This window comes from Sciurus carolinensis (assembly GCF_902686445.1).
Source record: "Sciurus carolinensis chromosome 14 unlocalized genomic scaffold, mSciCar1.2 SUPER_4_x, whole genome shotgun sequence".
Lineage (NCBI taxonomy): Eukaryota > Metazoa > Chordata > Mammalia > Rodentia > Sciuridae > Sciurus > Sciurus carolinensis.
The window spans coordinates 5,003,039-5,075,127 of NW_025920103.1; the positions used below are offsets into that span (position 1 = coordinate 5,003,039).

At 37.2% G+C, this 72,089-nt stretch overlaps 1 pseudogene; it reads left to right on the forward strand.

The window, feature by feature from the left end:
• The first annotated feature begins 9,632 nt into the window (after positions 1 to 9,632).
• On the forward strand, positions 9,633 to 46,015 carry LOC124973082 (induced myeloid leukemia cell differentiation protein Mcl-1 homolog; annotated as a pseudogene).
• Positions 46,016 to 72,089: the final 26,074 nt, after the last annotated feature.

Consider the following 72,089-nt stretch of genomic DNA (forward strand, 5'->3'; position numbering starts at 1 on the left):
CAGGAATCTCTGTGCCCTTCACACCCCCCATGCCCAAAACCTGCCCCTTCCACTGAGAATAAAATCACTCTCCCATCTTTTGCTCTCACGGCACGGGATCACTGGAAACTAAAAGTGAGGCTGTTTTTAGAGAGGACCGGAATGCAGGTGAAGGATTGAGAGATCCTGGATATGACATTCAGCCACTTATCTCACTCCCTTGAATCTTGAGAAAAAGAGCTGCAAATGTAACTAGCGGCAGGTGGACATTGGATGAGAATTTTTTTTTTTTTAACCAGCCAGTAAATATCGGTCCCTGGACTCCAGACCCCGTGAGTCCACTTCCATTTGCTTGTTTAGATTTACTGACAGGGTAAGGCTGTGTTCTTGAGGCATTCCCTCATTAAGGGAAAAAGGCTTTGCACAGGAGAAAGACCTTCCTCTACCTCTCACATAAATGAGATGGTATGCAAGTCCCAGCACTTCTACTGGGTTATGCATTTTGCCCAGATATCTCCTGGTTAGAAATTGTCCAAGGAAAATTCCAGGAGGAAAAAGAGGAATGAGGAAGGAATAAGCGGATTGTGATTGTAAGGGCTAGGGATCCAGGTGTGAATGATCCCAGAAGTCTCCCTTGAAACTAACAACTTGAGCATATTGTGATTCCCACATAGGCCTGCCTCTTCTCCTGCCCCACCAAACTCCATGCTCACTGATATATTTTTCTGCTCATTGATCAGCTACAACCCTTTTCCTCCTTAAATACACAGGGATATATTTTCCTCTCACAATGCACTGCTTGATTGTGGGTCTTGATGTGTACAAAAGTTTCCTTGCAGAATTGCTGTGAAAGGATAATGAAGAGTTCCTTAAGAATTTGTTGGCTTTTTTGGGGGCTTGGTTCTCTGCAGAGAAGTTCTCAGAGTCAGAATAGTAGAGGATATAGAGGGTACATAAACAAAAATCTTGTGAAGCTGAAGAAATAATGCCCCTTGGATAGTGCTCACCTAGCATGCCCAAGGACCATGGTTTGAATCCATGGTCCCTCAGATTGGGCAGTGACAAAAAAAAACAAAAAACAAAAAACAACAACCCAAAAACAACAACAACAAAAAACTTTTCAATATGCCAACCCTCCCTCCTCTCAGCTGTTTCTCCTCTTATCAGAATCTGAATCGGCACAGTTGAAAAACAACCAGTTGGATATGCAAGCCTTTTCCAATTGGACTTCCAGCATAGATCTGTGGTCAAAGTTAGCAGTGCTTTTCCGGTCACCTGCATTTCATAATAGGAGATGTTCCTTGATGTGAGTCAACTCACAAAAACTCATATCTTAGCTCCTTCTCAGAAGTATGCTCGTGGGGCTATATCATCAGCAACTTTGAAGAAATGATGCTCACCAGGTTGCAAATGGCAGGAACTTCAAAATGACAACTGCACTAGTCTTTGGTAATTACCAGGCTTCTTGTGCACACTCCAGATGCTGTGCAACTGAAGGGGACTTTCACAGCTCAGCCCTTTCCATGTGATCCTTCATGTCATCTGGAAAAGCAAGAGGTGAGAACCTAGGACAACTGCTCTTGACCCTGGTTTTTCTCACTCAGTTTTCCTTGGCATCGGGTTGCAAATGACTTGAAGTCAAATTGTATGATCTCTGTATGCATACGTGTTAACTCCTGCTGACAGCATTCAGGAGGAACTGGAGGAATTTGCAACCTAGTCTCCCAGTATCATTGGAGGTCCAGAGTTATGAGGAATGAAGCCCTTTTATAGACTGTTGTTAATTTGGATGAAGGTTCTTAAGAGATGCAGTGTAGAATTGATGAAGGATATGGTGTTCTCACGTGCACCATTGTTCTGAGCCGGCAGGCCACGCCCCCGCCTTGCCACATGTTGAGCTAAGATGGTGCCTGCCGAATACTGGCGGGGCGTGCCTTTCCTGCACACGTAACTGTCAGTCAATACTATGTGTGTATCAGGCTAGATAGCATGGTGCTTTATGATTGGCTAAATATGCTTCCTTACTTTCCTCTGATTGACTTTTGTACTTAATATAAACTGGACTCACTTCCTTAATAAATGAGACTTGATCAGACTTTTGTCCTGTCTCCATTTCTCGTGTCTCTTGTCTTTCCCAATCCCCGCTCCCCCTTCCAGGTTCCTGTTGTAGTCCTGCGGGTTGGGACACACAATGGTTCTGGAAATGAGTAAATTGTGCTTTGCAGGTCAAGAATGACACAAGAAACCCTATTTGAAAGAAGTCACAGTGAAAGAAAGAAAGCAGAGATACTAGACACATGGCGTGTTGGTGGTGGATATAGCCAGTCCAAAAATTAAAAAGGATGCTAAAATTTGAAAATTTGGGGGGATATACTCTTCCTGCCAACTAAGGTGTATCACAATTTTGGATGTTCTTTAATGTGTCCTCTTTTGATTTTCAGGTTTTGCCCATTTTGGGTATTCACTTTTGCTTGTGAGCAGGAAGGTTTTGACTAAATGTCTGATATTGAGTTGCATTCTTGATTTCGAGAGTCATGCTTCTGTGCTGCATATCCCAACGTGAAGTCGTTTACATTGAAGGTCATTGCAGTAGAGGATGTGGTGCAAGGAAAACCTTTCTTGAGAAGTCCTGTGCTGAAAAAACTAAAAATCACCATATATATTATCAGCTGTCCCTTGCAAGCAACAGGAAAGTTCCAGGAACTGGCAAGGGAATTGGTGTCCTTGCAAGGGGAATTAGGGTCAGTCATGATGGTTGCTCACAGAATGATCTGTCACTGAGTACCACCTGTATCTGTACAGTATGTTGAAGCTGAAGAAATGTCCTGAAATTTCGGACATTGACCTTAAACAATGCCCATTTTGTTAGTGTCCTTTCACTGAAGTTTGTTTTCACCATGAACGCCCTTCTGCTTTTCAGGCCCCCCAAAGGTTTTTACTCTTTCTTTTGGAGTATTTAACCCTAAGCTTTGTGCCATTTCTCTTTAAGGATGATGCATGTTCATATTTGGTATTCTTCCCTGTGAAAATGTGTTCACAATGACAAAAGTGGGCTCTTGTTTCCTCAACTGGCTGGTTCTCTGCATCTTACAGAGGCTAGTAATAGGATTCCTGGCCATTTCTCAGAGGGCCTTGTTCCACAGAGGCACTGTTGTGGTAAAGGGAATGAACCCTTGGGTGAACAGAGATTGGCTAGATATTTCTGCATCTGAAGGTGAGTTGAAGGACCTCTGGAAAAATCATGACACGACAAATTCTGAGTGCAGCCAGTTGTAAGGCAGCAGCCATGGTAGTTGTCCCTGGCAGGTGGAGTGAGCACAGAACAGCTCTCCTTGCCTGGCAGTTCCCTCTTGTTCTCCTTCCAACATGCTGAGTGGATGACTCCCTGGTCTCCTCATGAGCCATTACAGAAACCTCCCACCGCCTCTTGGAAGACCAACTCCCCAGGTTGCAGCTGTCTCCTTTTAGGGCTATCTCTGAAAGGAAGGACAATTGATCACACTGCGTGCAATGTTTCCCAATTCAAGGAGAACCTAATCCAGAGAGGTGCACTGTGTGCTCCCCTGCCCTGAGCTGTCAGCAGCCATCTTGCTGTGTTTCTGCTAGAACCCTAGGCAAGTTGCCTGACTTGGCCAAATCCCTGGTGTGCCCAGACCTGGAGGAGTGTTTTCATACAGCAAGGCCTATGGGCCTGGTGCTAAACTGGGTGACCCACGTGCCCTCATACAGCCCTCCATCCCTGCCAGGTTCCCCAGGCCTCGTGTGAGCTCACTACCCACAGCAGGAGTTAGGTGACTGGGCTTTCATAATGCCCAGTGGTGCCAAACTAGCACAACCACACCTAGCAGGGCTGGAGGGTAGTGTGAGTTGTCAGGCTTCAGTGGGGTCCCCTGTCCTGCCTGGACCCAGAGCGATCCACAGCCCGCTTGTCTGCACCCCGCACACCAAATAGCTCCACTTCAACTGGGCCAAGAAGTTTGTATCCCATTTCTTGATAGATCAGGCCCCTGGCCCTCACTCCCTTCCTCTTTCCTCTTACCATCACCATAGAGCTGGCGCTTCTTTTCAATCTCAGTCTGAAGCAGCCAGGACCAGAAACCTCTCTGGTGGCCATAGGAACCGTGACGCCATTGAGCTATCATGCCGCCCCTCTGTGCCCTCAGGCGCTGTCTGAAGTGCAGGCACGAGGTCAAAGAAGCCACTGCTCAACATCCAGGAAGCCCAAGGCCTGGAGAAATCCTCTGGGGAGAGAGAAAAATCACGTGCCCCTACTGGAGCCTGGAACCTCCGCACCCTTCACACTCACAATGCTCAAAGCCCACCCCATCCACTGAGAATAGAGTCACTCTCCCTTCTGCTCTCATGGCATGGGTGCACTGGAAACCAAAAGTGAGGCAATTTTCACAGTGGAAGGGATTGAAGTTGAAGGATTGAGAGATCCTGGATATGACTTTCAGTCCCTTATCTTACTCCATTGAATCTTGAGAGAAAGAGCTGCACACATAACTAGAGGCAGGTGAATATTGGATGAGGAATTTTTTTTTCCTGCCAGTAAATTTCAGTCCTGGGAACCCAGACCCATGAGCAATCACCACTTCCCTTTGCCTGTTTCGATTTACTGACAGGGTCCTGAGGCATTCTCTCATTAAGGGAAAAAGGCTTTGCCCAGGATAAACACCTTCTTCTACCTCGCCCATAAATGAGATGGTAGGCAAGATCCAGCACCTCCACTGGGTTGTGAATTTTGCCCAGATATTTCTTGGTTGGAAATTGTCCAAGGAAAATGCCCAGAGGAAAAGAGGATGAGAAAGGTGTCAGTGGATTGTGATTGTAAGGGCTAGGGTTCCAGGTGTGAATGATCTCAGAAATTTCCCTTGATACTAACAACCTGAGCATATTCTGATTCCCACATAGCCCTGACTCTCCTCCTGCCCCCCCAGCCTCCATGCTCACTGACACCATTTTCTGCTCAGTGATCTGCTACAACCCTTTTCCTCCTCCAATAGACAGAGGTAATGTTTTTCCCCCATGACACACCGCTAGATTGTGGGTCTTGAAGTGCACAAAATGTTCCTTGCAGGATTGCTGTGAAAAGGAAGATGAAGAGCTCCTTAGGAACTTGTTGGCTTTGTTTGGTATGGGTTTTTGCAGAGAATTTGACAGTCAGACCAGTAGAGGATGTAGTGGATATGTAAAATGGGCTCCTGCGAAGACAAAGAGATAGCATGGGTAATGACCATGGTAGGAATCCCCAGACCCTCAGAGATATAATTTTATAGGACCAATTTTTTTTCTTTGTACCAGGGATTGACCCCAAGAGTGCTTAACCACTGAGTTATATCCCAAGTTTTTTATTTTTATTTTTTTATTTTGAGACAGCATCTCTCTAAGTTGCTTGGGACCTTACTAAGTTGCAAAGGTTGGCTTTGAACTCATGATGTTCTTGCCTCAGCCCCCCAAGTTGCTGAAATTACAATTGAGCACCAGCATGCCTGGACCAATCTTTTAATAACAAAAGAATTCTAAAGCATCTTTAAGCTAATATAAGTACAAATTTTATATTTAAATATATACTTTTGAAAAGAATACTTATTATAAAAAGTAACTCAATGTAAAGAAAATTATTTCTTGTCAACAGAAAGTTAACAGAAAGTTCTATGAGAGAATTTTGCATAGACTTCAGGGAATCCCTATGCTATACAATCCTTTACAGAGAATTTTTAAGAGTCTGGGCTAGACGTGATTAATTTGCAATCAATTGATTTTAAGTAAACAATGAGGGTGGGCCTCTTTTAATCAGAGGAAGATCTTAAGAACAAAAAACTAAGGTCTCCAAAAGAAGCAATTCTGCCTTAAAATCACAACATGGAAACTTGCCCGAATTTCTACCCTCCTGCCCTGTGGAATTCAGACTTACTACTGCAATATCAAATCTTATTGGAATTTCCAGACTGCTGATTGCTATACAGATTTCAAATTTGCCAATCCCCATGATTATGTGAACCAGTTCTTTAAATAAATAAATCTTTCTCTAAAAAAAGGTATCTGGACTACAGAATGCATTGTACTAGATCTGGACTACATGTTTATTACAGAATGTTTTGTGGTTTGAGACAAATAATCCTGTTTAACAGCACACTGAAGTTTTGAAAATTTAACCTTCAAAGACAACCTGCAATCCTGCAGTTGAGAGTCTGAGAGTGAAAAATTCAAATGCTTCAGTACTCACTGATGTCCAGACAAGTGCAGATATGAAACAGCAGGCATGACAGGACATGACTGGGAGCCCAGAACCTAAAAATTCTTGGCTAGGTAAAGAAGGGACCAGTTAAAGAAGATGGAATTGAGGATGTTGTCCTCCTCACTATTGTTAAGAATGTCTCAAGGCAATGGCCAATAGATTCTGAGAGTTAGGGACTAGAACAGCACAAAGGCCAACCTAAGAGCCAAAAATTTCCTGCTCTCTGGAAGTCTTAGCCATGGTTATTTTCACAGAGAATTAACAGGAAATAGATAATCCAGAATTCTAGTAGATAAGAGAGAATGATATTGATGAAAAAACAAAACACAAAAAATTCAAACAAAAACCAAGACCTGATTACAGACTGTTATAATGAACTCCAAAGAAATTTCTATGCCCACAAAAATTGCCAGCAGGTGGAGAAATGCAATAGAGAATTGATAGGCAGTGATTCATGTCAGGGAGGAAACTAGGGGAGGGCTGCCAGACTGGTCAATGGAGGAATTTGTTTCACTCCCAGGTCATGGTCTCCTCATTGTTCTTCTCCAGTAGAATTTAGTAATCTGTCAGCAAATACTAATAATACTGGTAACTGCTGAAACTTCCCATTTTCTCTTGTCTGTAAGTAGGCATTTTTATTGCAGCTGTCTCCAACTTTCTCACCATTGATTTTGCATTTCCTGGGCAATAGCAATTTGTCTTTAAGCTTTTCATTGTAGGACTTTGAGAAGTCAAGTTTATATGTGATGAAGAGGATGGCACTCCAGTCATATTTCCTGGACATGGTTCTTGGATGTTTTTGGACATCTCCCTAAGGGAAGAAGAATGTACACAGAAAACTGTGAGGCAGTAACTAGAGGTGGTCTCAATTTCTTTTGATTCAGTTTCAATTGCAATTGATTCAGTCTCAATTGCTAACCCACTAATCTTTTGCCTGCTAGATTATACAGGCTGTAAAGTTATTATATGTATTAAAAATAAATGTTTAGGCAAAGCAAATTTAACATTTTGTGTGAGGAAAAAATAATTCATGAATAGGGCAGCACTCAAAAGTGAAAGAAGTTCAGAGTGAACAGTGAGCTCTGAGAGTCTGAATATTGAAGTGAAGCAAAGAAATTACTTAATTAACTATAGCCAGGCCTTTGCCTTATTTGGGTATGGTACAAGAGGAGGTCAAAATTTATATAATTGATCAGCTTGTCAGCTGTTTGTGATAGGCAGGGCCTCAGTCTTTGAGATTTTCTTTTTTTCTTTTTTTGGTTTTCTTTTTAAGTCAATTATAAGAAGTGCTTCTAAGTTTAATTTCTGTTTACTAAATTCTAAGGGCTCAGTCACAGAGACAACCTCAGGGTAATCACCTTCTTTTTACTTTCTTTAATATTACTCTTCCTTGATGACAAGGGTGGCATGTAAATTTTTTGAGTGTGGAATAAGTAGAAATATGCTGGGAACTTGAGAAAAGTTTTTACATATTTTTATTCTTAAAAGAAACTAGGTTTCTCGATGATCCACAGGCTAGTCCTGAAATCGTGGGCTCAAAGGTTCTGCCTGCTTCAACAGTGCAAGTAGTTGGGATTACAGGTGCATGCCACTGTGCCTAGCATAGACTTACTTTCTTGGTACATGATTTCTCTTTCTCTTTCTTCTGGCCTAGAATACAAACTTGAAGGTAGAGGTGGAGAAGCTATCTCCCACCTATATGGAACAAGAAGAAAATACACTAGAAATGTTGGGAAAAGAAGGAAGAAAAGGAGATGTAAGAGAGAAAAAAATTAAGAGTAAGCCAAGCCCAAGTTCTAAATGCCTTTGCTCTAAATGTCATTATTAAGTAGCTACATCAGCTCAGGACAATTTATCAACTTATTATATTAAAATGCAATAATAAAAAGCTAGGCATAGTTTCAGGATAGTAGTTAAATATACTATAGTTTCAGCTACTCAGAAAGTTGAGACCAGGAGGATTACAAGTTTGAGACCAGCCTGGGCAACATAATAAGGCCCTGTCTCAAAAAAAAAAAACACAACAAAATACCCCACAACAATAATGATGATGTCAAGTATTTAAGCCTAGTAAACCTTAATGTTCAACACTAACATTCAGGGTATAAATAAGAATAGTGAAGTGCCCTTTCATGTTCATCAGATGGATGGGAATTAGAAAGTCTAATTGTATTTGGTGTTGACAAGGAAGTGGAGAAACAAGGGTTTTCATACATTGCTGTGGAAGCGAAAACTGGTGCAACCACTTTGGGAAATAAAGTGAGAAAAGCTAGAATAGTTGAAGATGGGCATAAAAAATCCACTTCAAAAAAGATGTAAACCCTAGGCCCTTACTATTTAATAAGTGGTCTGTGGATTGACCACCTATTAAACAAGAACACAAGAAGACACAGGTAAGCATGTTCATTGGGGCATTGTTTCTAATAGAAGAAAAAGAGAAGGGGACACTTACTGCCCATGAAAGAATACATATATAAATGTTGTTAAACTCATTAAACAGTGTTGTTATTTCCCATTTATACTCATTTATATAAATGTCTAAAACTTTCAAAATCAATCTTTATCTTGCTTGTTGTTATTTATATACATTAAGCGTAAGCACAGAAAGTGTATTGGAAGGACTGGGGACGTAGCTCAGTAGTAGAGCATTTGCCTAGCATGTATGAAGCACTGGGTTCAATCCCCAGTACTACACATACACACACACACACACACACACACACACACACACAGACATAAAATTCAGGATAGTAGTTAAATATGGGGAAGGAGATAAGGTAATAGCGTAGGGGCTTTAACCATGTACTTTATTTTTTAAGTAACTTTGAAGCAAATAGATAAAATAGTAATGGTTGATAAAGGTTGGTTGCAGATACCATAATTTATTAATGTCCCTGTTTTCTCTGTGCTGGTAATATTTCACAATGTAAAAAGTGAAAGATTCAAGGCAAAGACTAGAACAGGAGCCACGTATCTCAGAATAAAAAATACACAGAGACTGTCAGATGAAGAAAACCACACTGATTAGGAAAATGACAATCATCAACATCAAATGCCAATACTTCAAATGCTCTAAATGCTGAAAACCATATACCTTCCAGTCAGTTATCTCAGTCTCTTTCTGTGATTTTCCTAGATCAGAGAAAAGAATAAAGGCCTTTTGATGTTAAACTCTATTTGAGCTGCAGAGTACTTGAGGCCTGAACACACTCTGGGGAAATTTTTAAATGCAACCATTTATTCAACAAACTTGATAATAACTAACATTTATTTTGCACTTACTAAATAGTAAGTACATAAGGCACTATGCTAAGAACTTTGTGTGGACTATCTCATTCCACTTAATAACATCCCCATGTAGTAAGTAGTGTTATTATTCCCATATGAAAATGAGGAAACCAAGGCTAGTTACATGGCTGGTAAGTGGTGGGGCTGCGATGTACACTGACCAGTTAACATTCAGAGGCCTCATTCTAAACCACCTTCCAATGTGCCAGGCACAGTCAGGTGCTGAGATTCGTATATCTCATTAAGTTTCAAATAAAAGTCAGCCATAAAGAATAAAATTATGGCATTTTCTGGTAAATGGATGGAAGTGGAGACTATTGTGCTAAATGAAATAAGCCAATCCCCAAAAAACCAAAGACCAAATATTCCCACATGTGGATGCTAGCATACAATAAGGTGGGGAGGGGTGGGGAGAATAGAAGTTCATCAGATTAGACAAAGTGAAAGGGTGGAGGTTTGGAATACAGAAGACAATAGAATGAATGAATCAGACATAACTTTCCTATGTTCATACACGAATACATGACCAGTGAAATACATTATACACTAACCGGAGAATGGCAATTAGAATAAGTTATACTTCATGTTTTAAAAAGGATGACTAAATAGCAAACTTTACTAGCATGCTCAATTCTATTTCAGAATCCTTCTTATTCAATGAAAGAGTTACATAAAGTTTTAAAAGATACAATACTAAAATATTTAACAACACATATGTAATAACAAAGCAAACAAATCATTAAAATGGAGGTGACTCTGTGAGTTTGTCTCTGTGTGTTCTGTCCTACTACATTGTTCTTGGTCTTCCTGTTTTTGTCACTATATCTCTGCAGAATATTTTGAAATCAGGTGTTGTAATGTTTTCAGGTATTGGGATGCCACCAGCATCACTCTTATTGCTCAGTATTGCTTTGACTATTCTGGGTCTTTATTTTTCCATATAAACTTTAGATCTGGTTTTGGTTTTTTAGTTTTTTGGTTTTTTTTAGTTCTATGAAGAATATCATTCTTATTTTGATAGGCTTTGTGAATTGAATCTGTATACTGCTTTTGATAGTAAGGTCATTTTGACAATATTAATTCTGCCTATCCAAGAATATGGGAGGTCTTTCCATTTTCTAAGGTCTTCTTTAATTTCTTTCTTCAGTGTTTTATAGTTTTCATTTTAGAGGTCCTTTAACCTCTATGGTTATATTTATTCCCAAGTGCTTTTTTTGGAGACCATTGTGAATAGAATAGTTTTACTCTTTTCTTTCTCAGTGAGTTAATTATTGGAATATAGGGAAACCTATTGATTTTTGTGTGTTGCTCTTGTATCTTGCTACTTTGTTGAATTTGTTTATCAGCTCTAAAAGTCTTCTGGTGGAGTTTAACGTGTCTTCTATGTATAGGATCAAGTCATCAGTGAACACTGTTTTTAACAAATGGTACTTGGAAAACCAGATATTCATATGTAGAAAAATAAAATTAGATCCCTATTTTTCACCATGAACAAATTTCAACTCAAAGTAAATCCTAGGAATTATAATGGAAGCTTTGCAACTGCTAGAGAAAAACAGGGTTCACACTCATTATAATTAGCATAGGCACCAATTTCCTTAATACGATCCCTAAGGCTCAAGAAATAAAACTAAGAATCAATAAGTTGGATGGCATTATATTCAAAAGCTCCTGCACAGCAAAGGAAGCAGTCAAGAATATGACAAAAAAGCCTATAGAATAGGAGAAAATGTTTGCTAGCTATTTGTTCAAAAAGGAGTTCATATCAAGAATATTTGAAGAACTCAAAAAACACCCCAAACACAAATAACTCAATCAATGATAGGACAAAAGAATTAAACAGACACTTCTCAAAAGAAGAAATACAGCTGGGCATGGTGGGTCATGCATATAATCTCAGTGACTTGGGAGGCAGAGGCAGAAGGATTATAAGTTTGAGACCAGCCTCAGCAAATTAGTGAGATCCCAAGAAACTTAGTGACATCCTTTCTCAAATAAAAAATAAAAAGATCTGGTGATTTAGCTCAGTGGTAAAGCATAACTAGGTTCAATTGAAGAAGGAAGAGGAGAAGGAGAAGCAGCAGAAGCAGTAGCAGGAGGAGGAGGAGAAAGAGGACACAAGAGGAGGAGGAGAATGGAAGGGGCAGTAATGAGGAAAATTATGGGGTGGGGGAGAGTAAGAAGGAGAGAAAGAAGAAGAGAAAGAGAAGGAGGAGAACTACAAGGGGCCAACAAATATATGAAAGAATGTTCAATATCTCTAATAATCAGGAAAATGCAAATCAAACCAAATTGAGAATTCATCTCAGTCCAGTTAGAATGGCAATCATCAAAATAAAAATAATATTAAATGCTGGCAAGAATGTGGTGATAAGGTACACTCGTACATGGTTGATGGATCTGATTTCTTTGATTCTTTGAATATATTTAAATTAACTGACTTAAAGTCTTTATCTAGTATATCCAACATCTAAGCCTCCTTGTGGAGTGTCTCTATTGAATGTTCTTTGCTTAAGGGCTCTGTTCAAGTGTAAAGATGTGACTTTAACACTCAGCTAGGCAGTTTTCAACTATTCCTATACCTTCAATTCATTCTTGGATGAGGCATCAGAGTTAGCCAAAGATAAGAGTTTAGGACAATCTCAAGTCTTTCCTGAGCATGTACACATACTGGGATATGTGCACAGACCTATGCATGAGTATGTTCTTCCAGAATACAAGGAATGTGTTAAAGCTTTTCAAAGGTTTTTAGTTAGCCTATCATGAGCTCCAACTATTATTCACTGCCATAGACAGCCTGGTGTTAAACAGTACTTCTTATTGTTTTGAACAAACACACAGGGAAAAGATTATATACATTGGGCAAATATTCAGTCAGGTTAAATAAAGAGTATTTTTTGAGTAGTGTTCCATAGGGAATCATGATATATATCAAACAAATATCATTATCTGGGAATGGGACTTTGAAGAAATCCCAACCTAGTTCTTCTCTCTCAAGCAGCTACTAGGCAGCTGGTTTCATGATTACAGGCTGTTTTCAGGGCTACTGTGGAACTGGGAAATGGGAATGAGAATAGAGACAGTTAAAATGTCACAAAACTCACTGTTATTATAAATTTCCCTGGTTACAGCAAACTCTTGGCTAATTTCCAGAATTCTGAAAAAGTTTATTTTGACAATTTTTACCAAAGTTCTAATTGCTTTTATGGAGGATAGGATTTTAGAGGAAATTACTGTACCATGTTGTTACTGATTTTACTTATAATCATAGATTAAAAACATTCTAAGATCCTGGTATTGTCCAGAAGAGTAATAGGTATGTTAGTCAGTTTTCTGTCACTGTGACAAAATATCTAAGATAAGCAACTTAAAGGGAGGAGATATTTATTTTGGCTCATTGTTTCAGATGCTTGGTATGGCTGCTTTTAGGCCTGTGGTGAGGCAGTACATGATGGCAAAAGGACACGGTAGAGGAAAGCTGCTCACCACATGGTGTTTATGAAGCAAAGAGATACAGGAGGGGCCAGGGTACCAATGTCCCCCAAGCACATGTCCCAGTAATCTCACTTCTTTCCACTAGGTCCTATCTCCTAAGGTTTCTACAACCTCTCAATAGTGCCATAAGCTGGGAATCAAACCTTTGACACACCAACTTTTGGGGGACGTTTAAAAGATCCAAACCATAACAGTAGAGATACTGATTAACTTTATACTTTACTAAATATATACATTAAACTTTATGCATGTGTGTGGTGCTGGGGATTGAATTCAGGACCTTGAGCATGCTAACCAAGTGTGCCACCACCAAACTATAACTCCATTCTCATATATTAAAAATTTATAGAAAACTACTAAGAATAATAACTAGAGTCTATACAAATTAAAGTATTAGGATAAAACTGGAAATAAAAGTTAATTATTTCAATAGAATATAAGAAAAAAATAAGATATCATTTAAAAGGAAGTAAAAATAAACCAAAATAATATCATATTCAATTAATTAGTATGACAATACTAATTGGATAAAAGCAGATAGTTTGCTTTTTTAAAAAGCTTTATGTCACTTTGTAGACATACCTAAATTATAGGTATACTAACTATTGAAAATAAAATGATGGAAAACAAATATTCTAGCTCACTATTAACCAAAAGGAACTTAAGTGTAACATCAAACAAAGTAGACTTTAAGGCAAAAAGATACAAAGACATCATTAGGAACAGAAAGTTCGGTATACTTTTTTCTCTTGGTATCCATGACATTATATTCTTAGCTTTTTACTGCTTTACTGTTTCTTCTTTCTCATTGCCTTTTATGGACACTATTTTTTTCTGTGACCTCTAAATATTAAAGTTGAGACTCGGATCTCAACTCTTTTCTCTTAACCACCTTTACCCTAAATTTCCTGTATCTGGATATGAGTATGTACAAACTGCCATACCCTTTTTCAAAAGGGTTATTCCCTTGTACACTGCATCCTTGCCAACCTTCCTTTGATCTTCTTGTTTAAGAACTAGCCATGTAGGTGGGAGTATAGTGGTATTTCATTGTAGCTTTAATTTACATTTCCTTCATAACTAGTGATATGGAGGATTTTTGTGTGCCTATTAATAGCATTCTTATATAGTATGCAACTCTCTTGCCATTTTAAAAATTGGACTGTTTATCTTTTTATCATAAAGTTATAAAAGTTATAATATTTGTGAGTTAATATATTTGTGACTATATTCTCCAAGTCTGTGGCCTGATTATTCATTTTCTTAAAGTTATCTCTTTTTTTTCTTTTTTTGTACCAATGATTGAACTCAGGGGCACTTCACCACTGAGCCACATCCCCAGCCCTATTTTGTATATTACTTAGAGACAGGGTCTCATTGAGTTGCTTAGCACCTCACTTTTGCTGAGGCTGGCTTTGAACTCGTGATCCTTCTGCCTCAGCCTCCCGAGCTGCTGGGATTACAGGTGTACTCCACCTTGCCCAGCTTAAAGGTATCTTTTGCAGAATAGAAGTTTTATATTTTTATTTTTAAATGTCCGCTTTATTCCATAACACTTAGTCGGACACCATTTATGTCTGAAAATGTGAAGGCCATGAGACTGATCTATGGTAAAACACTAAGAAGTTTTAGTTCAATTTTACACATTCCCAGGAATTCCCAGACAAGTGTACCACCATGCAGAAATATGTGTGCCATTACTACATTTTACATAAGAAAGTAGTGTCAATATACTTCAGAAAGTTGGAAATTCACCTGGCTGTATATGCAATTGTTACAAAGGCACAGGAAATTATTTTATAAAATGTAATTTTATTTTATGTTACTCTGCTGTTACATAGGGCATAACTTTTTCACATGGCTTTTTGGGGACTATGGTCAATGATTAGCAATGCACAATAGTTCATTGTAAATGCACTCTGTAAAGAACAATGACTAGACAAACTGGATACCCTCTCACATGTGTACAAATCTGCATGGAACATTACTAAACTTTTAAATTTGGACATGTACTTTTATTTCCCCTTTCTAATATATTAAGAAATGACATATGTGTGAAAAGTTTTCTTGGATGGAAGGATGACACCCTGTTTGTATTTAATTGTTGGTCCCTTCTCCTGTTCTGTCTGATATGCATAATGTTAAGTTGTCTTTAATTTGCCAAAAGCAATGCTTGTATTATGGCAGCAACATGCTACTTCTATTATGTAATAAAGTGAATACCAGAACTACAAAGGCAGGAGTCATAAGTGAATTTTTAATGGGAAGGGAAGTTGTCAGCTTAAACAAATGAAGAATGAAAAGGAAACTTCCTGTTGTCACAGACAAACACAACCTCCCATAATGTGATAATTTGTGACTCCCAGCTCAGAAATGTCAAGTACTTTCCCATTCAATCTAATATTTCTGGATTCCTACTAAAAAAGGAATACAGTAAGAGTATGGAAAGATTGCGTAGTGGGGAAAAAAGAACTCAAAGAAAAATAAGGAATGGAATGTAGAAATTAAGAATTTAAATAGAACACTATTATTTATTTTATCTTTGGTACTGGGATTGAACCCAGGGGAGCTTAACCACTAAGACACATCACCAACACTTTTTCTTTTATCTTTTGAGACCAGGTCTTGATAAGTTGCTTAAGGCCTCATTAAGTTGCTAAGACTGGTCTTCAACTTGCAATTCTCCTGCTTCAGCCTCCCTGAGTTGTTAGGATTCCAGGCATGTACCACCATGACTTGTTAGAACACTCTTTAAATTATAATTAACTACATTTTGTTATCTTCACAGTAATGCAAAGCACAGTCATTTGCAGAACTTGTTCAGATTACTTAAATACCAGATTTTTAGTTTTCTACTAATTGTTTAGAAGTTACTTATGTTTATATGAAATGAAGCTATTAATACTTATCTACTGCAGTAATTGCACATGAGGAAAGTCAAGACAAACAAATCAAAGAATGTAGTTTACTCAAAGCTGCAGTGTTAAAAGATTATGAACAGTTGATTCCATATATGAATGGGTTTCTTTGCTGTAGGAAATCCAAGCACAATAAGGAATGGAGATGTGTGAAAAGGTTTCTTGGAGGGAAGGATGACACCTTGTTTGTATTTAATTGTTGGTCCCTTCTCCTGTTCTGTCTGATATGCATAATGTTAAGTTGTCTCTAAGCAGTGGTAGACAAGGATGCTCTCCTTGTATGAGTCTTGTTTATCAAGTTCTGCAATGGCCTCATCAAAAGTCAATTGAGCACTGTGCAGGAAGGATCTGGGTTTTTAGGAATCTCACAATCAAAAACAGCAAAGTTAAGAGCAAGCCTGAGGCAAGCTGAGTGTGTGCACTGCATGTCTTCCTTGCTTATGTCAAATGCCTCTTGATAAGTTACTTAGGAATTATCTATCATTTGTTTCTGATCATCATCACATGCAACTTCAGCAAGTTACAGGAAGTAATCTACCACCATTTTCAGATGGAAGACATTTCTCTCTGGATTAGCTGCATTGGCTATTAAATACTTACCAACAATTCTGGGACAAAGGTGCAGATGGATCTCAGTTCCAACTCCACTTTCTCTCAATAGTCTTTAATCAGCTGCAACTCCTTGTTAAAGGTGTGAGTTTTATGCTCAATGCTGACCCTCAAGGAAAACCTGTGGCCCCCCACCATGTTATTATAGGCCTCTTGAGAATAAGCTGCAATCCTAGGTGGAGAGTTCTGCACCCTGCTGGGTCAGACTTCATGCAGATGGCCACATTGTCATAGTGCTTGGCCTACTTGACTAGTTAAGCCTTCTGGATCAGCTCATACTTCTCATTGGTGCAGGAGCCAGGGCCTCTTCTCTGTGGCCACCACCTTAAAATTTTATTGTCTAACTTATCACTCTGTTCTTTTATGGCTAGGTAAGTCTGTGTTCTCAGAACTTATGCTTACCTACAAGTCTCTTATGTCTTCTTCTGATGCTTTATCATTTTAATATTTGTATTTGAGTTTATAATCAATCTAGATTTCTTTTTTGTGTATGATTTAGGTAGGTGTTAAGGCCCAATTTTTCAAACTAATGTTGAGTTGTGCTAGTGCAATTTGTTGAAAAGACTTTCTTTTCATTTGTCATCTTTGTAGAAAATCAAACAAGTAAGTGTAAATCTGTTTCTGGAATTTCTCTGCAGTTCTGCATATCTATTTGTTGAACTTTTTGCCAGCAGTGCAGCACCTTCATTATTTTAGATTTATTATAAATACCAAAGTCGACTAATGTTAGTCCTCCAACTTTGTTGTTCTTTTGCAAGGTTCCATTGGGTATTCTTGAACCCCTGCCACCTTTTTTTGCTTTCATATAATTTTTAGAAAAAAGAAAGCTAGTGGAATTATAATTGTGATTTCATTGAATCTATGGATGTATTTGGAGGAGAACTGACACTTTAACAATTCTGAATCAGTCAATTCATGAATATGTTATTTTTTCTGATTTATCTAGGGCTTTTAAACATTGTTCCAGTAATGTTTTGCAATTTTTAGCATAGAAATTTTACATACCTTTGGTTTATTTCTAGGTATTTTAGGTTTTTGTTTGTTCTGAATATCAGGATTGAACTCAGGGACACTTGACCAATGAGCCACATCCCTAGTCCTATTTTTTATTTGATTTAGACACAGGGTCTCACTGAGTTGCTTAGCACCTCACTTTTTCTGAGGCTGATTTTGAACTTGCGATCCTTCTATCTCAGCCTCCCAAGCCACTGGGATTAGAGGCATGAACTACCACGCCTGACCTTAGGATTTTTAATATTATTATAAATGCAATTTTTAAAATTTCATTTTCCAATTGTTTGCTGTAGTATATAAATATACAGTTGATTTTTGTTTATAACCTTATATCTAGGATTTTGCTAAATTCATTCATTAGTTCTAATGATTGCTTTGTGGGATCCACAGGACAGTCTTCATATTCAATCACTTTGTGGGATCCACAGGACAGTCTTCATATTCAATCATATTATCTGCAAACTTAGACACAGTTGCAATTTTATATAAAATTAGTATCTAATCCTAAAGTTACATCTCTACTACATTTCCTCACTGGCTTGCTCATTGTATATCCATTAGAAATTCTGAATTCTTGATATTTTCCCTAGGTATTTTTTATTTTGAATTTTTTAGATATATTTTTTAGTTGAACACAATTTTATGTGGTGCTGAGGATTGAACCCAGTGCCTCACCCATGCTAGGCAAGTGCTCTACCACTGAGCCACAATTCCAGTCCCTTATTCTGGATTTTTAACATGAAATTTCCATAACATCCACCATTCTAACAGTTCCCACAATTCAGTTGGTTTTCATGTATTCATAAAGTTATGCAACCAACACCAACAACTAATTCCAGAACATTTTCATCGCACCAAAACAGAGATCCTGTACCCTTTAGCAGTTGTTTACTGTTTCCTCTTCCCCTAAATCTCTAGCAACTACTATGCTACTTTATGTCTCTATTTATTTATCTATTGTGGATATTATAGACATTTTACATAAAAAGAATCATATAACATATAGCCTTATGCACCTGACTTCTTTCATTTAGCAAACTGTTTTCTAGAGTTGGGGGTGTAGCTCAGTGGCAAAGCACTTGTCTAGCATGTGTGAGGCCCTGGGTTCAATTCCCAGCACTACAAATTTAAAAAAAATTATCTATGTAACCATGTTATAGAATGCATCAGTATTTCATTTTTTTATGCCTGGAAAATATTCCATTATGAGGATAGAGTACATTCATCAGCTGATCATTTGTGTTGTGTTTCTTGCTATTATGAGTAGTACTGAGAAGAATATTCATGTACAAATTTTTGTGTGAACATGTTTTCATTTCTCTTTGATATATACCTAGAGGTAGAAATGCTGGGTCATATGGTGAACTTAATTTAACTTTCTCATAAATTGTTAAATTGTTTTTCATAATGGCCACACCATTTTACATTACCACTAGTGAAGTATGAAAGCTACTTTTCTCTACATTCTTTTCAACATTTGTTTTTTTCTGGTTGTTTTTAATGATTGCCATCCTTATGAATGTGAGTTGGTATGTCATTGCTGTTTTAATTTGCATTCTTCCTAATGACTAATGATGCTAAACATATTTTCATGTGTTTACTGGTTATTTACTTATCTTCTCTGGAGAAATTTTCATTCAAATTCTTTGCCCATTTTAAAATTGGGTTTTTTATTGTCAAGTTGTAAGAGTTGTTTATATATTCCATATTCTGGATTCTTATGAGCTATGTGATAGATAAGGAAATACTTTCTCCTATTTGGTGAGTTAACTGTCTTTTCATACTATTGATGGTGGCATTTGATAAACACAAGGGTATTTTTGTTGTTTTATTTTTCTTTTCAGGGCTGAGGACTGAACTCAGGGCCTTGCACGTGCTAGGCAAGCGATTCTGCCTCTGAGTTAAATCCCCAACCCCTACAAGTTTTAATTTGGTAACTTCTAGTCATCTCTATTTTCTTTGGTTGGTTAAGTTTTGGGTGTCATATTTAAAAAAACATTGCTTAGTCCAAGGTCATGAAGATATACCTGTATTTCCTCCTAAGAAATTTATAGTTTAGCTTAAACTTAGATCTTTAATACATTTTGAGTTAAGTTTTAAATATAGTATAAAGTAGGGACTAAAATTTATTGATTTACATATGGCTAACCAGTTGTTTTACCACCATTTGTTAAAAAGATTATTATTTCTACTGAATTATCTTGATATCTTTGTTGGGAAAAAACCAGACCAGTGATGCACAGGTTGTCCCTAGGCTTTGAATAGGTCAGTTGTCCAAAGAAGAACCCCTGATTTCCAGGTCCAGGTCTGGTTCAACAGATGGCAGGCAAAGCATAAAGCTCACACACTAGCACAAGCAAGCTAGTGAAAAAACTAGGAGAAAAATACAGCAGAGAATTGGATGAAAAAGATGAGAATAGCAAGAAAGGGAGGTCTGGTTTATATCAGACCTTTTAGACCAAGATTGCAATTTGGGTTTTATTCTAAATGCATTAGGAAACCATTGGATAGTTTTGAGCAGGAAAGTGATAAAATAAAATGATACACATTTTTAGAAGATCTTTGGCCTGACAGGTAAACCCTAGAACATAAAGTGCTATGTTTGCTGAAATTCAGCTCCTTACCCTTAGTGATTTACTTCCTGGTGTCTAAAAAAATCACCCTCAGGGTCGTCTTTGCCAACCTGTGGCCCCTTTGAGCCTTGTCTTCAGTCTGATGTATGATTTTTGCCAATGTGTTTGTCATAAATTTCTGGGCTGTATGGTACTTCCTTCTTAAAACAATATGTAAAATAAGAATTTGACACATATTGCCAAGTTTGAAGTTATGTCATGGATGACGTATTTTCTTTCCTGTTCTTTAAGTTTAGCATTCATGGCAATAACAATGCCCTTGGCCTTGTGATTGTGGTCTGTTTTCCATCCAAATGTTGACTTGATGGGTTTTCCTGTATGCTGGAGGTAAAAATGTTCATTTCTACTTAGGGGTTAGCTGGGAATCTATGTAAGCTCAGCCATCATGGAGATCAGACAGCTAGCTCTGAGACTTCCCGATTTCACTCAGCACTTCCAGACACACAACAGGGGTGAGGTGTACGTGTTGCAGTGGGGTCTTTGTGAAACTGATTCCTCTCCTCACAGTCATTGATATTCTACTATGATGCATGGACACCAGAGGGGAGTTGATACATGTGTTAGCAAAATGTATGTCCCCTTTCCCCATATTCCTAGTGCTGGAACCCCAAATCAACTTAAGGTGCTTTTTCTCTTAAGGTAATGTCATTCTGAGGCCTGTTTCCACTGAGGTGCCCAATGCCTTTGTGCATTCTCCCCTGCCAAGAGGATATTTAGCCTTATTTCCTTGGGTGGTTTCCAGTGAATAGCTGTTTTGCCACACTTCTAAAGAGTGGGAACACTTGAAGAATTTCATCAAAATAGACTTCACGGCAGAATATGGCCATTTGCCCCTGACATACACTCTTTCGTCCACATTTTCCTCTCTCCTGAGACTTCTGAGCAAGAACAAACTTTTCATCGAGCGATTCTTGTTCATGGAAACCTTTCCTTAAGACATCTTGGTTTTCTTTTGGTTTTACCCACATTAATCAATTAGCCCCACCCCTTCCCCTGAACAAGTTTCCATTTCAATAAGTCTCTTAAGTGTATGAAGATTTTCTTTTCTTCCCATTGCCTTTTAAAATTCAATTAGGACTTAAATTTAACTCAATCCTGTAACAATTTGGGGTGAATTGTGCACTGAAAACCAGAAGCAGTTAGTGAAATGTTTCAGCTCTCTGCGAGGGACTGAGAACTCAAATTTTTGCTGTACTCTGCCCAAAGATAATGGCTCAGGTTTATGTACAACACTGTTAACCTTTGAGATCCAGGCCAAGAAAAGGGCAGAGACATAGAAAACTGGTGTCCTCCTTGAAAAGACCCTTTGAGGGCAAAGCACAGGTGGCACAGTGTGACAGGACACATTGCCATCTCTGTTGTTGTTAAGTCAGTTTTGAAATAAGATTCAAATTTATTTCAAATAGAAACAGAAGCTATGTGACTTGAGTTAGTGACTTTCTTTCCACAATGTAGGGGAAACTGTTTATATTTATGAGAAGAAATTGTCCAGTGGGATTCAGGGTTGGGGGAATAGAATATTCACAAAAACCAGGTTAAAAAAGAACTTTTTAGTCTCTAAAGCACATTATTGATGATTAACAATAAAATATTTATACCATAGAAAAGGGCATAATTAATGCTGCTTTAACTTATTTTTAGCAAAATATTGGTTGCACAAACTATTTATAGTGGGTCATTTCCTTATTGAGGAAAAAGTAATACTTATCTAGAATAGCCATTTGATTTTCATTGTATGACTATTAGTTTTGAGAACTTTGTATGCCCAAGGTAAGTAGGATGAGAAAGTATTGTGGAATGTGTCCCAATAAATTTAATCCCCAAGACAGGTAAACATATTTATGATTCCATAAAATCTAGTTAGGAAGCATCATGAATTTGATTTCCAGGAATCCATTTGTACTTTGAGTGAAATAATGTTTAAGAGATGTTTTGTTGTGTTTATAACATATAAGATTATTTTAAATGATCATTATAATGGAAATGTAACACTGAGTACATTGGTGAGTGATATGATGAAATTTCCTGAAAGCTCTGGACCTGGGTACCATGCATTTTGTTACATTTATGTCTCTGTGCATCAGGCAAGTCTTGTTCCTTAGTTTCTAATAAGTTGATTTGATTTTAGAGTTTAAATATGTAACACCAACCACCTCTTCATGTTGTTGAATGAAGAAATGGCAATGCTTTAATATTTTATTCACAGAAATAATGTTTTTTCTATTAAATTTTTATTATTTCTAGAAAAATAGAGATAATCAATTAAACAAGTATGGTAGTAGTGACAACAGGGAGAAGGAGAAAGATTTTGGACATCTTTTGGGGGTAATGATTTGGAGAACTCAAGGATGATTTCTAAGTTTATGGCTTAAATAATTGGGTGGATGATTGCTAACTTACCTACATTTGCTAAAACCTTTAAAACTAACAGAGGAGAGAAACCAGTGTAGGGTGTTGGGTGAGCTAGAAATTTTCGCAGAGGACAAGCCTAGACCCTGAAATCCACAAGAGTAGTCATCACGGGTATCATTCAATAGAATGTGCTCATATGTGTCTTATATGTAGATAACCATCATATGTGACTCTCAAACTAAGGTAAATAAAAGATGACTTCAAGTATGTGAGAAAGGTTATTTGGGATGAGAGAGGAAGAGGAAGAGATGGGAAGGAGAAGACAGGCTAAGGGGCAAGGAGGATGTGTTGAAGATAGAAGAGGTATGGGTATGTGTATATATGTAGAAAGGCTTATGTACTTTTCTCAATTCTGAATTACAGATTCTAGAAAGGTACACTGCTGTATTGCATAGTTAAGGCAGTGTCTGGGAACAAATTTTATATTTTGAATGTAAATGAAATCACTAAACCACTGAAATCACACCTTAGAAATGTTATAGTTTGACTAATCAATGGTGTAAGCTGACTTTCAGCAAGATACTTATAATACATATTAACAATGTTGTTAGGAAGATTAATTGAGTTAATTATGATTTCTTTTCTGCTTGGCATGTAGTAACCTAAAATAAGTGATAATAATTATTATTAAATATAAAAAATCAGAATTAGCACATATTGATAGTGTTCAAAGGTATATTTTACATGATTAGAATCTATTTAAATGTTTATGCAAGCTGGGCAACACACACCTGTAATCCCAGCCATTTGGGAGGCTGAGACAGAAGAATCTCAAGTTCAAAGCCAGACTCAGCAATGATAAGGCACTAAGTAACTCAGTGAGACCCTGTCCCTAAATAAAATACAAAAAAGACTGGTGACGTGGCTCAGTGGTTGAGTGCCCCTGAGTTCAATTATTATACCAAAAAATAAATGTATTTCACTAATTTTGGGTGCTGTTCTCCATTTTCTCACTGCAAAATTGATGCTTTCTACATTATTTTTTCCCTCTGCCTAAGATTTTTTCTTGTGCTTTTACCTCACCCTTATAAACTTTCAGCAAAGAAGAATGCCAGATTTCTTGACAGACCATCAGCTTTGTTGTTATTTATAATAAAACTAAATAGTTAAATGGAAAATAGAATTATGTTAATTGGTGGTACATTATTTTATTTTTATATCAGGGATTGAACCCAGGGGCACTTAACTGAGCCACATTCCCAGTCTTTTCTTATATTTTATTTAGAGACACAGTCTCACTGAGTTGCTTAGGACCTTGCTAAATTGCTGAGGCTGGCTTTGAACTCAGATCCTCCTGCCTTAGCCTCCCAAGCAGCTGGGATTACAGGCATGCAACACCATTTCCACCTGATGGTACATTAAATTTTAGTATGCTAAACATGATTATTTAATGAATGGCCATACATAATATTTTTGAACATTTTTATTTTCCTGGGTATTCGGGATTGAATTAAGAGATCCTCTACCAGCCCTTTTTAATTTTATTTTGAGACAGGGTCTCACTAAGTTGCTGAGGCTGGCCTCAAACTTTCAATCCTCCTACCTTAGCCTCCAGAGCTGCTGGAATTATTTGTGTGTGCCACCAGGCCTGACTATTTTTGAATATTCTTAATTTAGCAAATTATATTATTAAACAAACATTGCCTCTGTGTGAATTACTTTTTGGTTTCCATTTTTTCCATATTCTTTCTTCTTTTTGATCAAAAATGTTTTCTGGGAGCCAGGTGTGGTGGCACATGACAAAAATCCCAGCCACTCAGGAGACAGAGGTAGGAGGATTGCAAGTTCAAGGTCAGTCTTAGTAACCTAGAAGAGCCCTAAGCAATTTGGTGACAGCCTGTCTTCAAAATAAAAAAATATAAAGTGCTGGGGATGTAAGTCAGTGATAAATTGCCCCCTGTGTTAAATCTCTAGTTACCCTCCCCTGGAAAATGAAATATTTTCAGCCTACTAGAGATTTCATAGATTCATCATTTGGTTTAAAACCAAGGTCTTAACAAATTAGATCCATTTATCTACACATTTTAATTTTTAAAATCCTTCAAAAAATAAGAACCAAACATGACCACACAAAATACTATTTTTAAATTTTTAAAATTTGTTCTAATTGGTTATACATTACAATGTATTTTAACACATTGTACACAAATTGAGCATAACTTCTCATTCTTCTGACTGCACATGGTACAGAGTTACACCAGTAGTGTAATCATACATGCACATAGGGTAATAATGTCTGTCTCATTCTACTGCCCTTCCCATCCTCACCACCCCAGCCCTCCCCTCACTCCCCTGTGCATAATCCAAAGTTCCTTCATTCTTCACTACCCACCCCCACTATGGATCAGCATTCCCTTATCAGAGTAAACATTTGGCTTTGGTTTTGGGGGATTGGCTTACTTCACTTAGCATAATGTCTCCAGTTCCATCCAACTACTGGCAAATGCCGTAATTTCACTCTCCTTTAAGGCTGAGTAATATTCCATTGTGTATATGTACCACATTTTCTTTATCAATCATCTGTTGAAGGGCATCTAGGTTGGTTCCATAGTTTAGCCATTGTGAATTGAGCTGCTATGAACATTGATGTGGTTGTGTCACTGTAGTATGCTGATTTTAATTTCTTTGGGTATAAACAGATGAGTGGGGTAGCTAGGTCAAATGGTCGGTCCATTCCAAGTTTTCTGAGGAATCTCCATACTACTTTCCAGAGTGGTTGCACCAATCTATAGTCCCACCAGCAACATATGAGTTTACCTTTTTCCCCACATCCTCACCAACATTTATTATATTGCTTGAATTCTTGGTAACTGCCATTCTGACTGGAGTGAGATAAAATCTTAGAGTAGTTTTGATTTGCATTTCTCTAATTGTAAGAGATAATGAGTATTTTTTTCATATGCTTGTTGATCAATTGTATTTCTTCTTCTGTCTGTTCAGTTCCTTAGCCCATTTATTGATTGGGTTATTTGTTTCTGTGGTGTTAAGTTTTTTGAGTTCTTTATATATTTGGAGATTAGTGATCTATCTGAGGTGCATGTGGTAAAGATTTTCTCCCATTCTGCAAGCTCTGTCTTCATGTTATTGTTTCCTTTTCCTGAGAAGAAGTTTTTCAGTTTGAATTCACCCCATTTATTGATTCTTAATTTTAATTCTTGTGCCTTAGGAGCATTGTTAACAAAGTCAGGTCCTAAACTGACATAATGGAAAGTTGGGCCTGCTTTTTCTTCTATTATGCACAGGATCTCTGTTCTACTGCCTAAGTCTTTGATCCACTTTGAATTGATTTTTGTGCAGGGGGAGAGATTGAGGTTTAATTTCATACATAATACTCTTGATAATGAAGAAAATTTTTCCAAGCACAAGTTTGAATGTGTGCTTCCCCCAGTGAGTGCTCTTGGTAAGGTATGTATGCTTAAGTAAACTTATCTGTTTGGAAAAACCATGAGCATTTATTTTAAAAATTTAGTTTTAGTTCACTAATGATGATGAAGACTTAATTATACTTAACTCCTATCCCTTTTCACTTTTTTCATATTCTTTTCTGGTTGCATTGTAATTGTCTAATTCACCTATGGATTGTTTTTAAACAAAAGTTCTTTTGACATTTCTAACGGAAATACATCATCCCTCTTTATCATCAAAGACAACTGGGAGATGTGTGATGTCTTATAACTTGGATTATTCTCTTTGAAAAAACTAATAATATTAATAAACTATGAATCTAATCAGGGAAAAATAAAGAGAATAAAAATATACAGGCTTAGGAATGAGAAAGGAGACACATCAGAGATAGAATGATGAAAAAAGACTGTAAGAGAATACCAAATGTACCTCTATGAAAATAAATTTGAAAACTAGGGATGACTTCTTATGCAAACAAAACTGACCCAAGAAATATAGTAAATACAAATAGAAACAATTGCCATCAATGGAATCAGAAAGTGGTAATGCTTACATTTAAAAATGCATCAGAGGGTTTCTTGTTGAGCTTATCTATTCTTTAAAGAACAAAAATTTCAGCATGACTATAACTATTCCAGGTTATCAAAAAAGATATAAGCACATGCCTGTAATCCCAGCAACTTGGGAGTCTGGGGCAGGAGGATCACATGTCCAAGCCAGCCTCAGCAACTTAGAGAGACCCTAAGCAACTTAGCAAGACCCTGTCTCAAAATAAAAAATTTAAAAGGGGACTGGATATGTGACTCAGTGGTTAAGTGGCCCCTGGATTCAATACTGATACCAAAATAAAATAAATAAAAATAAAAATAAAAAATGAAAAAGGGCTGGGGATATGGCTCAATGTTAAGCACCTGTGGGTTCAGGTTCTGGTACCAAAAAAAAAAAAAAAAAAAAAAAAACAATAAAAAATAGAAAGCCCACTAACTCATATGAAGTTGGTCAACTTTAAATCAAAACCTAATAACAATACAAAAAACAGGAAATATTAGGCCAGTTGTCATTTATGATTATAGATGCCCACTTCCAAGTTTACAAATATAATGATGATTCTAATATAATATATAATATTGTATTATATAATAATTTATAATAATATATAATATATGATAATATATAATAATGATTCTAAACAATTACAATGATTTCAGCAATGAAATAAAATAAGGTTTTTAGATGGTTCAATTATAGGAAATCTCTAAATATAATGCATTATAAAAAAATTTAAAGAGAACCAGCATATGAACATGTCAATAGGAGCTGGAAAGATATTTGATATGGAAATCTGTATACAGTAAAAATAGAAGGAAATTTAATATAATAGGCTATTTATCCAAACCAATCAGGATCTATCCTAAATAGCAAAACATCAAAACTATTTCACTAATATCAATAACTAGTCAGGGATGCTAGGTCAACAATGTTATATTTAACATTATCTGGGATAGTCAATACATTTCAGTAATATGTGAAAAGTGGCATAAATGTTAGGGGGAAAGAAGATGAAACTCAAAAGTTAAAAACACTAGAATTATTAAAAGAATTTGGTAAGATAACTGAAGATAAATATTTGAGTAATAACTTTTTTCTCTATTCTTTTAATAAGCTTCTAAAAATGGAAATGAGACAGAATATTGCATTTAAATAGGTAGAAAACATCTCCAGTTTATCTCAACTGATAGATTTGACAATAAAGGCAAAGAATTTAAATGAAGAAAATAATAATATATTATATCAGAACATAAGGCAAGTTCTAAACAAAAGGAAACAAATTAATGTTTGATGAGATTGATATTAAAAAGCATAATTTCTCAAAATGATGTATATACATTTAGTGAAATTCTAATAAATAGTCTAAAAGGATATAAGTATGAGTTGGAAGTGGTAAAATATCTTTAAAGGTTATATGAAAAACCATTGGCTAAGGAAACCAAAATAAACAGTGAGGAAGACACAGATATTAGAACATACTGAAAAGTTACTGTTACCAAATCATTATAGAACTTAAGAATACAGACAAACATCAATTGAATGGAATAAGAATCCAGAAAGAGATCTCAATGTACATATGAAAAGTAATACATGATAAAAGCGTGTAGTCCAAATCATTATGGAAAAGATGCATTATTTAATAAATGGTGCTTAAAACTCTATTTAAAAGAAAATAACCTCAGATGTATATTTCATGCCAGACACAAACATACATTGCAGGTGAACTTTTTGAAAACTTAAAAATCAATGAAACGAACAAACATCTTGAAAGGAACAATATAGGAAAATATATAATTAATCTGTAGGTACAAAAGTTTGAAAAGCCAAGTTTTAAATGCATGTGTGTGTGCTTGTGTGTGTGTGTGTGTGTGTGTGTGTGTACCTATGTATAATGTATATAAAATATACACCTACATTAATATATACATAATATGTATATATATATATATACACATATAACACACACACACACAATTTTAGATACTAGAAATTAAACTCATAGGACTCACAAAAATTAAGCAAGCACTCTACTATTTAGCTACATCCTTGCCCTTTTTGTTTCTTATTTTGAGACAGGGTCTTGTTAAGTTACCTAGGCTGGACTGGCATTTGTGATCCTGCTCTTTCAGTTTCCAAAGTAATTTAGTTCACAGATGTGCAATAGTTATAAAAGAAAAAAATAGAAATATATGACTCAATTCACATTTTAAAGTTTTGTATGAATAAATATGAAAGATATAATCAAAATCAATAAACAGATTCAGAGAAAATATTTATAATATAGAAGGAAGAGAAATATCCAAAAACTATAATATTGAGATCTTACAAATTGAAGCAGAAAGAGAATAAAAGCAGAAGATATGAACAGACAATTCCTTAGAAAAGAAAATTGAATGTCCAATAAATATTTTAAAATATAACCAATTTGCCAGTAGTCAGGGAAATGTAAATTAAAGCAACAAATGAGGTGTCACTTCAAATCTATTTATCAACATATAAAAGTGATAATGCTTACAGTTGGCAAGAATATGGAAAGGAGATTCTCTCACTGAAGTGGAAACAGGAAGTATTAGGGAGTTCTTGGAAAACAATCTGGCAATATCAATTCAAATTATACTTTTTTATAATTATTGACAGAACTGTTCTACATTCTTTATGAGTAAAAGCATCAAAAGGATTTTAGAAAAAAAGTAAATTAGAGCTCTTCCAGTTGATTTTGAGTGTTACCAGTTACTTTTGGTATTATGTAATGAGAAAAAGCAAGATACCTCATGTGATCAACTTGCCACCACATGGCAATTGGTTTCCTCAATAAAGGGAAGCTCAGCATATGTCTCTGTAGCTGGCAGGCTGGAAATTCACTGGCAGCAGCCATTGCAGCAACCTTGGTAAGTGGGAGGCCAGAACATTGAGGCCATTTGATCAAATGTCTATGGCCCAGTCAGTTTGATGCATGAAATGAATTATCACTGGCCCACCCCTTATCAAGCTGGCACCCATCTTCTTAAACTATATATAACTTCCAAATAAAGAAAATAATGTTGTAATTTTGCCTGATGTAATCATGTAACATGATACAATGATCCTGCATACAAGTGGAAACATTAACCCATTTCCCAGAAGAGGTGGCAAAGTCCTTGAGTGATCTTTACTCTTTTCCTTGATATCTCATAACTTAAATGCTATCATATAAAATTAACGATACTTACCCAGGCACTGTGGTGCATACCATTCAGGAGGCCTGTGATGGGGGGGTGCAAGTTCGAGTCCAGGCTGGGTAACTTAGCAAGATCTGTATCAAATTTTTTTTTTTGCAGTGCTGGGGATCAAACCCAGGGCCCTGTGCTTGCAAGGCAAGCACTCTACCAACTGAGCTATCTCCCCAGCCCTCAAATTTTTAAAAATAATAAAAAGGTCTGGGGATGTAGCTCAGAGGTAGAACACTCCTGTTCAATTTCCAGTACCACGAAAATAAATTAACTACTTAATTCCTTAACAACACTTAAATAATATGATATAAAGTCAATAAATCTTATGTTATACCATAAAAGACTAAGAGAAGAAACAAAGATATTTGCATATATATTCATAAAAAATAAGACAGAAATATTAATGAAAATTACAGTCCCTCTTCTTTTATAGCTAGTCAGATGGTCATAGTTATGTCATGGCTCTACTTCAGGATAGTTTGTGTTTTTCCCATAGGAAATTGCTATAAGCTCCATGCTGAACAAATTTAAATTAAATTCAAGCTTTTTACATATTTTCCTCAAAACTCAGGTATGATTAGGAATGGAGAACAATCTGAATGATATTCAGTTCTGAAAAATCACTCCATTTAACATTGATTTATCATCCTTGACCCACCTACAAGATTCAAAGCCCTCATGCAAATGGAGTGTTGACAAGCAAGTCCCTCCAGTCCTACAAATACACTTGAATCTGGAACACTGTTTGGGCTCCAGATGGGTCCCTGCTCTAACATAATCTCTGATTAGAGTGTTTCCAGATGTTATCAGTCCACAGGCATAAAATGAGGACATGGTAACTGAAAACTCAAAATCATAATGTTTTGAGATTGTACCACTTTAATGGTTTGAATCTCAGCAGCTCATAAAATGTAGCCTTTAATTATACTTTGGGAGTCTCCAAAAGAGATGATTCCCAAGATCAGGTGGCCATAATACCCAAATCCAGGGGACAGGACTTACATTGAGTTCTAGATGAATGTCACTCCCACAACTTAGTGTCACACTGAATAAAACATAGATGGTGGATGATGATGGAATGGTGTAACATTGGCAGTATGCCTTGCAGATGTTTAAAAACTAGTTACACCATGTTATCTTCTTCAGTTGACCTAGGCCATTTTCCACTGCCCTTACACTGCCTGAAAGAGAATCACTGATGTTAATGTGAGGGAATGTTTCACAGGCTTCCCACTACTTATACCATGGTTGCAGCTCCCTAGTACTCCCAGAACCATTGTATGCATATTGCCAGAATGGGAGAGAAAGACGTGATTCCAATATCCATGACACTTTCTTTCCAGATTCTCAAGCCCACATCTCACAATGTCTTTTACCAAAGTGTCTAGTTAGCATCTCCTCTCCATTCATTCTTTATCTCCTGCCAGCATCTCTCAATACTCTTTTTCTCTACCAACCAACTGCTTTGGTATACTCTGTGTCAATATCTAAGGCACCACATGCATTCTCTAACTTCCTCAAAAAAACAAAGAGACATATCTTTAAATCAAAACACTTAAGATCTGTGGTTGCTGTAATGGTAATTTTATTTTTTGAGGAAAATAAGAAGAAATTGCAAGTTTGCTTATTATCTAGACCAACTCTAGATCTATAACTTCATAACTTTTAATTTCTAAAAGTCTTTAGTTTGGCAAGCATATTTCATATTTCCAAAACAATTTTCTTAGGACCAATTCTTCCACAGAGTAATTTAGTAAATCACATCTAAAGATGTACAATTACCTGGATGCTGAAAATGTGACAATGAAGTAATTCTTCAGGGACGCAAAAGAGAAAAATGTGCTGTACACCTCCTATAATTTCATTTCCAACCTACAGTGAATTCAAGCTACAAGGACAAGTATCTTAAGGAAAATTACAATGACCTTGAATTGTCTCAGTTTCCCATTATCAAAATAATTTTAATACTGTTCATTGTTCATAAATACTTTATAACAGGCATGTTAATTCCAAGAAAGGAATAAATAGGTATCTGCAGACTTAGTACAAATAAGCTAGTTAAGAAGATGGATGATGTGCACCTTGGATATTTCAATACTTAGCCATGTCAATTCTGGAAGCAAAAGGTTTCTACATTTCTTTTTTTGTACGCATTTTAACTTTAACTTGTTTTTTAATTTTTTTTATTTGTTCTTATTAGTTATACATAATCTTAGAATGTAATTTGACATATTATACATATATGGAGTGTAATTTCTCATTCTTCTGGTTGTACATTATGTGGAATTACATTGGTCATGTAATCATATGTGCACATAGCAGAGTAATGTCTGATTGATACTACTATCTTTCAAATTCCCATTCCCCTTTCCTTCCACTCATTCCCCTTTGTTTAACCAAAGTACTTATATTCTTCCCTACTCTCCCCTTATTGCTAGCATTTGTATATCAGAGAAAACACTCAGCCTTTGGTGTTTTGGGATTGGCTTATTTCACTTAGCATCATATTCTCCTGTTCCATCCATTTACCAGAAAATATCATAATTTTATTCTTCTTTATGTATATATATATATATATATATATATATATATATATATATATATACCACATTTTCTTTATCCATTCATTTGTTTAAGGGCTAACTTGTTTAATTTTAGCTAAAGATCCCTATAAGTACTGTTCGGTTTAGGGCTGGGGGTTTCAACCTTGATCCATACATTTAAAAACATCTAAAGGTAAAGTAATATAATAAAGCTGATGCTTCCATTTATCAATATCCTTTGACCCAGCATCAGTAAAATTAAATTTCTGGTTGGGTCCTGTCTGGATGCCTGCATCACTACAGCCCTGTTACTGCCAAAGATCTTCTGCTCCTAACTTTTAAATGGTAGTTTTAGCCAAATATTCTCTTCAGCACTTAAAAAAGCACTGGATCTAGTCTCGTCTGGGATAATACAGATGAGATTTTATGCACTTACAGTATGCTTGAGATGTATTAAGTAACATGAAATTAAAAATGGTAGAATATTCATTCCTTTGATTAAAATAACAGAGTTTCTGGCTCCTGTTAATTTCTAACTTCTTTTGCTATCTTAGCAACTAATAACCTTTTATAGAGAGTGAATCATTGTCCTTTACAAAATCTGGCAGGATATGTTTACATTCATACAAGAGAAGTTCTTATATGAATAGTATAGCCTACAAAACCACACTAATTTTAATAGTATTAGAGCAATGTGTGTATGTGTTGTGTGTATAGAGAGAGTGTGTGTATTTGTGTGTGTGTGTATTTATACATACATATAACAAAGAATCTTAATAATTAAGATATTCACTCTCCAAAGTCATTATGTTATTTTAATATATAAAATACATAAACTGTGGTTGACAAATAAATCAGCAATCTAAAACAGATATGTTAATAAAAATGTTTAATTATATTTGGCTTAAATTATCTAATACTAACTAGTTATTAAAATAAAAGTGAAGGGAAATGATCATGGCAGATGCTGAAACCAGAACTTCAGAACAAGAGCAAGACATGCATAAATATGTATCAAAGTAATGTGAAAAAGTTTTAGAAGGAACAAATCCATATTTTCCTTCATTAGAAAACATTCAATGGAGAAAAGATGTGAAGATGAAGAGATTGACATTTATAATCTATTGTCAAGAAACTGGACGTAGCTGAATTCAGTTACTAAAAATGACTGTGGGGATTAATCCTAAGATTTTTGTTATTATCTGAAACTGATATTAAAACAAGAAATTAGGGTTTCGAGATGGCGGACTAGAGGGCGGCTGCATTTCATGTTGCTTCAGGATGCAGGATTCAAAAGAGGAGATAGTGAGAGACTTGGGACCAACTCAAAGCTGCCGGGTGAGTCTCTCCCGTTGGGGAGGTGTCCCGGATGGGGCGGTAGGCCCGGAATGCAGGGAACTTTGTGCAGTAGAGTTGCCCGGCCAGACGCCCCTCCCCCCACTGGAGCGGTAACTCGGACAACTGGGAACATCGTAGAGGTGGCTGCTCAGCACAGCGCTTGGACTCGGAGCAACCACTGGGGCTCCAGGCGGCGGCCTAGAGGAGGAGCTGTGTGGTGAGCTGTTTGGAGTCAGAGTGACCACTTCTGAACACCGGGGGGCTGCCCGGAGGAAGAGGAGGAACGTGGCGGGTTGCTTGGTCTAGGAGTGACTGCATCAGAGCTACAGGCGGTTGCCAGAGGAGGAGGCGAGTGGTGAATTCTTTGGACTCAATGCAACCACTCCTGAACACCGGTGGCCTGCCTGGAGGAAGAGTGTGGTGGGTCGCTTGGTCTCCAAGTGACCACTCCTGAACACCCAGGGGGGCTACCCCGAGGAGGAGGAGGAGCAGTGTGGGTCACTTGGACTTGGAGTGACTGCCTAGGGCTACGGGCAGTTGACGGGAGGAGGAGACGCAAAGTGAGTTGCTTGGACTCCTAGTGACTGCGTCGGAACACCGGGCGGCTGTCCAGAGGAAGAGGTGTGTGGTGGGTCTCTGGGTCTCAGAGTTATTGTATGGGGCTCCAGATGGCGGCTCAGAGGAGGGGCCGCATAGCCAGGTGATTAGGTGCAGAGAAGGGTCCCAGGACCTAGGCGGCTTCTTGGTGGAAAAGCCGCACAGAGACACGCTTAGGGCGGAGCGAAGTTTCCAGGACTGCGGGCAGATTCTCTGAGGAGAGGCAGCCTAAGGAGACTCGTCTGGGAAGGGTGAGGATCCCAGGCCCAGGAGGTAGGTCTGGGCCCCTGGGAACATTGCAGAGGAAGGCAGCCCAGCCCAGGCGGTAGTTGTAGATTGAGGGGAACCTCTAGGAGGGGAACTGACCAGCGAGACCTCCCCACTGGGTGAGTCTTCCCTGCCGGGTGAGGTTTTCCCACAAGGACGTAAAACCAGAGACACAGGCACAAACAGGCCTTGCCTCAGCCCACAGTCTAGTTCCCCTTTGGATGACCATTGGTCAACAAGTGGAGGCACCTCTGCCCACTATAAGGGAATATACCCCACCTGAGGGTCACCACCCCTAGAGAGGCAACTTCCTTGTGGAGCACTGCATTCTCAACTTCCTCCAAGACTTCAGGTTACTGAAGGATAAGAGAGGATATACTAGCAATCTTCAGGGACATTATAAGTTAATAGAAGAAATCTCCAATATCTTAATGATCCACTGATTCCTGAACAATATGAGAAAACAAGGGAAGAAAATGAAACAAACAAATCTAGATGTTACATCAATAAAATCCAATGACAGCATGGCAGAAAAATGACAGAAAGGGAGTTCAGAATGTACATAATTAAAATGATCAGGGAAGCAAATGATGAGATGAAAGAGCAAATGCAGGCATTGAATGACGAGATGAAAGAGCAAATGCAGGCATTGAATGATTGCACTAATCGACAGTTAAAAGAGGAAATACAGGAAGCAAAAGATCATTTCAATAAAGAGTTAGAGATATTGAAAACAAACGAAACAGAAATCCTTGAAATGAAGGAAACAATAAACCAAATTAAGAACTCCATAGAAAGCATAACCAATAGGATAGAACACCTGGAAGACAGAACTTCAGATATTGAAGACAAAATATTTAACCTTGAAAACAAAGTTGAACAAACAGAGAAGATGGTGAGAAATCATGAACAGAATCTGCAAGAACTATGGGATATCATGAAAAGGCCAAATTTGAGAATTATTGGGATTGAGGAAGGCTTAGAGAAACAAACCAAAGGAATGAACAATCTATTCAATGAAATAATATCAGAAAATTTCCCACATCTGAAGAATGAAATGGAAAATCAAGTTCAAGAGGCTTATAGGACTCCAAATACACAAAATTACAACAGACCCACACCAAGGCACATTATAATGAAAATAACTAACATACAAAATAAAGACAGAATTTTAAAGGCTGTGAGAGAAAAGAACCAAATTACATTCAGGGAGAAACCAATACGGATATCAGCAGATTTTTCAATCCACACCCTAAAAGCTAGAAGGGCCTGGAACAACATTTTTCAAGCTCTGAAAGAAAATGGATGCCAACCAAGAATCTTGTACCCAGCAAAACTTACCTTCAAATTTGACAATGAAATAAAATCATTCCATGATACACAAAAGGTAAAAGAATTTACAAAAAGAAAGCCAGCATTACTGAACATTCTCAGCAAAATATTCCATGAGGAAGAGATAAAAAAAAAAGCAAATCAGCCAAGGGAGGAATGATCCTAAAGGAACTATCAAATAAAGGAGGAACCAAGTTGTGTCAAAAAAAATAAATAAATAAAATTTAAAAAATGAACCAAATGCCCAGGAATACAAATCATATCTCAATAATAACCTTGAATGTTAACGGCCTGAATTCATCAATCAAAAGACATAGACTGGCAGATTGGATTAAAAAGAAAGATCCAACAATATGTTGCATGTTAGAGACTCACCTCATAGAAAGAGATACCCATAGACTAAAGGGTAAAGGATGGGGAAAAACATACCATATACATGGACTCAGTAAAAAAGCTGGAGTATCCATCCTCATTTCAGATAATGTGGACTTCAAGCCAAAGTTAGTCAGAAGGGATAAAGAAGGACATTTCATACTGCTTAAGGGAAGCATAAACCAGCAAGATATAACAATCATGAACATCTATGCCCCAAACAGTGACACATCCATGTATGCCAAACAAATCCTTCTCAATTTTAGAAACCAAATAGAACATAACACAATAATACTAGGTGATTTTAACACGCCTCTCTCACCACTGGACAGATCTTCCAAACAAAAATTGAACAAAGAAATCATAGATCTCAATAACACAATCAATAATTTAGACTTAACAGACATTTATAGAATATACTATCCAACCAAGAGCGAATACACTTTCTTCTCAGCAGCACATGGATCCTTCTCTAAAATAGACCATATATTATGCCACAAAGCTAATGTCAGCAAATACAAGAAGATAGAGACACTACCTTGTATTCTATCAGATCATAATGGATTGAAGTTAGAAATAAATGAAAGAGTAAAAAACAGAAACTACTCCAACACCTGGAGATTAAACAATATGCTATGATATGATGAATGGATAACAGAAGATATTAGGAAGGAAATTAAAAAATTCTTAGAGGTAAGTGAGAACAAAGAAATATCATATCAAAATCTCTGGGACACTATGAAAGCAGTACTTAGAGGAAAATTTATTTCATGGAGCGCATTTAATAAAAGAAGTAAAACTCAACAAATAAACGACCTAACACTATAGCTCAAAGCACTAGAAAAAGAAGAACAGACCAACACCAAAAGTAGTAGAAGACAGGAAATAGTTAAACCCAGAGCTGAAATCAATGAAATTGAAACAAAAGAAACAATCCAAAAAAGTGACAAAATAAATAGTTGGTTCTTCAAAAAAATAAACAGAATTGATAAACCTTTAGCCCCACTAACAAAGAGAAGATGAGAGAAAACCCAAATCACTAAAATTCAGAATGAACAAGGAAATATCACAACAGACACGACTACAATACAAAACATAATTAGAAGCTATTTTGAAAATCTATACTCCAACAAAATAGAAAATTTTGAAGACATCAACAGGTTTCTAGAGACATATGAATTGCCTAAACTGAACGAAGAGGACATACACAATTTAAATAGACCAATTACAAGTAATGAAATAGAAGAAGTCATCAAAAGCCTACCAACAAAGAAAAGTTCAGGACCAGATGGGTTTTCAGCCGAGTTCTACAAAACCTTTAAAGAAGAGCTCATTCCAATACTGCTCAAAGTATTCCATAAAATAGAAGAGGAGGGAACCCTCCCAAACTCATTCTATGAAGCCAATATTACCCTGATACCTAAACCAGACAGAGACACATCGAGGAAAGAAAATTTCAGACGAATATCCTTAATGAACATCGACGCAAAAATTCTCAACAAAATTTTAGCAAATCACATCCAAAAACATATTAAAAAGATAGGGCACCATGATCAAGTGGGTTTCATCCCAGGGAGGCAAGGTTGGTTCAACATCAGGAAATCAATAAATGTAATTCACCATATCAGTAAACTTAAAGTCAAGAATCACATGATTATTTCAATAGAAGCAGAAAAAAGCATTTGATAAAATACAGCACCCCTTCATGCTCAAAACACTAGAAAAAATAGGGATAGTGGGAACATTCCTTAACATTGTAAAGGCCATCTATGCTAAGCCCATGGCTAATATTATTCTAAATGGTGAAAAACTGAAAGCATTCCCTCTAAAAACTGGAACAAGGCAGGGATGCCCTCTTTCACCTCTTCTTTTCAATATCGTCCTTGAAACTCTAGCCAGAGCAATTAGACAGACCAAAGAAATTAAAGGGATACGAATAGGAAAAGAAGAACTCAAACTATCCCTATTTGCTGATGATATGATTGTATACTTAGAGGAACCAGGAAGTTCCACCAGAAAACTTTTAGATCTCATAAGTGAATTCAGAAAGTAGTGGGATATAAGATCAATGCACATAAATCTAAGGCATTTTTATACATAAGTGATGAATCTTCAGAAAGAGAATTTAGGAAAACTACCCCATTCACAATAGCATCGAAAAAAATAAAATACTTGGGAATCAATGTCACAAAAGAGGTGAAATACCTCTACAATGAGAACTACAGAACACTAAAGAAAGAAATTAAAGAAAACCTCAGAAGATGGAAAGATCTCCCATGTTCTTGGATAGGAAGAATTAATATTGTCGAAATGGCCATACTACCAAAAGTGCTATACAGATTCAATGCAATTCCAATTAAAATCCCAATGATGTAATTTACAGAACTAGAGCAAGCAATTATGAAATTCATCTGGAAGAATAAAAAACCCAGAATAGCTAAAGCAATCCTTGGCAGAAATAGTGAAGCAGGGGGTACCGCAATACCAGATCTTCAACTCTACTACAAAGCAATGGAGAATAGAGGACACGGACACAAACCCAAATAAATACAATGTTCTCATACTAGACAAAGGGGCCAAAAATATGCAATGGAGAAAAGATAGCCTCTTCAACAAATGGTCCTGGGAGAATTGGAAATCCATATGCAACAGAATGAAACTAAACCCATATCTCTCACCATGCACGAAACTAAACTCACAATTGATTAAGGACCTCGGAATCAGACCAGACACCTTGCATCTTATAGAAGAAAAAGTAGCTCCAGAGCTTCAACATGTCGGCTTAGGACCAGACTTCCTCAACAGGACTCCCATAGCACAAGAAATAAAAGCAAGAATGAATAACTGGGATAGATTCAAACTAAAAAGCTTTCTCTCAGCAAAGGAAACTATCAGCAATGCAAAGAAAGAGCCTACAGAGTGGGAGAAAATCTTCGCCAATCATACTTCAGATAGAGCACTAATCTCCAGAATCTATTAAGAACTCAAAATCTCTACACCAAGAATGCAAATATTCCAATTGACAAATGGGCTAAGGAAATGAATAGACACTTCACAGAAGAAGATCTACAAGCAATCAACAAACATATGGAAAAATGTTCAACATCTCTAGTAATAAGAGAAATGCAAATCAAAACCACCCTAAGATTCCATCTCACCCCAATTAGAATGGCGATTATCAAGAATACAAGCAACAACAGGTGTTGGTGAGGATGTGGGGAGAAAGGGACACTCATACATTGCTGGTGGGGCTGCAAATTAGTGCAGTCACTCTGGAAAGCAGTGTGGAGACTCCTTAGAAAACTTGGAATGGAACCACCATTTGACCCAGCTATCCCACTCCTTGGCCTATACCCAAAGGACTTAAAATCAGCATATTACAGAGATACAGCCACATCAATGTTCATAGCTGCTCAGTTCACAATAGCCAGATTGTGGAACCAACCTAGATGTCCTTCAATTGATGAATGGATAAAGAAACTGTGGTATACATATACAATGGAATATTACTCAGCCATAAAGAATGATAAAATTATGGCATTTGCAGGCAAATGGATGAAATTGGAGAATATCATGCTAAGTGAGATAAGCCGATCTCAGAAAACCAAAGGACGAATGATAGCGCCAATAAGTGGATGATGACACATAATGGGGGGTGGGAGGGGTTAGTGTTAGGGTTAGAGTTAGGATTAGGGATGGGGGCAAGAATGGAGGAAGGAAGGACTGTATAGAGGGAAAAGAGGGGTTGGAGGGGTGGGGGGAAGGGAAAAAATTACAGAATGAATCAAACAACATTACCCTGTGTAAATTTATGATCACACAAATGGTATGCCTTTACACCATGTACAAACAGAGAAACAACATGTATCCCATTTGTTTACAATAAAAAAAAATCCCAATGATGTACCTTACAGAAATAGAGCAAGCAATTATGAAATTCATCTGGAAGAATAAAAAACCCAGAATAGCTAAAGCAATCCTTGGAAGAAAGAGTGAAACAGGGGGTATCACAATTCCAGATCTTCAACTCTACTACAAAGGAATAGTAACAAAAACGGCATGGTACTGGTACCAAAATAGAAAAGTGGATCAATGGTACAGAATAGAGGACACGGACACAAACCCAAATAAATACAATTTTCTCATACTAGTCAAAGGGGTCAAAAATATGCAATGGAGAAAAGATAGCCTCTTCAACAAATGGTCCTGGGAGAACTGGAAATCCATATGCAACAGAACGAAACTAAACCCATATATCTCACCGTGCACGAAACTAAACTCACAATTGATTAAGGACCTCGGAATCAGACCAGACACCTTGCATCTTATAGAAGAAAAAGTAGGTCCAGAACTTCAACATGTCAGCTTAGGACCAGACTTCCTCAACAGGACTCCCATTGCACAAGAAATAAAAGCAAGAATGAATAAATGGGATAGATTCAAACTAAAAAGCTTTCTCTCAGCAAAGGAAACTATCAGCAATGTAAAGAAAGAGCCTACAGAGTGGGAGAAAATCTTCGCCAATCATACTTCAGATAGAGCACTAATCTCCAGAATCTATTAAGAACTCAAAATCTCTACACCAAGAATGCAAATAATCCAATTGACAAATGGGCTAAGGAAATGAATAGACACTTCACAGAAGAAGATCTACAAGCAATCAACAAACATATGGAAAAATGTTCAACATCTCTAGTAATAAGAGAAATGCAAATCAAAACCACCCTAAGATTCCATCTCACCCCAATTAGAATGGCGATTATCAAGAATACAAGCAACAACAGGTGTTGGTGAGGATGTGGGGAGAAAGGGACACTCATACATTGCTGGTGGGGCTGCAAATTAGTGCAGTCACTCTGGAAAGCAGTGTGGAGACTCCTTAGAAAACTTGGAATGGAACCACCATTTGACCCAGCTATCCCACTCCTTGGCCTATACCCAAAGGACTTAAAATCAGCATATTACAGAGATACAGCCACATCAATGTTCATAGCTGCTCAGTTCACAATAGCCAGATTGTGGAACCAACCTAGATGTCCTTCAATTGATGAATGGATAAAGAAACTGTGGTATATATATACAATGGAATATTACTCAGCCATAAAGAATGATAAAATTATGGCATTTGCAGGCAAATGGATGAAATTGGAGAATATCATGCTAAGTGAGATAAGCCGATCTCAAAAAACCAAAGGAAGAATGATATCGCTAATAAGTGGATGATGACACATAATGGGGCGTGGTAGGGGTTAGTGTTAGGGTTAGAGTTAGGATTAGGGATGGGGGCAAGAATGGGGGAAGGAAGGACTGTATAGAGGAAAAATAGGAGTGGGAGGGGTGGGGGGAAGGGAAAAATTACAGAATGAATCAAACAACATTACCCTCTGGAAATGTATGATTACACAAATGGTATGCCTTTACGCCATGTACAAACAGTGAAACAACATGTATCCTATTTGTTTACAATAAAAATAAATAAATAAATGAAACAAGAAAGTAGCATTTATCTTTAAATAAGAAAGTCAAAAGGTGGTGCCACAAGTTGTGTTAAAAAAATTTAGTTTGAGCAGCTGCTGAAGTATAGTAGTAATTAAAAAACTTGGTTTGGAACTTGCTGACTTTGCACTGATTCTGAGATATTCAAGTACACACATCTACTAGGTAGCTAGATAAAGAAGTTAAGATCAGATAAAGATGTCTAGACTGAGATACAGAGTAGTAGCCATCACTATAAATAAAACCAAAAGCTGGTTAAGAGATCATAAAGTCATACAAAGTACTCTTTGTGTCCCCATTATTCATATGCTGAAATCATTACCCCCAATGTGATAGTATTAAGAGATTTGGCCTTTGGGAAGGTACTGGGGCTAGGGCCCTCATGGGTGGGACTAGTGACCTTATAAAAAGGAATCCTGTGTTAGGTACATGGGCACATGTCTGTAATCCAAAACTTGGGAGGTTAAGGGTCAAAGACTGCAAGTTTGAGGTCAGCCTGGCAGTTTAGGAAGACCCTGCCTCAACATAAAATAAAAAGGATTGGGGATGACTTTCAGTAATGGAGCAATTGCCTAGTGTGTGAGAGAACCTGGTTGAATCTCCAGTACAGGTGGGGTGGCAAGGAAGAACCCCAAGAACTATTACATTCTCTTTCTGATGCATGAGAATATAATAGGATGACAGTTTGTAAACCAGATGAGTACCCACACTAGAACCTGACCATGTGTGCATTATGATCTCAGACTTTCAACCTCTATAACTGTAAATATCTATGCTTTTCATTAGCCATTTGGTCTATGATTTGTACTACAGCAACCTGAACTAAGTCAAGCTCTGTGAGAAAAGAAACAAACAAAGGATGGGGTCTGATGTTAATACTGCCAATTGAAAATGGTGAAAGCTAACCCCAAGAAGAGATCTAAAAAACAAAAGTAAAAACATGACCTTTAAGAGATGGACCAGGAGTGTGAAGAGTCATAAACTCTAAGGTTAGAGAGATTTTTGAGAAAAAGGAAACAGCCAACTGTACCAAATACAAAAAGAATAGCAACACTTCACAATACAAGGTAGGAAAGGAGGTAAGAATAAATGAGCAATACATTTATACTTGGTAGACCTGGAAGCTAAAGCATTCACATCTTAAAGCTCCTATCTTCTCTGTGAAGTAGGAAGTAAGATCTCATAGAACTGTGTATACTGAAGAGTCAAAGAAAATGCAAAGCATTTGAAAATCAGTAGCAGAGACATTAAACACAAAAAACTGTAACAGAATTTCTGGTATCTGTAAGAGTGGAGTACTATTAGAAATATGCACTTTAGTCATAAATCCATTCTTTTTTATGGCTAATATTCCATGGTGTATATATACATTTTCTTTATCCATTCATTTGTTGAAGGGCACCTAGGTTGGTTCCATAGCTTAATTAGCTATTGTGAATTGAGCTGCTCAAACCATTGATGTGACTACATCACTGTAGTGTACCGATTTTAAGTCCTTTGGGTATACACCAAGAAGTGGGATAACTGAGTCAAATGGTGGTTCCACTCCAAGTTGAGGAGTCTCCATATTGCTTTCCAGAATGGTTGCAACAATTTGCAGTCTCACCAGCAATGTATGAGTGTACATTTTCCACCTCATCCTCACCAACATTTTTCATTACTTTTGTTCTTGATAATTGCCATTCTGACTGGAATTAGATGGAATTTCAGTGTAGTTTTAATTTTCATTTCTTTAACTTCTAGAGAAGTTGAAACTTTTTTCATGTATTTGTTGACTTTATGACTTTTGCCAGTAAATGGATGGTTCTGGAGACTATTGTGCTAAGTGAAATAAGCCAACTCCACAAAACCAAGGGCAAAATTTTGTCTCTGATATGCAGATACTAGCACAAAATAAGGGTCAGGAGGGAAAAATAGAACTTCAGTGGATAAGATAAAGGAGAATGAAGAAAAAGTAGGGGAGATGGGAATAGGAAAGACAGTAGAATGAATTGGACATAACTTTTGTATGCTCATATAGGAACACAACCAGTGTAATTCCACATCAAGTAAAACCACAAGAATGGGAAGTTATACTCCATGTATGCATATTTCATAATACACTCTACTGTCATGAATATCTAAAAAAAGAATTTAAAAATTTATAAGGAAATATGCTCTTAACAGTGAACTATAATCAGTTTCACCTTTGTAATTCTTTATCTGAACCATTTTAAAGTTGAAGACAATGATATTTCATAATGATGAAGTGATAAACACTTTATCATTTGTCATAAAATGGGAATATTAACATTAATTAAATTAAAATTAATTATTATTTGACATATTGATTATAATTTGATCATTTCAAATAATTTGATACTTTATGGTATATTTTGATTCCCCAGTTTAACAAAAATTAGGACAAAAATTATCTTATAGTTTCTTACCTAGAATTTAGATAAATTTCATGCATTGCATTTGGTTCTTAAATCTCTTTAATCTCTTCTAATCTATAATAGTTTCCTAGTCTTGGATTTTCTTTGTTCTTGATTTTTTCCCCCTTTTACAGAACTAGGGATTGAATCCAGGGGATCTCTAAAATGCTACATCCCCAGCCTTCTTTATTTATTTTTATTTTTTAATTATTTTTTATTTAGCTTTTAATTTTTTGCAGACTGCATTTTGATTCATTGTACACAAATGGGGTACATAATTTCATTTCTATGGTTGTATACAATGCAGATTCATACCATTCGTGTAATCATACATGTACATAGGACAATGATGTCTGTCTCATTCCACCATTTTTCATACCCCCTCCCTCTCATTTTCTTCTACATATTCTAAAGTTCCCCCAAAGACAGTGTCTCTCTAAATTACCAAAACTGGCCTTGAATTTGCAATTCTCTTGCCTCAGCCTCTGGAGTAGCTGCAATTACAGGCATGTGCCCCAAATCCAGTGAGACTGAATTCTGGAGAGTTAGAGTCATTCATTGTGCAGAATGACCCATATCCTGGATTTGACTGTTTCCTTGTGGTTACACTCAGGTTAAGCAATTTTTGCCCTAAATACTACATAGAGGTATATCACATGAGGATCTACATAATTGTGGAATTGTACTCCTGTTGGTGATGCTAAATTTGATAGCCTGGTTAATTAGGAGAGTACCACATTTTTTGTTGTAAAAGTACACTTTTCCCTTTGTAAGGAATAAGAGGTCTATGTGATGCTATTATGAAACCATGAAACTGTCTTGTTCCCCAAGTGGTTTGCATCCAGTAAAAATTTTAGCAACTATTGATAGTTCTGACCTAAAGTAATTATTACATTGGTGGCTGCAAAATGGTCATTTAAAAAAATCTATCAGACACAAAGCCAATGGGCGGATCTGGGGCTGCCAGCAGGAAGGCGCTAGAGACCCTATGATGGGTCGGTGTCGGAGTGCAACGCAACCATGAGATGGCCTTCCAAGGCATGCTTCAGAAACTGGACATCAAAAACGAAGATGATGTCAAATCTTTGTCTCGAGTGATGGTCCATGTTTTCAGTGATGGAGTAACAAATTGGGGCAGGATTGTGACTCTAATTTCTTTTGGTGCCTTTGTGGCCAAACACTTGAAGAGCATAAACCAAGAAAGCTGTATCGAACCTTTAGCAGAAAGTATCACAGATGTTCTCGTAAGGACAAAATGGGACTGGCTGGTCAAACAAAGAGGCTGGGATGGGTTTGTGGAGTTTTTCCATGTAGAGGTCCTAGAAGGCGGCATCAGAAATGTGCTGCTGGCTTTTGCAGGTGTTGCTGGAGTAGGAGCTGGTTTGGCATATCTAATAAGATAGCCTTGTAAGTGCAATAGTTGACTCTTAACCAACTCCAGCCACCAAAACTTCTGTGAAATCAAATGTATTTATGAAGTTGGACTTCAAGCTGCCCAGGCTGTAACCTCCAAGAGTTTCACTCTAGAAACCTAGCCAGAAAGCAAGTGGCAAGAGGATTATGTCTAACAAGAATAAATACATGGGAAAAGTAGTCCCCCTTGAAGAGTTCACTGTATGAAAGAAGCAAAGTTCACTTTCAGCACCAAGCAAACTGGGAGGCCATGGAGGAGGACTGTTAGATTTAGTGAAGATAAAAATGGAAAAACTTAAATTTCCTTGTCTAGAACCAGAAGAGTGGCCAGTAGCCAGGCTAGTCATAGAATTCATTAAATATGCCCACCGAATTCATTAATTTCCTATAGTGTTAAAGAGAAGCACTAACAATGCCAGTGACCTATAAGAAATGATTTAAGCTCCAAGTAATTGAGCTATGACTAGAAGCCTCAGTACTGTGCAAAAGTGAAGGGAATCTTTTCCTCTCTAATTAGCTTTCCCAGGTATACTTCTTGATAGAAGATCCAAGTGTTCAGGACTTTTTTACCTGTTCTACTTTGGCTTGGTTTGAATGATTCTTAGTTTATTCGCATAGTAATGGCCAAGAGTACTTAAAGGCTCAGCTAGTTACAAATATGAATTATCTCATTTTTTTAAGACAGAAACATCTTGTAAATGTATTTGCCTGTAAAAACGTATATTTTTACAGAGAAAATATTTCTGTGAACATAAAAGGAGAAAAGTCTTGAATTTAAACTTTGAAATCTACAACTTCTTCAGTTAGGAATCTATTTCTTCATAGCTTTTCTATTCTAAACTTTCTCCTGGTCAGTTCTAGAATATTTACAGAATCAACTGTGAGTGTGTGCAACCTGGTTGTAGTGGGACAAATCTGATTCATAACTATGCAGGCTTTAATTTTCCAATCTGGTATTGGTAAGTATTCCCTAGATAGTTTGTTTTTTTTTTTAAACCTGGGATTGAAAAGTTGTGGAATGAACATTAATCCTTTAATTTGGTTATATGTATATTTTCAATAATTGAGTCAAAGTGGAGTTCTAAGTTTTTTTTTGTTTGTTTTTGTTTTTGTTTTTGCAGGGGTGGGGGTAAGCTAGTGACTTAAAAATAATGGGCTCTGATTAGACAACTACTCAATTAAGTTCCTTCCATTTGACCTAATTTAACTGGTGAAATTTAAACTGAGTGAATGAGCTCATCTATAAAGCTTTTACTGAAGGATTTTCAGCTGTTCCAAGTGGGACTTATTAGCATTGTTTACAAAAAGATAACATCAGGTGGATGAGAGACATTTGATCCCTTGTTTGCTTAATAAGTTGTAAAATGATGGCTTGGAAAAGCAGGCTAGAGTCTAACTATGGTGCTATTATGGGGCTTGCTTGTTAAACACAGGTTTAAGCCTCATATATCAGTAAAAGAAATACTTATTGTTTTTTTATTAAAAAATCTATCATTCTTTCTCTATATATTAATTAGCACTATCTCTAAAGAGTTTTACTCCCCCATCTCATCTCTTTCTTTCCATATCTTTCTCCCTCCCTCTCTTTCTTCCCACCCCTCATCACTAGGCACTTGTGAATTTTTTTAAATTAAGTACATTGCAAGGTGTTACTGTCATTATTTCTTATATTCCAAGTGTTCCATATCACACTAGTGGGACTCTTGTAGTTTGCTCCTTTTGACATGACCTACTAGTCTTTAATAATGTCTTGCTATTGAGTTTACCAAGGATCATCCTATGCAAGTTCAATTTATATATTTCCTGTTCTAGATCTGAAATCAGGCATTTCTCAAAGGAGATCTGGTTACTTTTAGTGGAGAATCGCATTTCAAAATCAAGGTCTAGGCACCAGGTATATTTATTTCTACTTCTAAGCATGTCTTTCAGTGAGGAAGGCTAAGAATGCACATGCAAGCATGTACACACATGTATGTTTGTGGTCATTCTGCTACTTCAAATTCATATATGACATCATTGGGGAGTCTTCAACTTCCTTTGTTACATACTTGTTTCTGATGCTGGACTGGAACTTCTGAGGTGGGACCATAACAAGTCAGATTCACTGCTTTGGACTCTAAACCCAGCTTCCATGATGTAGGGTCCTGCAGGAAAATATGGTGCCCTTCACCACAGAGTTAAATGTGTGTCCCATTGAAATGGTTGCAGTTCTCACCCTCAGTTCTGGCTTACAGGGGAAAGTCAAGAAACATCTCTGAGTTACCCTCTTAACTGCATTTCTTATCAACTTTGGTGAAGGGAGTTTTCTCTTGGTCATTCCAGGGAGTATATTTAAAGAATGACTGAGTAGGTCTTACATGAAGGAAGAGAATTTTGGGACACTGTGCAGTTTAGCTAATTCTTCATGGTACACTACAGTTAGAAAACTACACTCAAAGAAATTGAGGGCCTGGGGATAGAGTGCAGTGAAGGAGCACATGCCTGGCATGTATGAGGCTCTGAGTTCAATTCCCAGTGTCACACACATTTTAAAAACAAGATACTTGATTTAATCATTTTCTCTGTGCAATTATGCTTTCAATTTGATATAAAATTAGGTTCATTTGTTTAGGTTTTTAAACTTATTTACTTATCTCACAAATTTGAAATTCTTAATGTATTTCTTTCATAAATTATTATAGTTTAGATATTAGGTATCCCCCAAAAGTTCATGCATGAGACAATGCAAAAACATTCGGAGGTGAAATGATTGGGTTATGAAAATCTTAACTCAAACAGTGAATTAACCCCCTCGTGGGGATTAAGTGAGTGGCAATTGAAGGCAGGTAGGGTAAGACTGAAGGAGGTAATGGGGGTGTGACTTTTGAGGATATATTTTGTATCTGGAGTCTCTCTGCTTTCTGATCATCATATGAGCCTCTTCCCTCCATCACACACTCCATGATGTTCTGCCTCACTTCAAACCCCGAGGAATGGAGCCAGGTGTCTATGAGTTGAGAGCTCTGAAACTGTGATCCCCCAAATAAACTTTTCCTGTTCTAAAATTGTTCTTGTCAGGTCTTTTAGTCACAGAATTGAAAAAGCTGACTAAAACAGAAATATATTAAAATATAGACTCAGAAGTTTCACTTCCATTCTCCGATGCTCCACTCAGTTTTTACCTATTCCTTTCATTCTATTAAATACACACACACACACACACACACACACACACACACACACTCCTTCCCATTACCCATGGGGACACATTGCAAGAATTCCAGTGAATGTCTGAAATTGTGGATAGTAACAAACTTTATTCTATTTTTTCCTTAATATACTTACCTATGATAAAGTTTAATATAAAAATTAGGCATAGCAGATTAATAAAACTAATAATAAAATAGAATGATTATAACAATACACTGAAGTTAATTTGCCATCCTTACTATTCTTGTGCTTTAGGGGCATTATTAAGTAAAATCAGGGTTACTAGAGCACAAGCACTGCAATTCTATGACAGTTAATCTGATAACTACAATAGCTACTAAGTGACTAACAGGCAGGCAGCATATATGGTGTGGATGGGTTGGACAAAAAGATGATTCACATCCCAGGGGGATGGAGTCAGATTGTGCATGATTTCATCACTTCACTCAATGGCATGTAATTTAGAATTTACAAATTGTTTATTTCTGTAATTTTCCATTAGCTATTTTCAGACCATGGATGACCACAGATAACTGAAACAAGAGGGAGAAAAGCTGCAGAGGGGAATCTCCTCTAATACTATGTATAGTTTCCCCCCTATTTTTTCCAAAAGGTAACATACAGTATATAGCTTACTGTACCTTACAATATAAGCAAACGTTAAAGAAACTAACAATAAAAAATAACAAGTTCACAAAGAATATTTCAAAGAATTCTATCTTATTAACATACTCAAGGGTAGTATAAGCAAGATGTCATAAGAAAATAACATTCTGATATAAAAATTCTTTGTTAAAAGTTAGGAATATAATATCCTAATAAATTTCACCAATCTAGAAGCAAAGTCCTCCATGGGAAAAAGTTAGGAAGTCTGGAAAATTGAGATGACAGATGAATGTACTATATTACTGAGATACCCATTGCTAAAGTATTTAACAAGAATCTAGAATTCCACAGAGATAATTACAAGGGTTTCTCAATGAGAAATTGGTTCTGAATCAACTCTATAGTTCTATTTTCTATTCACACTTAAATAGATTTAGAGAGTAACTATTAAACAATATGGAATTTTTTTCATAATGATAACCTTGATTCAGAAAGTATTGATTTGTGATCAGTTACACATCAGTGAACCTGGTTGTAACTCTAGAAGCCTCTGGGAGGATGCTTGTTTCTCAATAGTTGACCATTATCGATGTGGGATCAGACTTGGCTAGGTAGGTCTGGCCTACTGACGGGATTATCTAGTGTCTATTAGAATGTAGGATAAAGATAGAAATGCTTGTTTAAAATAAACATCTCCAGGGGAGAAAGGGTCAGACACAGAAGCAATGCTCTTAACAATGTTTCAGTCATCAATTAGAGCAATGGTTCTGAGTTGTTCTTTTAATCTAGATTTTGTTCTCCAGTTTTCCGTAAATACACAACTACCTTAGGGGAAAACGGTATTGTGAGCAAAACCTAAAAGCATCATGCTTACTAAAATGTCTGTAAGAACTTAGAATGCAAGATGACACTATCTCGATGCTCAGATGGCCCACACCACAACAAAAGGGAGGTGTTCTCTGTTTCTGCGTAGACTGCAATCTGGCTTGGCTCATCACAGGTTCCAGGAACACTGTTTGGGATGGAAAGTTTCAGTGTGTCGACATTGCCTATGGCAGCACTGTGATTTAGGGCAAAGTATTCAGGAGTAGACAGGCTATGTCCAACAAAAAGGACCTACATTTATTTTTGCATGCAGTGGAAGCTTCAGAAACTGAAATATGAAGGTAAAGCCTTGCTCATATGCATACTGAGATATATCAGTGATTTCAGGTAATGAAGGGTAAGAATTTGATTGGGTATAGAATCTTGGGAGCAGAGGAGAGTGAGTAGTTAGTTCTGCAGAGTAGTCAGTTCCTCATTCTAAACAAGACCTGTGGTGTTTTTAAAACATGTCTGAAAATTATTTGGCACTTCTTTCATCAAAAGGTGGAATCTATATCCCCTCACTGTGAATTTGAACCAACTTAGGGACTTATTTGTATCCAACAAAATGCAGCAGAAGTGATGTAGACTGGATCATAAAATGAATATAGCTTTCACTTTGCTTTCTGGAATACTAGCATTTGAAGTTTTTAGCTGCCTTGTAAGAAGTCTGACAACCCCAAGGCACACAAGCTAGGAAGAAGCTAGCATGAAGAGAGTATTTTTAGGAATTATGGCTGAAAGCCCCAGCTTAGATCCCAGTATTGACTACCAGTCATGTTAATAAATATATATCAGAGTATTCCAGTCTCCAGTCACCAAGACACCCCAGGCATTCAGCTTTCTCAGTTGAGACATCATGGAACTCAGATCAGCCATCTTTGCTATGCCTTGTCTAAACTCTCATTGAGAGAGTAATTTTACAATTTGCAAACGGCAGAACTATAATGTTTGATGCTCACAATGATAGGTAGGTTGGGTTGACATCACCTTCATTCTGTATACTAAAAAACAAAACAAAAAACAAACAGGAATGTATAGCTTACCAGTTTTGAGATTATATAGCCAAGATGCGACATGCTGACATTACAGTCTTGATCTTTGGACTCCAGAGTTTATGCTTCTCTTGTTGTCTCTCATATGGATACTATAGGACCTTAGAATGGCCTAAGAAAATAAGATACATCCAGAATTTGAAGACAAGTTCATAAAATATTGAATAAAATAAAATTATTATTGAATGACTATGACCACTCATCTCTTGCAGAAGAAATCATAAAAGACACTTGTTCTATAGATTGATGCTGATACATAAAGTTATCATTTAAAATTGAATCAATGAGAAAAATCTTAGAAATTTTAAAGTTATAAGAAATATAACAATGATATAATATTTTAAGAGCTTATTTTTTTTAAAAAATGAAATAAGAGAGAATAAAACAAAAAACTTGCCATTTGTTTTTTGTCAAGGGGTTCCCTGTTTAATAGTGCTCTTTCAGTCTGCTCATAAATATGTCCTTATGATAAAAGAAGAAGGGTCCTTCACACTAGCCCAACTTGCTGACATTGTCCCTATGATCAACTTCATTTACTCTATATTTGCCAAAGCACTTTTAGATTTAAATTTAACTGCTTAAGGAAACTGTCTTGCTTAGAAGAGAACATACAACAAAGTTGAGTAAGCATACCATACTCATTTGATGGGTAGTATTTTTCAATGTAGAGGAATGCTAGTATTTTGATAGTCTCATTCTCTCTCTCATCTTAAGAGTATGCATCAGTTCCCAGGCTCATTCCTAACCCAAAGAGTTGGACATCCTGTTTCAGAAGTAAGACAGTCATCTCTTGAATCATCCTAAATACAAATAGGAGGTCACTGGTGACCCCTCTCTCTACCCCATCATGGGAAGCACAAAAAGGCAAGAGTTCATTCCATCTTTCATGACTTCACTATTAGGTTATTTTGGTGATTACATACCACCAGTAACTTCTCTCTTCTTATCTCCCTTCCTTAAAAGTTTCTTTTCTGAAACTTGTAATGGACCCACTATTTGACCCAGCTATCCCACTCCTTGGTTTTCACCCAAAGGACTTAAAATCAGCATACTGCAGTGATGCAGCCACATCAATATTCATAGCTGCTCAATTGACAAAAGCTAGATTGTGGAACCTAGAGAGTTTTCAATTGATGAACAGAAAAATAAACTGTGGTGTATATATACACAATGGAATATTACTCAGCTATAAAGGAGAATAAAATTATGGCATTTGCTGGAAAAGGGGTGGAGTTGGATAATATCATGCTAAGTGAAATAAACCGAGCCCAAAAAACCAAAGGCTGAATATTTTCTCTCATAAGTGAATGATGATATATAACAGGGAGATGGGAGAGAAAAATGGAGGAACTTTGGATGGTGTAGAGGAAAATGGGGCAGAGGTTGGTGGGGGAAGGAAGGATAGTAGACTGAGACACTATTACCCTACCCTATGTATATGTATGATTTTAAATGAATGGTGTGAATCTACATTGTGTACAACCATAGAAATGAAAAGTTGTACCCCTTTTGCCTATAATGAATCAAAATGCAGTTTGTAAAACTAAAGTGTCTGTAAAAATAAAAAGTATTTTAATTACAAAAATAAAAATAAAGATGAATTTTTTTTTCTCATTACTCCTCCTTTAGATTAAATGTATTGTTAACAATGAATAGCGTTTCTTTAATTTCATTCTGTAACTGGGCTTCTCAAATAGAATTTACTTCTCCTCTCTCAAATGTTTTCATATATATATTTTGCACAGAGTCTGTCTCGGAATATTCCATTCATGAAAGGCACAAAATACGTAAAATATTTGGACTGATGTTCTTCAAAATAGAAGTGATTAGTTATGATGCTTCAGATGCCTAGAATGATGTGTGCTTTGCACGGGCCTTAGCGCATATGGAAAGCGTTCTACTATTTGTTAAATGATTGACTCCAGAAAAAGAACACCACACTAAAAGAAAACATACTCTCCTCAACGATGAAAAATTAAAAAAAAAAAAAAAAACTTTTAAAAGTTTTATTTGGACTCAGCTTAAGAGGTCGAGTCCTTTAACGAAAGGGTTTAAGCACAATACCGACAATTTAGCTGTTTCTAAATATATTTCTGAAATTCTGCTTAAATGTTTCAACCTTGGGCTTTAAGGTCTTATTTTTCGGACACCAAGACTTTCACTGTAATGGAAACAACAAGTAGTAGGGGCTTTCCCGCCTTCCTCCCTCTAGGATTTCAAATTCTCCTCAAACACCACCCCAGTTCTACTAGTAAATCCATATCACAGAGCAGGCTGAGTATCCAGGAGATGGCAAGAAAGTAGGAAACTGGCTCCACGGAAATCGCAGAACGGAGGGAACGTGCAAGCGGTAGGGTGGTTGGAGGAAAAGGAACCCTCTTCCTGAAGATGGCGCAAAGGCACTCCTCGGATGACGTCAGGCACCCACGGTGACGTCACACTAGTGACACGCGGGTGAAGCCGTTGCCCAGGCAACTTCCCGTTCTCTCCGCCCCTTTCACCCGTCCCGCAAGCCCGCGTCCTTCCCCCAATTCTCTCAGGCTCCGCTAAGCCCGGCCCGGGCCAGTATTTGAGGCGGCCCTGGCCCCCTCCAGTAGGTGGCGCCGCCCCTCCCCGCGCCCCCTGCGCCCCGCCCCCGCCTCTTCCGGCCCAGCTGGCGGCCGCTCAGCCGGGCTCACGGTTATAAGATGGCGGCGCTGAGCAGAGCCAGGTTTTGTTCAACGGGGACATGGAGTCGAAGGCTGGCGCTGCCGCCTCTTCGGCTGCGGATCCCGCCATTCCAGAGGTGAGTACCGGCGTCACCCAGCTGCCCCTCGAGTCTCCACGCTCGACTGACTGGTGTTTACTTGGGGGAAGGAGGCGGCCTCGGGGGCTCTGGTGCCTTGGGCCATCTTCTGCTGTCGGCTCCGCGCGGGGTGGTGGGTGGGCATGGTCCCGGTGTTCCTCCCTGTCATGCGGCTCCTTGCTTCGTAAACACACAATGGCCAGGGGGCGGGGTTTCCCTGGCCCTCACCCCAGATGTGGGGATGGGGCAGCGAGACTCTGGTGGCCCGAGAAGGTCACGCCTGGCTGGGGAATCGGTCCCTGCCTCTCTTCCGTGCTTCCTTTATTTGGGGAGGGGGAGGGTGTGACCTCGTTCAAGTGGAGGCGGTAGGTTTGCGGCCTGGCCTGACCCCGGCTGGGGTTCCTGCCGAGTGTGGTTATGACACGGTCTTGGGGATGGATGATGGGGCACATCTGCCTCTCTCTGCCCTCCCTGACTCTCCTCCCACCCTTTTCAGGCCGCGGCCCCTCCCACTTTTGTACTTGTTTGGGGATTTTTTTTCACCTATTTTCCCCAGCGGAAAATTTGGGGTTTTGTCTTTGCTTTCTCACCCCCAGATTGCACTGTTTCTGCTGCCTTTCTCATCCCGGTCTCTGGACCCTCCTAATGTTCGTCAAGTGCTCTGTCGCTGGTCCCTCATTCGTAGTGTTTTTCAAGTGCCCTGTCACTGGTCCCTCGTTCCTAGTGTTTGTCAAGTGCCCTGTCGCTGAGTGCTGTCCCCCATCCTGTCCTCATCTCTTGCCCCGCACATTTTTCTATTTGTTGGACCTGCCAGCTTCCTAACTTCCGCTTCCACTGAAGAGCATTTTTGCACTTCTCTTACCCCGGTCCTCTCGAGGCCCTCTGCTTCATTCCACCGCTCCCTTACATCGTTATCTATTGTTATCTTCAGGAACCCTTCTGGACACTCTAAATCTACTCACTTTCTGAACCCCAAAGCTGTCAAGATTCCCTCAGGTTTCACTTGGCTCCTTGCACCCTTACACTACTGGCACCTTTTGATTGGTCCCTCAGTGTGCATTCACACCTCTTTCTTCTTCTTTTTTTTTAAGTAAATTTGATTTTCCTGTGTTGCCCTCCTTTTTGTCCTGTTTTTCTCTTTTACTTTTCCTCTTTAATTTTTGCCTTTTCTGTTTTTGCACTATTAAGCCTCTTGTCACCTTGTCAGTTTATTTAATTTACATTTTTATTACATAAACTACACTGTATTCAGTATTTGGTACCTTACTACATAGAACAATATACACTATTATACTTCACAAATAATAATGTAATATCTGACCTAACTGTACTATTATTGACTAGATGTTGTGGCTTGTTGTGTAGACTTTGCTCAGAGTTCTTTTCTTTCCTACTACTTAACATCTTGTTTCAAAATTCTCATAACATTTTACTCTCATCTCTGCAATTTTCTTTTTCTTGCCTCATCATCCTTATTTTTGAAATTAGTCTAATATATTTTCTTTATTCAGTAGCAGTTTATTGTTTTCCATCTTTATATCATCTGCCTCTGCCCAGAATGTGTTCTGTACATCATTTGATCTAGTCTAGATTTCCCCTTTTTTCTTATTTAAGTTGAAATCATTTCACTTTCCAGTTTGCATTTCTGCTCACATCAGTTCCTACTAATACTCATTTCTCTCAACTGCTTGGATTCCTAGGATAAAGCTCTTCCCTTCATCCAGTTCCTAGTTTATTCTGTTTCCCTTGCCCTGTTACCATTCATTCTGTCTTGTTTCCTGGATTTTGGCACTTAACTTACTGAAACTTCCTCTTGTCTTTCCCACACATCCACATTCCTTCTTATTTATAAACTTCTTTGTTCTGTTGACATAGAAATTTATTTTTAGGATACATTGTTTCCAATGGATAAATATGAGGGGTCACATCTACTGTCTGTTTTCTCCTGGAATCGGAAATGCCTTTGTCTTATGAGGCACAGGTGCCTTTGGACTTTATTTACTCTGCCCTGCATGTGTGGTTTGTTGACTTGTATTGATGTTTGAAGGATACTACAGAGAAGACTAGATGAATTAATGAGTAAGAGTTATGAAATTGTAATTCTCGGATACACCATTGTTTACATTGAGAATTTAGTTTCAGAGTTATTGGGACACTTTGCAATTCTATAGAGAAGGCTTTTGTTAAGTCTAATTTCTGCCCTGCTATTTCACTTAAAAGGGCCTGGTCGTTTGGAATTCTACCTGCTGAAGAGTGCCCTAGGTGAGCACTAGGGCTATGATTTTCTGTATTTGGCACACTTCCTGGGCAGTTCCCACATCAAGTGCTTGAGAACTTCTAGGTTAAATGAAGTTAAGTTTAAATTGCCAGCAGTTGGAAAATATGTTTGCATCTTTTGAAACTGTAAGGGTATTCTTTAATTTTATTTAGTAAAAAGCAAATGTTTTCCACTGATTCCCTCCACCCAGGTTTTGATGTTTAGTGATGAAAGTTTTATCCTTAGTGCTTTTTATAAGAACTAATAATAAAGGTATTTATGTGGGGGAATATAAATGATAAAAAGTGGACCTCTTTTGAGTGTAGATATCAAGATTATGATGACAAAATTCCTTCAAGATACAATTTTTAATTTGAAGTTGATATTCAGTGTAAATTGACATGTCCTATGATTTTTTAATTAAATTGTCTTCCTTGTACTGCACTAAGAAGTGTAACAACATATTACATTCTGAAGATTTATCTTAACTGTCATTAAAATATAAAGCTTTAAAAATGTGTCAAGAGGAAAATTTCATCTGTGATAAATAAATTCTAATTACAGAGGGAAAACACATGTTGAAAAGTCAGAAATGTAAGTATAAAAAGGAAAAAAAAAGTCAAATATAATCTTAACCACCAAGATAAAATTACTATAAACATTTTGGTGTATGACTAATCTTTCTGTGTTGATGTAGTACAGTGTATGTGATTTATAGCTTCCCCTTCCCCCACTAGAAATTGAACCCAGAACCTCACACCTGCTAGGTAAGCTCTACCTCAGACTGTGTCCCCATCCCTTTTTTATTTATTTAGCCAGTGTCTCTGAGTTGTCCAGGTTGTCCTTGAACTTCAGATCCTTATGCTTCAACCTCCTAAGTAATTGAAATTACAGGTGTGTGCCATGTCCAATTTGTAATTCTTTTTAACTTAAAAATATAGCAAATATTTTTATATATCATTAGCTAATCATGATTTAACTAATCAGCTTTTTTGGATGTGTTATTTTCTTTTTTTTTTTTTACTGTTATCAAACATCTTGGATATAGACTGTAGATTTTAGTGTTTAAAATTACTTTGAGGGATGATCAGATCTCATGTACTGTATTGTTATTACTTTTTAGGGCTTGAATTAGAATATTGTGACAGGAACTTATTAAATGTTTATGAAATTAATGTTTATACTTCGAGCATTAAATGTTTACTTTTAATCATTCATATTTCTTTGATGTGTTTTTCAGGCTTTTTGTGAAATCTCTGTTTTTTTCTGTTGGATTTACTGTCTCTATAAATTACAGAACCCCTTGTGCCTATCTCATGACAAATTTGTTTTTCTGTGGGTCTGGAGGTTGAACCCAGAGCCTCATGCATGCTAGGCAATCACTCTATTACTGAACTTCATTCTCAATTTGATGTCGCTTTCTTTGACATTGTGGTATATGGTATAATATGAAAATAAGATACAATAAATACACCAATTGTAAAAAATATGTGATACTAGGATTTTACCCTGTTCCTCTTATACTGTTTCTGTAGAGGGTTGTTCCTTACATTTGGATTACAATCACAATTATATTTTCTTGTTTTCAAGATGTCTTATGGACAATTTTGGTTAAGCTGTGTAATTATGATAATGCAATGACTAGGGAATATTCTGGGATGGTATCTCCTTTATAATGAGGTCCACTGTATTTGTGAACCAGGGGTTGTATTGCATCATATCCCTGAAAAGTGGTATTCCCACTGAGATAGGTGCTGTACAGTTCTGGCTATTGCTCTTAATATTTGTCTAGATATATTCAAAGGTTTCCTTTATGTAAAAAATTATGCAACAGCTGATTTTGGTATTTGTGTTCCCTTTGGTACCCTTTTCTTTCCCATTTGTGAACTCCTTTAGGCATCCACTTACTCCTTTTATTTAGGAAATTATCTGATACTGGTCACTTATATTCGTTGGCAGTTGATTGTCAGTGAACAGGTGAGAAAGGAGTATTGGATGGGATACTTTAATGTAGTAAACCTGGGCATAAATTTGATTTAATTATATTTGGACAGTAGAAAAATTATATTAGGATAACAATCGAGAGCAGTCTGATTTTTCTTGTTTTTCTGATCCCTGCTTTCCTGATTAGGATTAATAGGTAGCAGATCTAGCTAATAGAACCTGTATTCTGTGAGTGATGTGGAAGTTGCATCTTATTTTGGCTTTTTTTTTTTTTCACCTGGAATTGGACTTAAAGACACTTAACCACTAAGCCACATCCCCAGCTCCCTAATTATATTTTATTAGAGACAGGGTCCCGCTGAGTTGCTTGGACCTTGCTAAGTTGCTGGGGCTGGCTTTGAATTCACATTTCTTCTGCCTCAGCCTCCTGAGCTTCTAGGATTACAGGCACATGCTACCATGCCCCGCCATTTTTTGGCATTTTCTTAGACCTGGTGCCCACCTTGTAAAGTGAGGCAACTACTTGGTGTTCTTCCTTGTCTTTTTTTCTGTAATCATAAAATGTTTTCTCCTTCAGAACTGATAAAGTGCATCTTGTTTTGATAACTTGATATTTAATTTAGCTGAGAACTTATTGAACATTTTGTCATAATTCCCTTGTTTCATGAAAATTTGGATGTTCCTAATTTCAATATTTCTGCCTCAAATTATCATTGACTTTTTTTTAAATCTCTTACTATTTCTCAGCCTTAAATTATTTTAAGTTTTTGTTCATTCTCTTTATTTCACCTATATTGGTTTTTCTGTAAAGTCATAATCAAGAATAGTTATAGAACTTCTGGTTTCAAAGTAAGTGGGCCTGTTTGGGAGTTTTTCTGTCTTTTACAGTTAGGTAGGGCTTTATTAATTGTAGTGCTAGAGATAAATTTGTTAGTAACACAAAACAAAAAAAGCTTAATTTTTTCCTTCCTTAAATATTTTATGGAGGCATCGATATGTTCTTGGAGGTAGTTTTTATTTTGCAGTCTCTTTGGGCTACTAACCTAATTTACTGTCATACTTAATTAGTGTGATAGACAGAAGAAACTCTTACTACTGACTGTACCCTAACATTAAGCAATTATTTTTTTTCATCCCTCTACCCTCTGAGATTATCTTCTCAAGTGTCATAAACTGTGTAGAAAATTTAATTGTGTCTAACACAGGGGTTAACACACTTTCTGAAGAGTCACATGGTAAATATTTTAGGCATTGTGCCATAAGGTTCCTGTCAACAACCTCTAAACAATTTTACTGTAGCTCAGAAACAGCTAATAGACAGTATATAAATGAATGAGCTTGACTGTGTTCCAATAAAATTTATTTAAGGGTGCTGAAATATGAAAGTCTTTTTTGAAGGAAGGGAGAACTGAGGATTGAACCCAGAGGTACTTTGCCATATCCCCAGCTTTTCCAATTTTTTGGGGGTGGCAGGTACCGGGAATTGAACTCTGGGGCACTCAACCACTGAGCCACATCCCCAGTCCTATTTCATATTTTATTTAGAGACAGGGTCTCACTGAGTTGCTTAGCATGTCCCCACCCTGTTGCTAAGGCTGGCTTTGAACTCCTGATCCTCCTGTCTCAGCCTCCCAAGCTACTAGGATTATAGACAGGCACCACTGCACCTCACATGTGAGTCTTGATATGTGTTTTGCACATTTCTCCTCCACTGATTTGTTGTCTAATTTATTTTCCTAAGTGTCTTTTTAAGATGAGATGTTTTATTTTATTTTTATTTTTCTTTGAAGTGCTGAGGATTTAACCCAGGGCACTATGCTTGCTAGATAAGCTGTATCACTAAGCTATGAGACATAGTTTTATATTTTGATGAAATCCAATTTGTGAATTCTTTCTTTTATGGTTCATGATTCATAAAAGTTTTCTTACAGAATTTTTATATTTTTACCTTTTTTATGTCTGTGATTCATTTGGAGTTAATTTTTTTTATGTAGTTGTCCTGTTGCATTTGTGAATTCAGTTGAATATAGGTCAGAGATATTCAAAAGCAGCTGGACATGTAGCTCAGTGGTAGAGCACTTGCCTAGCATGTGTGAGGCCCTGGGTTCAATGCCCAGCACTGGGGGCTGGGGGAATTTTTTTAAATGAATTAAGTAGGACTGAGGTTGTGACTCCATGGTAGTGAGCTCGCCTAGCATGTGTGAGACCCCGGGTTCAATATTCAGTGCTACATAAAAGTAAAGGTATTGTGTCCACCTACAACTAAAAAAAATTTTAAAATGAGTTGGGTCTATATTGAATTGTACAGACTTTTTTCTTGTCATTGTTCCCTAAACAATATAGTGTAACAGCTATTTCTGTAACATTTACATTACATTAAGTATTATAAGTAATCTACAGATGATTTAAAGTTTATAGGAGTAGGAGAATATGCACAGGTTATGTGCATATTTACCACAACATTATATGTAAGGGACTTGAGCATCCTATACTTTTGGTATCCCTGGGGGTTCTGGAACCAATGCCCTGTAGATATCCAGGGGTAGCTGCGAATTATAAGGTAGTGTTTAGGTTCATTCATTCTTTCATATAAAGATGTCCAGGTGTTTAACATTTTTTAAAAAGACTCACCTTTTTCTATACTATTATCTTTATTTGTTAATAAATAACAAATTGTGCCTTTATTGAAATCAATTGCTTATGTTTGTTTACTTTGGATTCTACATAGTTTTACTGATCTTTCTCTGTTCTTAGACTGATACCACATTATCTTGATTACTGTAGCTTTACAGTTAGGTCTTCAAATAAGGTAAATCCATTTGAGAGAATTTTAAGAGCTTTGAAATTTGATTTTTAAATTTTGTGTTACTGAATTATGGGAAGAAGATCCATAATTTTCCTTAGATTCCCAAATTTATCTTTTACTCCCAAAAAACTTAAGATTCACTGCAGTATGAAGTTAATATATCTCTGTCTTGAATTATTTGTTGGTAAGTTTACAGTAGCAGCTATATTATACTCCATTGTAAGAGTTCATCTGTTTGAAACCTTGTATTATATTCTGTGATATTTCAGAATTAACACTCTTCTTAATCTTAGAGGCATCATTAAACTTGTTATGGTTTTGCTAAGGATAAGTATAAGGAGGTGGTGGTTCATATTTCTACCTTTTTTCAGTGGATCATAGGCCCTTCATCTTGTTAGATTATACTGGTGGTAGCTTTTTACTGCTTAGCCTTAGAGTCATTCCTACAATACTTAAGGATATTTCTAGTCATGATTTTCACTTAAGAATTAAAAAACAAAGAATCAGGAAATACATATACATGAAACCTAAGCCTGGAATAATTGAATTGAACAGGTTCATGTGACGGTTGAAGAGGTAGAAATTATCTAGGCCTTTGTTCATGTTGTAAGAAGTGTTCTAATTTTGTTTTGCCACCTTGCAGATTTTAAAACAGCACTTTCAGGGAAGGAGAAACATTTTGACAGATGGTTTTCAACTGTTGTTAAGTTATTCTGTTTAAAAAAAGATACCCATCTCATTGTAAAACCACTTGGTGTTTAAATTGAGAAATACTCATTTTGGTTTTATGTTCTTGTACTACATATATAAAATTTTTAAATTAATATCAGACATTTTTTACTCTATTTTTAGAATAAATTAATTAAAATAAAAATTTGATGGTTAAAATTAGTCACTGAATGTTTTAAGCAGTTTAGCGTACTGATTGGGATTATTCCTCCATTCACCTTGTATTTCCTACCTTGAAGTAATTATTTTACAAAATAAGTTTTTGGTTGGACTTATAGATGTATTTTTAATATTAAAGGAGATTGCAAGTATCAGCAGTAACATTGTAAAGTTATTGGAACTTATACTTTTCTGTACATAATACCTGACTTACTCCTTTTCCTGTTTCATGATTCATACTCTCTAAGAAATATCTCTGTTGCTTATGGGGGGAGAAAATCAAACAATTACTAATACAACAGTCTTAAGTGAATGTGGTTATTCTTAATGAGTTCTCGTTAGCCTAGTTTCTGGTAATATATGAAGGGAATTTAATTCCTATTATTAAAGATATTCTGTATTTTTTATGAATATCAAGCAATTACTGACTTTATACCCTTTTTAAATTGTAAAATGATGAAATACCATTGTTAGTTATTCCTAAAGAACTCAAAATTGGTTTTTGTTTTTGGCACTAGGGATTGAACCCTGGGCTTTGTACACTCCAACCATGCACTTTACCATTGAGCCATACCTCAAGTCTTGTTATTTTTTAATACATTTAATACTATACTTCCAGAGAACTTCAGAGAGGGAACAAAATAAAATTCAGAGTAGTCCTTACTTTCCTATTGTAGAGCCATTGAAAGTGTTCATTTCCTCTTAGGTTGTACATGAATGCCTCTAACATTGACTATCTGTTCCAGTCTTATTACACATGCATTCTCTTATTAACAGAAACTTACACAACCCCATGTAAGTTTCAGTGTGTATGATTCAACTCATTACTTGCCTTTCACTGGCATCTCTTGATTCCCCACCTCCTTTAAGTTACACACTGAACTTGATAACCCAAATGTGTTATGTGGATCTCAAGAGTGGTGTGAGAATAAGGTGAGATGATGAATAGTAAAAACCTTCACAAAATTAAAGTACTCATTTTTCTGATTTTCAAAACAGGAGGTAAACATATTTCAGATTTTCCTTTAGAAATCTCTATTTTTTTAAAGTCCAGTGACATACTTAGCACAGGTGCCTAGTAGTTAAGAACTTTTAGACTGACCTGTTATAACTGTTTGAATGTTGACTATATCCCACTAATATTATCTTTAAACTACTTTTGAATTTAACACAAAAGGGCAACATATTGATATATTGGGTAAGCAATCCATGGGAAAGGGGTGAAACCTTTTAATATGGTAGTAGAAAGATTGTATATTAGGGCTTTTAGGGGGGATAATAAACATTATGATTTGTGTTTTGGCATTTTCATAACTGTAGTCACTATTTATTGCACAGTCATCTGAAACTACATTGGTGACTTACATTGAATCATTTCATAGGACACATATTCATGAATTCAGTAAATATCTGGGTACCTGCTATATCCCAGATAGTACTCAGAGTATTTGGAAGTATGTTTGAAAACAAAAGTCTCTACCCTTATCAAGCCACATTCTGGTGCAGCTGTGTGTTAAGGGACTGCAGGGCAGACAAACCATAACATGTAAAAAAGAAATTATGTAATATGTTTGAAGGTAATAAATACTATGGAAAAATGAAAGGAAAGCAGGTTGGAATTGGGGGATGTAGATTGCCATTTATAACAGGGAAATCAAGATATCCCTTAATTGAGAGGTGGCATTTGTCCAAAATTTTCAGAAGATCAGGAAAAAGTTCACAGGTTCTCTTGACAGGAATTTTCCTTCCTAATTCAAGAAATGAGGAGACCAAGGTTACTAGAGTAACTAAAATACTGAAAGGTGAGTAGTAGGAGATGAATTTCCAGTGGGGTGGGGGAATAGCCAAGGGCTATTGTAGAGAGTGACTTTTGTGTTAAAGGGTAGCTAGTTGGTGTTTGCCCATAATCCTAGCAGTTCAGGAGGCCTAGGTAGAAGGATTACAATTTCCAGGCCAACCTGGGCAACTTAGCTAGACCCTGTCTCAAAAAAAAAAAAAAAAAGCTGAGTTTGTAGCTAGAAGTAGAGTGATAGTGGTTCAATCCCCAGTACCACAAAAAAAGATTTAAAAAAGAAAGGAAAACTGCTCAGGGTTTAGCAGCCAGAAATGAGTGACATGATCTCACTATAATTTAACAGGAGTACTGTGGTGTGGTATAGAGAATAGAATGGAACGTTGCAGGGTAGAAACTGGGGGGCTAGGTTTAGGTGAGAGTGGTTCAGTAGACGTATCAACTGGTCACATTTGGGATGTTTTCAGAATAGGTCTAGTGGGATTTGTTGATAGATTGAACTTGAGGTGTGCAAGAAAAAGAAGTATCAAGGGTGAAAGAAAAGACAGGTGGAGAATTCAGTTTGGGAGCTGGGTGTGGTGGCACATGCCTGTAATTCCAGTAACTCAGGAAGCTGAGATCAACTGAGGAGGCTAGGATCACAAGTTCAAGGCCAATCCCTGCAACTTAGTGAGACCCTGCCCCCCGCAAAAAAAAAAAAAAAAAAAAAAAAGATGGGATGTTCTGGGTTCAATCTCCAATACCACCAGCACCCAAAAAATAAATAAATAAACTGTTTGGAGCTCTCTAAGATGTTGAGTAAGTAGTTGAATATGTGACTCGAGCTTTGGAGTGGGGACATGCAGCAGAGTTCACCATACCCATGTCTCATTTTCTTCATGCTACACAACTAGACAGCATTTCTCCCTTGCTTACAGTTAGTTGTCATATGATTGAGTTCTAGCTAGTGAAATGTGAATATAAGTGATATGTACCTTTCTAGGTCTGTCCATACAAATACCCTCCATCCTGTTTTCTTGTGGCTGGCAGGAACAGAAATGATTACCAGAATACCATAATATGTTGACAGTTATGTGTTATAAATGATAGGTTTTCCACAGCGTAGTTTCCAGAATGTGGGGAAAAGGACCACCCTGCTAACCTGTTCTGTCACCTAGTACTGTTATATAACTAAGAAATACACTACATAGTGTTTGAGTTCTTATCATTTTGGGGTGTTATAGCAGTTAGCCTATCCTAAATTAGGAATTTAAATGGTATTTAAAGCTATGAGACTGATGTTTGTCCATCAAGGGGATGAGTATAGAAAGGAAAAAGAAGAGATCCAAAGTTGGAGAAGAGTCAAGAACCTGAGAAGGAGCAGCCAGTGAGGTAGGAAATCAGATGAAGAAAGGTTATTAATAGGGAGTGGTCAAGTGTAAAATTCTGCTCAGAGGCCAATTAAGATAAAAAGTTGAGAATGTATCATGGAGTTAACAAAGTGGCATTATTCCTGTGGTCTATACAAGAATAAATCTAGGAGTTTTTTTTTTTTTTTTTTTTTGATTGGAGTGATTTTAAGAACAAAGGGGAAATGAAGATAGGTGCTATATGGATTGGATGTGGTTTGTCCCACACAAGTTCATGTACTTGATCTCCAGTGTGGTGGTGTTGAAGTGATAGAACTTTTAAGAGATTGGACCTTGGACTGGGTATGTAGCTCAATAGTAGAGTGCTTATCTATTCCTGGGTTCAGTTCCCAGCACCAGGAACAAGCAAAATTAAAACAGATATGGGGCTTCACTGTACAAAACGTGTTAATGCTATCTCAAGAACAGCAAGACTACCCCTCTTTGCCTTGACCCCCTTCTGCATGCTGCCAGTTCCCTTTCTGCTTCTCTGCCATGTTGTGATACAACTAGCTTCCCTTGCCCGTACTCATGTTGTTCGAACTTTCCCTACCCACCAGAGTTGTTAGTTGAATAACCCTTTTTTATTAGTTATCCAGCATTGGGTAATGGTTATAGGAACACAAAATGGAATAAAACAATGAGTGAAGTAGGGTCAAGAAATTTTTTTGATGATGATAAAGTAAGGGCATAATGTACCAGAAATGAACCATTAGATAGTAAAACATTGATGATTTCAAGACAAGGTGATTGCTGAAGCAGTGTCTCTGAAGAAGCAAGAGAGAAAGGGATTTATTGCACAAGAGGATTTCAGTCCTATTGACTTTCAATAGAATACTTCATGATTACAGGAAATAAGGCAAAGTATGTACTAACAAGTTGTGCTAGGTCAGTAGATAAAGGATGGTTGGAGTCTGACAAAAGCTAACAATTTCTTTTAGCTGTTTATAAACCATCCCACACATGAAATGAAACATTACCTTCTCTGTTTATAATGAGATGGCCACTTGTTAAATCATGAAAACACCCAGAATCCAAGTAAGTGCCACTTAAACTTTGAATCCATAGATCCATAGATAAATTTAGTAGGAAAATAAACCAAGATAAAAATTTTTTTAAAAAGTTTCATGGAATTCTTTACTTTCTTAATCTTTTATTCTTAAAAAAAAGTCAAGAAAAGGCTCCCCATTCTATAATTTTTTAAAAATTATAACAAATACTTTAAGGGACTTAATGACAGTGAATTTTTAAAGTCACGTGAAAATAGGCATCTTGCTCATCAGGTAGCTTGGTTAAAGGGGGCACTTTTTTATTGTAAACAAATGGGATACATGTTGTTTCTCTGTTTGTACATGGAGTAAAGGCATACCATTTGTGTAATCATAAATTTACATAGGGTAATATTGTTTGATTCATTCTGTTATTTTTCCCTTCCCTCCCACTCCTCCCACCCCTCTTTTAAAGGGGGCACTTTTAATGATCAAGATACTCAGACAACTCACAGAAACAACTGCTGTCATCATTTAGCCAACAAATGCTTACTGGGGACATCCTCTATTGCCAGGGTGGAATTATTTAACACACTCGTTTTCTTGGACCATGTGCGGCATCTCCGGTTCTAATCATTTAGGATGTGGAATGAATACCTCCTTTACCACACTTGACTTCCCCTAGTATCTGGGCTGGGAATGTTCCAAAGATGCACACAGAGCCCATTAGATCATTAGTATTTTGAATTAAAAAACAATTCATAGCAGAGGCCACAGAACTCATGGGAGTCTTGTACATCTTCCAGGCATGTCGGTGTGAACCTAATCATCTTAGCATTTTCTGTTTAATTGAGTGGTGCTGTGAGGAGTTTGGCTGCTCATGGTCTAATAATGTGCTGTACTTTTCTGTCATTGGGTAAATAACACGGTGGTCTCCATCCATGCTCCGGTGACCCATATCTTATTCTTTTCTTGGAAAAGCACATTAAAGGTTACTTTCAAGTCAGATCAATTTCCTTAGAGTAACCTATTAGCAAAAGCAGACTTAGTGTTTCATTCATTGGGTTGAGTGTGTCCTGCCCCTGGCAGCCCTGCCCATTCCACTGGCTCTGCCCTGAGCAGAGGCTGCTGTGAGCTCTACAACTGCAGAGAGAACCCAGGTTCGGTAACCATGATTTTAACACAGAGGCTGCAAAAATGACTTCACCGAAAGAAAAATGGGTGATTAGCTTTCTCCATCCTAAGGTCATCTTGAATTTACACACAAAGGGTTTCACATCTAAGTTTATATATGTTTGGAAATGGAATGGATGTTAACAGAAAATGTATTTTATCAGAAAAATGTTTTGACTTCGACCAGATACAGTTTGTTATTATCATGTTAATGTTCTGTTTATAAAAATTGAGCTGAGATAGTCATTCAGTGAGCTGATGAGAATTCTGATGGGTCTCTGTTCTGCCCCAGGGTTGGGGAGAAAGATCACTGTGTGTGACTTACTTCATGGCAAAACCCCAAAGATTTTAAGCAGATCCAATTGTTTCCTCTAAAACTTCCTTCTCTCATGGCATGTATGCGCCTCAAGTGCTCTGGCATGCATGCACACATGCTCCCGATAGCCCACACTGTGGGACACTCTTATTGGCACCTGCTGGTCAGTGAGATTGGACAGCCTGTGGCTTCTTAGGGAATTGATTCTGTGGTGCAACAAATATGGGACCTTTCCTAGACACTAGGAGGTGCAGATGTGTGCTGGGACAAGGAAAGACACCTAGGTTCTAGCCTTGAATCTGCCTTTTTTGGGGAGTACTGGCAATTGAACCAAGGAGCACTTAACCACTGAGCCACATCCCCAGCCCTTTTATTTTTTATTTTAAGTTGCTTATAGCCTTACTAAATTGCTGAAGTTGGTCTCAAACTTGAGACCCTCTTTCCTCAGCTTCCCCAGTCACTGGGATTATGGGTGTGCACCACCACACCTGGCTTGCCTCTGTCATTGACTGCGTGACCTTGATGAGTCATTTGACTAGTGTCTGAAACAGGGGTGTTTGCTCTTCCAGCTTTTAACACTGTCCTTCACCTGCTTAACCAAGTGTATGTATGTGGGAGAAACCATCAAGGACACTTAGAGACACAGAAAGGAAATATGTTTGGAATCTTGCCAAAGATACTGTCCTAAGAATGCAGGCCATAGATGGGCTACCTTAGAAAGTGTTGACTTGTGTTTGTGCAAACCTCTGGGTCCTGAGATGGGCCCTAGCCTGTGTGGCTGATGAAATCTTGTTTCTCTTAGGAGAGGGCACAGGGAAGCCCAGAAGATGTGCTTGACTCAGCTGTACATTCACTGCCTGTGTCAGGCACAACTTCTTAGTACTCCGCCACTGGGGACTTTGAAAGTGGTATAGTTTAGCTTAACTGAGAGGGGAGATTTGCATGAAGAACAGTTGGAAAACAGTGAAAGATGAGTCTTTTGACTTTTACCCTGTCATTCATGAGAGAGAAAGTGACAGTGAAAGTGGAATGAGTGTGTGTGTGTGGGGGGGTGAGTGTGGGGAAGGGTTGATGACTTGTTGATCCCTGTGGCCATTTGTGAAATTGGAAATCATGCCTGTGATAATTCACAAGACCTTGATCCTGTGTTTGAGTGAACCATGGAGATGTTTTTCATGGCTGCCTAGTTACTTTCCTCTGCCCAGTGGCCACATGGAGAAGGCTTCAGGTAATTGCAGAGATTGCAGGACCAGGGTGGGTGAAGCCCCACTCAGTGCCTGGCACCACCATGGTTCAGGGTTCTGAGGTGTCCACCCGTCTCCCAGGCCCACAGCAGCACATGGTACATTGTTTTTCCATGAGAAGAACACAAAATGTCTGTTATGTAGGGAGATTCTCCTTATGTCCTGGGGCCAGAATTAGGCTTCCAGTGTACTTAAGAGAAAATTTCTTTAGTAGTAGCCATCATTGTTCACATATAAACAGAAAATGTTCTCTATCACAATATGCATCTCTGAATATTGTTGCAGTTTCATAAGATCACAAAGTGGATGGTCCAAGGGGAGCCGTGATCCCGGAGCATCAGTGTAGTTGATATTTTAGGAAACTACTGGGCAAGTTAAAATTCATGATTTGGGAAACCAGTATGAACAAATCTGCCTTCCCACAGTGAGGCATGTAGGAATATACAGGGCTTAACTTGGGGTGGGAGGTGATGAAGAGGCACAGTGAGTGTTAGGTCTTTAAGTCGGGCATCTGAGTTGGGTGAGCACCCTTGACAGTTACCCATGAGGCACAGGAAAACGGTTTTCCTGACTGACTCTAGGGGCCTCCTTATACTCAAAGAGAATTGACTGCTGAGAGGACTGAGAGGAAAGACCTTGTGCTGATGATGGTTTTCTGATTTTAAAAATTCCTATGTCCTCCACCCCTCCATCTGGTCCCCAAGCCAAGGATGCAACAGGTGTCCTGCACATCTGGTGAAATTCCTTCCCTTAATAAAACCAGCTGCTGACCAGAGAAACCTGTCTTAACAAGAGTGCCGACAGATCCAAGAGCAGCCATGATCACACGCAGGAAGAACATGAACCAAACTTGAATCTTGCCAGGGCTGCAAGAGGCCCTGGTCAGGAACAACCACCTGCTTCACCTGCTTCAGGGGTGCAGTAAGAGCACAATGAAAATCCCAGTGAGTGCTGAATCCAAAGAGATGTCATTACCTGTCAGTTGCTTCATCTTCAGAGAAGCCTAACATTTTTTTTGGCATTAAAAAATAGTCTTTCATAAAGACCAGTTTTCTTGGTTTTATTATAACAGGTATGAAACCAGAAGCTGAGGTCTTCTAGGTTTTATACAGAATAATTCTAAAACTTGACAGAATGCCAGTAGCCCATGGTATCTGTGGCAGTGTACTGTCAGCATTTCATATTTGACACCCCACTTAGAGCACTGTAAGACTGAATAGCACAAACAGCTCAAAGTGGGTTCCAGGCCACATAAAAACTAATACTGCATTTGCTTACAGCTGTATTCAAGTTGTTTGATACTAGAGAGAAAGCTGACAGTCTGTTCTTGGTAAACTGCCTTCCCTGGTTTTTTCTTTTGTTTTGTTTTGGTTTCTCAAGATTCATTTCTTTACCAGGTACTTTCTGATACAAGCGTCAAGTCACACAGTACTCTGTACAAGAATCAGCTTTGTAGAGGAGGAAGTAAAACCTTCAATGCCAGGCAAATATGAACCGATCTGCCTGCAAGTCCCAGTTGGTGTATGAGAGCACATTTAGCCATTGACAGGAGAAGCATAAGCAAGGAACGATTGTTTTTGTTGGTTTGGGCTTTTCTTTCTTTCCTTTTTTTTTTTTTTTTTTAAGCAAGTAGTGTTTCCCGTAGGGTGTGTGTACTTTCTTTGCCTTCACATTTCCTTTCAAAGAAATCTCTTGTAAATTACAAAACTGTGAAATGGGTTGCCAAAAATTGTTGCCTTTTGTTAGATGCCTTGAACAGTGTAAAATCTCTCCTTCCTGCACCCTTTCCGCATCTGCTCCCTCCTCCCTCCCCAGAGAGAGGATCTCATCCAATGATGTAATTACCATATGCTTGCTATTAAAGAGCCTTCCAAACCCTAAACAACAAACAAAAAAGGATTGGAAAAGAAGAAATTAAACCATTCATTGACTACAGACTATACATTTAGAAAGTCTAAAATAAATACAAATGTTAATGCATTCAAAGGTGACTTTATTACAGTATACTGGCAATAAATAGAAAGGAAAAATCTTAAGTCATAATCACTGACAATAGCATTAAAAAAGACATTCTCAGAAATAAATCTAAAATATGGCTTAATATTTAAAGCTTTATTGAAATAAATTATAAAATACTTAATGTTTGTTGCCATATTCCTTGTAATAGATAGATTCTGTAATATGTAGATATTTGTCCTCCTCCAATGAATTTATATAATCCCAGTCAAAATTTTAATAGATGATTTTGGGCACAGTGTTGATGTTGTGTTTTGGTGGAAAAATCTGATTCTAAAATTCTTTGGAAGATAAATAAAGAGCCTGAAACAGCCAAAACACTCAAAGAAGAATAAGGTAGAAGGAGTAAAATCAATTATTAAAAATTATTTCAAAGTATAGTAAACAAGACACTGTCATGATAGTCTGGTTATAGATGGACAGTGGAATAGAAGACAATCTATGTACCTGGGTTACTTTGATAAAGGATGAATATATGATGGTAATTAGAGAATGCCTTTTTAATTAAATGGTCCTGGAAATAGTGAGAAAGATCAGACTGTTCATAAGGGTCATAAATTCTGGATAGATTAAATGCAAATAATAAAGCTTTTTGAAGATTATATGAGAAAATGTTCTAGCCTGTTTATTTAGAGGTTATTAGAAAACTTTTTCATTAAATTTAAGAAGTCATTGATTCTGAAATGTACAATTATTTATTTTGTATCTCTAAAATAAAATGGTGCCATGAATGCTAATTGAATAAAGTGTACCTCAATTTTCACATTTTTCATCTTCTAACATCTTACAAACAACAAAATGTAGTGCATTTCCTAAATTTTCTTATATCTAGTGGGGATATAACTTAGGGTCTTTCTTCAGTTAGATTCATTCTCACAATTGGGAAGGCACAGAAAATGACCTTTTAGTGCTGTTTTGACTGGTTGGCATGGCTGTGAGATCTGTTTAGAAGCAGTTGATGTAGTTAGATGGTAGTGAACCATTCCAGTGTTCACTACCAGCCTTGTGAGGATGAAAAGCCAATAATATCAGCAGTGGCCTCAACCTTGGGACCTCTGGTTCTCGGAGTATCCTTTATCTCATTTCGGTGACTGACTTGTGATTCTCAATCATTTCATTATTTTGAAAGACTTATAAGCATCTTAGGTCTTGTATTAAATGGTTTTCTAGTTGAAATATCTAAACTGATGTTTTAATTTCTTTTTCTCCACCGAAATCTGATTAATAAAGTTTTATTGACTTAGGGAATC